The sequence below is a fragment of the Myodes glareolus genome, chromosome 6, assembly GCF_982192425.1.
Source record: "Myodes glareolus chromosome 6, mMyoGla1.1, whole genome shotgun sequence".
NCBI classification, from domain to species: domain Eukaryota; kingdom Metazoa; phylum Chordata; class Mammalia; order Rodentia; family Cricetidae; genus Myodes; species Myodes glareolus.
The window spans coordinates 13,418,591-13,488,714 of record NC_142031.1 but is presented as its reverse complement, the minus strand read 5'-3'; the positions used below and the strand labels follow the sequence as shown (position 1 = coordinate 13,488,714).

Genomic DNA, 70,124 nt, shown 5'->3' with positions numbered 1-70,124 from the left:
GACAGCCAGGACTGTTACACAGAGAAGCCCTGTCTCGAAAATAAAAAATAAATGAAATAAAACATAAAAACGCTTTCTGTAAGCCTCCCTGCAGACCTTCATGGCTTTCTCCTCACAGTTCGGGTATGAAGCGCCACCTACTCGCCTCCTATGACTGCTGCGCATGCGCTCTTCCTGCCCCCTCCCCCAACACCATGGTTCTCCGTTGCCTCATCTGTAGGTTCATTTACTGTCATTTTCCCTGTTGGGCTGTGAGGTCTATGAGGGCAGGGACTTTGGACGAGGGCTGGTGGTTCAGGGTTACATCCAAACGAACAGAATCCCAAGTCTGAACCACTCGCCACCCCCAGGGCCTCTGCTCCCCACTTCCCCAAGCAGCTCCACTCCCCGTGGAGCACCGTGGTGCCATTGTGGCAAGAGTATCCTCGGGCTGTGGGAGAGGCTGAACAGCCCTGGGCACGGAGAGACCAGCTAGGCCACTCTGGCCACTTTGGCCTGGGTTTGAACTTGGGCTGAGCTCTCACTTCCTGTTCCTGGGTCTCTTTCCTGTTCCAAGGTACCGGTCTCAAGTGTCCTCCCCAGGTCAGATTTCTGACACTCCTAGAAGAAAGAACAAAAGGACACGGGTGACATGGCCGCGGGAGGGACCCTAGTCTGACACCGGCAGGGTTTACCTACTGTGGGGACTGTCACAAACAGCTGGGTGGGTGGAGGAAGTGGAACTGTGGAATCCTCGCCACTGAACATCGAGAAGAACGGGATGTACAGTCATCTGCTTGGGCGGGGCGCAGGGGGATGAGCAGGATGGCCATTGCAAGATGTTGGCTGTTGTCGGCCCCTGAGCTGAGAATGGTCGCTGGCCGGACCTGGTGGTCCCATGCTGGTGTGAGCACGGGAGGCAAGGCCAGGGCTCTGGGTGGTGGTGGCAGGGGCTCCAGACTGGGTTATAAAATGACTGCTGTGGGGTGTGGGACATTGGGCCAGGGCTGAAGACCAGACCTGAGCCCCGACTTTCATATTAGAATGTGGATTGAAGGTAGAGATACACCCTAGAGTTGTGACGGTGCATGCCTGTAATCCCGGCCCGTGGGAAGCTGGAACTCAAAGATGGAGAGTTTCAGGCCAGCCTGGGCTACACAGTGAGAGATATCATGTCTCAAAAAAACTGTTAATAGAGCCAGGTGTGGTGGTAGATGCCATATAGATGCCTGTAGCACCTGGGCCACTAAGAGGATCAGGAGTTCCAGGTCACCCTTGGCTGTCCCCCAGAAATGACAAGAGAAGGCCAGAAAGATGTGTCAGCAGGGAAGGACACTTGCTGCTTTTCAGAGGACGGGGATTCAGTTCCCAGCACCCATGCGGGCATCTGACTCCCTCCCCCGTCCTTTGTGGTTATCTGAACACACACGTCTACACACATACATAGGCATACAAATTTCTTTAAACACAGTAATGAATGAATAGGGCTGACAGAATGGCTCAGCGGGTTGAAGAGCTTGCAGGAGCCTGATGACCTGAGTTTGGTCCCGGAACACACAGTCGGGGAGAACTGGCTGCTGAAAGTGTCCCCTTGGCCTGGCCTTCACTCTCATACAGTGGTGTTGTGGGAGATATATATATATATATATATATATATATATATATATATATATATATATATATATCTGTGTGGTTGTGGCTGATTTAATAAAGAGCTCAATGGTCAGTAACTAGGCAGGAGGTGTAAGTGGGACTTCTGGGCAGAGAGAGAGGACGTAGATGTATCCAGGCTCAAAAGACACCATGGAGATGTGGGATAAGTGAGACACAGAATGGGAGAAAGATAAAAGCCGCGTGGTGGAACGTAGATTAATAAAAATACAGGCTAATCGAAGTTATAAGCGCTACTGGGACACGCCCAAGCTAAGTCCAAGCTCTCATAATTAATAAGAATTCTCTGTGTCCTTATTTGGGAGCTGTCTGGTGGGACAGAGGAAGACTCGTTACACAGTGGCCCACCTGTGCCTGTACTTAACATATATGTCATACATACGTGTATGTATATGTATATACATGAATAAGACCTTGAGAAAGCAGTGTGCAAATGGTGGTTGTCAGGGTCTTACAACAGGGATTCTTAGGTACCATGGCTGTCGTGTAGTCTGCTCTCCAACCTCGGTGCTGGGTATTGGGTCTCTTAGTCCTTCCTACCCCTAATTTTCATTATCCCATTCTACAGCTGAGGCTGTGAAAGGTCACCTGCCAAGACCACCTTCGGCTCTGATTATATTCCGTCTGAGGGCTGAGGGGATGGCTCAGCCTGTAGAGACGCTTGCCACCAAGCCTGACCACCTGAGTTGGGTTCCTGGGACCCACATGGACGGAGAGAACCGACTCCCAAAGTTGTCATCTAACCTCCACAAGTGTGCGTCCCCTGCCACAAAACAACACGGAAGTGGTCCCGTCTGGTTTCAGCTGGAAGCTGTCCTCAGTTCTGTGCATCCTGAGACTGATGGAGGATGTATTCCACAAATGATAAGATCACAACATCCTTCCAGGCAACAAAGGTTTGCATCTCTTTAGGAACGGCAGTTCTCCTAGGTAGCCACCAGAGGGCAGCAGAAGCTCGGGTTGGGCTGGAGTTGCACGCCACACCCTGTGGTCTCCCTGTGCTGGTGGTTGGAGTTGGCATGATGCTGAATTGGGTGGTGGGGTAGGATAGAGGGAGCTGCAGCAGGCTGGACGGGGGCTAAGAGAAGGCAATGTCTCTGGGATCAGGAGCACTGGGCTCAGCTGCAAGTCTGGAAGAAGCTTTTCCTGAAGGCTCATGACCTGTGGCCTGGGCTGCCCAAGCAGCTTGCCCAAGTTCTTGGCAGAACAGTTGCCAACATGGACAGTGGTTTACCAGCCTATCAGGCTGCTTACCAAAGCGCCTCCTTTAGCAGCAGCCCCAAGAGCCAGTTCTATTTGCATCGTCCCAATCTGACCAAGCAGGAAACCAGATCTCAGAAAGAGGCTGTGGCTAGCCTGAGCTTACACAGCAAGTAACTCCTACCTGACCAACGGTCTCCCTCTGCGGCCTTTTGTGTGAGTGTGTGCTGTGATGTGTGTATGGGGTGTTTGTGTGATGTATGTATAGGGTTTAGGATGTGTGCATGTGTGTGTCACACACCTCCAGGGTGTGACAAATGATTGTGACTGCCCCCACTACACACAGAAAGTGTGTAGTGTGGTGTGTGTGTGTGTGAGAGAGAGAGAGAGAGAGAGAGAGAGAGAGAGAGAACAGAAAGTGTGTAGTGTGGTGTGTGTGTGTGTGTGTGAGAGAGAGAGAGAGAGAGAGAGAGAAAAGAAAGTGTGTAGTGTGGCGTGTGTGTGTGTGTGTGTGAGAGAGAGAGAGAGAACAGAAAGTGTGTAGTGGTGTGTGTGTGTGTGTCTGTGTGATATATGTATGGGGTTTAGGATGTGTGTGCATGTGTGTGTAAGAAAGAGAGAATAGGAAGTGTGTAGTGTGGTGTGTGTGTGAGAGAGAGAGAGAGAGAACAGAAAGTGTGTAGTGGTGTGTGTGTCTGTGTGTGTCTGTGTGTGTGTGTGAGCGAGAGAGAGAACAGAAAGCATGTAGTGGTGCGTGTGTGTGTGTGAGAGAGAGAGAGAGAGAGAGAGAGAGAGAGAGGCATACAGGGAGTTGAGTGTGTGGAGGCCACAGACATCCTGAGTGATTGTTCTCACTTTATCCCCTTGATAAGGGTCTTACTGAATCTGGAGCCCCCATTTCAGCTAGACTGCCTTGCCAAAAACCCCTGAGAGTCTCCCGCCTCAGCCCCTCGTAGGTCTACAGTTACAGGCATGTGCTCAGCTACATCCGGCTTTTTACATGAGCCTCGGGCAACCAGGTTTGGGTCTTCATGCTTACCCAGCGAGCATTCCTACTCAGTGAGCCACCATCTCCCAGCCAGGGAGGTTGCCCCTATCTCCCCACAGCCTAGCTAAGCCCATGCATGCTACACCAGCTTTGAAGGTTGGCAGCCGGGGATGGGGGACCTGCCAGTGCTGAGGCCCCCTCAGATGGGCTATCAAGAGTAGCCCCCCTCACCATGTCCCTTTCTAGGGAGCTACATGATGCTGCTGACTGGCCACAGTAGGAATATTACTCCAGGGGAATCAGCTTCTCCCCCGCGCCTGCCAGTCAGCTCCCCACGCTCTCCCAGCCCTGCGCCAGAGGTTTCCATGTTTGTCATCACTTTCTCATGAACAGTAGCCTGCTGAGACTGAGAGCCACCATGGATAGTACACGGAAGCCCAGCCCCCCCCCCACCCCCCCACCCCCCCACCCTCCCACCCCCCCCACCCCCCCCTCGCCTCCGCTTCAGTCCCTCCGCTTCGCCCCCCTCTGCCCATGCCCCAACTGGGTGTGAGGACCTTTGTAATTTGCAGCAGGCCACAGGCCCTGATCCCATTATCCCCTCCAGGGTGTGACAAATGACTGTGACTGCCCCCACCAGGTGCCTGAGGACTGGGATGCTCCTGAACTCCATCCCTCTTGGACCCAGTTGGCCAATGGGATGTCTCAGGGCCTAATCCCCGTGGAGTCCTTTGAGTCCCTGAAGTTGGTCCGCACTGCAGAGTAGCTCCAAGGTCCCTAAGGACTTGGCACGAAGACTGTCCTACAGATTCCTTCCACACTGCCCCTCAGGGTGGGGCCAGATGAGTCTCTGCAGAAAGCAAGTGGGGGCATGTCCCAGAGGCTGTGCGGTGTGGCTAAGGTGGGCATTCAGGCCCCGCCCCGCCCTTATAGGTCCAGAGTGGCTCAGGACCTAGGCATGCCGAGGAGGCGCCAGGGTGCTCATAGCGTGTGGGAAACTAAGGGGAATTGAACTCGGGGCTATGTGTATGCCCGGCAAGCACTCTATCAACTTGGCACCTCCCTCTCCCCAAACAGGTGCCTCCCTCCTCAGCGCGGCCCACTGCCGCCCCCACCCCCTGTGGCTGCTGTTTTCCAGGAAAAAGCCAATGTAATCCCTGAGTCAGCGCACATAGTTGGTATTGCCTGAGTGGAGTGGCCCCACAGGACAAGCCTGCTGCTTCTAGGGCCTGCCCAGGGGCCCTGGCCTGGCCAGATTCCCGTTACCCGCCCTATACTGTGGCTCCTGAAGGTGCCCAGCCCTGCCTCCCTCACTCTTCTTGTCTCTGGTCCCACCCTGTGGCCCCAACATCACCTCATGCCCAGCCCAGCTTCTCTCCAATTCCACATGCCAATCCTGCTGTCTCTAGGTAGACTCAGGTGTTAAATCTGGATTTGAATGCGGGACCATCTTGCTGTACAGTCTTGGGTTAGTCCTTTGCCTTCTCTGAGCCACAGTTTCCATGGGAACGAGAAGATAACCACCACCATGTGATGCTGTCAAAAGTATAGTAAGTGTCCTGTATGGTGCTGGGCATGAGCAGGGGACTCAGGAAATGGCTCTTACAGAATCCTGGCAGGTTCTTCCCCAGCCCAACCTGTTCTCCAAGGGCCTGTGAGGAAGGAGGAAGCAGAGCGTGGGACTTTCTGCTCAGTGCTGCTAGCTGTCAATCAGATCCCTTCGAAGCTCAACTGTGTCCTGGGCTCTCCCTCAACAGGTGCTGGGCCTCCAGCTGCAGGGAAGCTTGAGCCCCAGGTCTGGGGCTTTGGCATTCTAGCGCCCGAGGTATGGTAAATAGGATTGGAACTTCAGAGAATCCAGAAGAGGAGAGAGAGAAGGGTGGGGATGTCGCTCAATTAGCAGAGTGCTTGCGTCGCATACCCAGAATCTTGAATTCGACTCCCAGCATCTCATGAATGGCTCTGACTGTGGCCCTGGGTATAAGCCAGTGTCTGGGGGAATTTTCACTCAAGACATCGTGGATGAGGGGCCAGGAGGGGACCTCTCCCACCAAATCCCAGAACATCTTGGAGTGAGGGAGAGGAAAAGGCCTGGAGCAGAGAGGACCAAGAGAGCTAGGTTGAGATCCAACAAGGGATGCCCAGCACTCAGAGGTGAAGTCAGGAGGATCAACAGTTTGATGTCAGCCAGGCAGTGGCGGTGCACGCCTTTAATCTCAGCACTCAGGAGGCAGAGAGGCAGGTGGATCTCTTGGTTGGAGGCCAGCCTGGTCTACAGAGAGAGTTCCAGGATATCCAGGGCTATACAGAGAAACCCTGCCTCCAAAAAACCAACATGAAAGGAGTTCAGTGTCATCTCAGTTACATACAGAGGTCAAGGCCAGCCTGGGCTACGTGAGACCCTGTTGAAGATTAATGATAAAGATGGTGACAGTAGTGGTGGTGGTGGTGGTGGTGGTGGTGGCAGTGGTGGGGGTGGAGCTGGACCTGGTGGTGGCACAAATCTGTAGCTCTAGCTCCTGGGAACCTGAGGAAGGATGACCAAAAATTCAGGGCTAGCCTGGGCAACTTAGTGAGGACTTGTCCCAAACTCAAAGTGAAAAGAGAGTTGAGGGTGTGTAGCTCCATGGAAGAGTGCCTACCCAGCATGTTGGAGGCCTGGGTTCAGTCATTCTCAGGGCTCCGGTGCCGGCCCTGGCCAAGGAGTTTTCTAAGGGGCTTAGAGCCCACACCCTGGTTCTGGTCTCAGCATGTTGTCCTGATACAGGCAGCTCCTTTACTGTTTGAGGTTTGGAGGAATTAAAGAATTGGAAGAGTCATTAGCAGCTTGGTGGCATAGTCTGGGAACGGGAGAGCAGCCTGGGAGGCGGGAACAGGCTGGGCACCTGGGGATTACCCAACGTATGACTGGTGAGGACCTAGGACTATGGGAGTGGTCGGCTGAATGAGGAAGTGAATCAGTGAATGAGTGAATGAATGAATGTGAATGTGTGAGCTAGTGCTTAAATGATGACGTCATCGGAGGCTTTTATGGCTCTTACTAAACACCTGGGATTGTCCCAAGCTCTTTTGTGAGTTTACTGATCTGGAGAAAGAATGATTACTGTCTTCGTTTCTGGGATGGGAGCACAGAGAGGCTAAGTAATTTGCCCACAGCCACACAGCTTGTGTGTGTCTTTGTGAGGGCTGGACCCAGGCGGACTGGCTCCTAAGTCTCCAAGCGGGACCACGAGGAACAGACACCCACATCCACAAGGGATGGAATGATGGGTGTAGGCTTCAGACTTCAGTCCTTCATTCCTCATCCACTCTCCATGTCTCCAGGCACCTGCTAAGTCATCCCCTCACTGTTACGGTTACGGGACTATGGAGGGTGACATTAAATAAATCCCATCCTGCTTGGCTAGAGTTAGTCCTTCAGGGCTCACCTCAGATGCTGCCTCCCCTGGGAAGCCTTGTCCAGGTTCTGAGGAGAAGCCCCCATGCCTGACTCCCTGCTATCTCTTCCCTTGGGCTTCCTTCCCTGCTCTTCCCAGCCACAAGTTCTTGGGATACAATGGGTGATCAATAAGTACTTAATGGTCCTCCCATTGGTGGTGGGCCTTCCAACTCTCTTGGTCTTCTCTGCTTCCCTGGCCCTTTCTCTTCCCTCACTCCATCCAGGATGTTCTGGGATTTGGTGGAAGAGGGGCTGACATCCCTTACTGCACCCCCTCCCCAAGCCGTGATCTGTTGGAATGGAAACTCCCCAGACACAATCTCCTGCCCTGGGCCACAGTCAGCAGAGTTGAAATTCACACTGCCCCGGAGAAGGGCTGGTCAGCCCTGGCTCAGCAGCCAGGGGCAGCCTCTTCCTTCCCTGACCTAGTGTTTGTTTTCAAATTCCTGAGGCCTGTGTCAGCCCTACCAACAGTAGAGTCTGCTGGCCCCGGGCTTGCCTTCACTTCCTTCCTTTCCTTGCTTGACCAGGCTGGTCTGCAGGGTGGGGCACCAGGCCAAGCCTCTCCCTCTCAGTGTCCACCAGTAAGGGCCAGAGAGCTGGGGAGCTGGGAAGCTGGGGAGCTGGAAAACTGGTGGGACATGGGAGAGGGATCCCAGCAACCTTTCAAACCTCCTGAAGATACAGCATTTGCTCTGTGGGAACAGTCCAGACTTGCAGGGCCAGAATTCTGGGGGTCAGAATTAGTTATCTTTAAGCCTGTGTGTCCTGGGCTGGGGAAGACTTGGGCGGGGGCATTGTCCCCCAGTCTCTGTGTATAGCCCAGTCAGGACTAGAAGCCCCAAAATAAAAAAAAAAAAAGAATCATACACAATTGCTTCCCATCAGGGATCTGGGAGCAGCTGGGTGGTGGGTCTCAGGCAGTATCTCTCATGTCAGAGTCACTGGGAGAGCTAGACAGAAACAGAGTCCGGAACCCTGTATTCCCGAGGCTGACTCTATGGGTCTAAGCCAGGCCTAGGAATCTGCATCTTACCTGGAGACTTTAATGTGGGATGCCCAAGAAGCTGAAGGGCAAAATAACTGGAAGCTTGGAAGGCAAATGCACACCCCTTTAATCCCAGCACTCGGGACACAGAGGCAGAGGGATCTGTGAGTTCAAGGCCAGCCTGGTCTGTAGATGGAGCTCCAGGACATCCAGGGTTACACAGAGAAGCCTGTCTCAAAAGAAAGGAAGAAAGAAAGAAAGAGAGAGAGAGAGAGAGAGAGAAAGAGGGAGAGAGGGAGGGAGGGAGGGAGTAAGGAAGGAAAGAAAGAAAGAAAGAAAGAAAGAAAGAAAGAAAGAAAGAAAGAAAGAAAGAGGGAGAGAGGGAGGGAGGAAAGAAGGGAGGGAGGGAGGAAAGAAAGAAAGAGAGAGAGAGAGGGAGAGAGGGAGGGAAGGAGGAAGGAAGAAAGAAAGAAAAAAAAGAAAAGGCAAATGCTACATAGTTGAGGATGACCTTGAATTCCTGGTACCCCTGCCTCAAGTGGAGTGCTGGGGTGGTGGGTGTGTGCCTCACACCCTGTTTGTGCCTCGTTGGGGATGGAATCCACGGCTGTGTCTTCTAGGCAGTTACTCTACCAACCAAATTACCTACAGCTCAGCTCCTCAACATACATACATTTATTTATTTATTTATTTATTTATTTATTTATTCATTTATTCATCTATTTATTTATTTAATGACAAGGTCTTGCTGTGTAGACCTGGCCAGCCCCGTGTGATAATCCTGTTTCTGCCTCCTGAGTGCCGGGATTCCAGCCGTGTACCAACACCTCCGGCTGCTGCCTAAGTCCACGAGAGTGGACAAAATGAAAGGCAGTTTTTCTTTGTTTGCAGTAGCTGCCTTTGGAGCGTTAACAGCCCTGGAAGTGAGAGGCCAGCGGGTTGTGCAAAGCAGTTACAGAACACGCCCACCCACCTGTGAACTATGCACAGCACCATTCCGGAATGTCAACAAAGCCAGGGATGTCCGCCGATTTGATTATCGCTGTGCTGTGGCACCCAGTGAAGTACTCAAAATAAAATTAGAAATCAGTTTAACAGCTTTTCTCTCTCTCTTATTATTTGGGGGGGACGCAGGGCACGGGGGTCTTACTATGTAACCCTGGCTGCCCTGGAACTAGTTATGGAAAGAAGAACTTGGTGTGTACCCCAGGCTGACCTTGAACAGGCTGAGCTCTTCCCGCCTCTCCTCCCGGAGTGCTGGAACTAAAGGGTACGCCACCAAGCCCAGCTCTACATTTCTTCACTTCATTTTTTTTTCCTCTTTTTTCTTCTTGGGAGACAGGGTTTCTCTGTGTAAAAGCTCTCGTTTTGTAGACCAGGCTGGCCTTGAACTCACAGAGATCTGCCTGCCTCTACCTCCTGAGTGCTGGGACTAAAGGCGTGTACACCACAGTCTGACTACATTTCTTAATGTAAAAAAATCCTTTTACTACATGCATGTATGTGTGTATATCTCTGTGTGCATGTCTGCAAGTCATGGCCTGTGTGGAAGTCAGAGGTCAACTTGAGGGACCCAGTTCTCTCCTTCTGCCGTGTGGGAATTGAGATTCCACTCTGTCAGACTTGGCAGCAGGTTCCTTTACTCACTGAGCCATCGACCAGTCCAGTTTGGGTCTTTATTGTGGTAGAATAAACACAGTCTAAAACTGATTATTTTCATCCTTCGTTTCAGTTTTTCTCTTTGGAGACAGGGCCTTGCTATGTAGCCCAGGATGGTGTTGAACCTGCCATCCTCCTGCCTCAGCCTCCTGAGGGCTAAGGTTACCGGCATGAACCGCCATGCCCAGTCATTCTCCCCAAGTACAAATGTGCAGGTCAGTGGTTTCCCATGTGGCAGAAAGTGACCAGTGATGGTGGATGTCCCATGCTTTGTTCCCGGGGTGTGAGCTGCTGACCTATTGAGTTCTGGCTGGACTGACGGGTCCAGTGTCCTCTGCTGGGGCATCGTTACATCGGTAGATGGGGAGAGACACTGGAACCCCCCCCCTTTCATGATGCCATTTTATAGGAAAAAGGGCTGAGGTCTTGAGAACACAGGAAGGCAGGGCCAGGACTGAACCAGGGCGCAAAGCATAAATCCAGATGACACTGTCCTCCCGGACACTTCACTTAGGGGCTACACAGGAATGAATGGCTGGGTGAGTGAGTGACAGAATGGACGGAATAGTCCAGTGATCCTCATGTAGCAGACGAAGCAGCAGACCCCAGAGGTTAAGTGAGGTACCCGGCAAATATTTACATAGTTGATGACACAGTGTCACAGGGCAGGGCTTGCTGTCCGTCCTGGTCCTGTCCCGGGCTCTGAACCTGCCAGCCCTTTCATCTCTGCCCCAGAGGGACAGGCAGGACTATTCCTTATCCCGGACAGGAAATTGTCTTTTGACAGAGTCAAAAAAGAAGTAAATTCTCAGTGACGAGGACTTGGTGGAAGGCATTCCCTTGGCTTTTCAGGCCACGGCTGCTCAGATCTGTCACCTGGCCTGAGACCAGGGATCGGTGTGTCTGAGCTTAAACTTCGAAGGTAGGGATCCCTCTGGGACACTTGCAAAAGGGGTGGCCTCCAGCCAGGGCTTGGTAAATGTTTAACACCAGGCTCTCCAGAAGAGAAGCAGGGAGGGAGAGGGGAGGAAGAAGAAAAGAGGGACTGGAGAGAGAGGGAGGAAGGGAGGGAGGGAGGGAAGGAAGGAAGGAAGGAAGGAAGGAAGGAAGGAAGGAAGGGGAGATGGAGGGAAGGAAGGAAGAAAGGAAGGAGGGGAGGGAGGGAAGGAAGGGGGAAGGAGGGGAGCTCCATCAGATGAATCCATGTGTCTCCCCCACTTTCCCACCCCACCATGGCCATGTTCAGAAATTAAGCAGAGAGCAGGGATGCGCTGTGCTGCTGGCTGCACTGAACCAATCTCCCCGGGAGGGGAGAAGTCCCCTCTACCACCAGGCACCCCTCCCAGCCCTGAGTCCTGGTATGACTCCAGGGCTCCAAGGAATCAGCCTTGACAGTAGAGTGTCCCCTTACGGGGCTCCCCACACACTGTGCGCCTCTCCTCTAGATGGTGGCATCCAAGGTCCTTGCAAACCCTGGAGGGGGGACTGGCCTGAGTACCTCAAGTCTGGGGGGCTGAGGTCAGGCTGAGGGGGTGCCTCTTCACTTCGGAAGACAGGCTGCATTCCTGACTAGTGGCTCAGAATTTCCTTCCGCAGGAGATGGGAACATGAAGTGCAGGACAGGAAGATGGTACTCCACGCGGGGCAAGCCTTACTTAGATGGGGAACCTGCAGCCAGGAGGGACAAAGGTCACGTCTGAAGTCACAGGAGGACCTGTGACTCAGTCCCTGAACTGTCCAGCTCTCTTCCCGCTGCCTGGCACAAGAAACAGGGAGGAGTGGGAGAGGCTACCATGTGGCTGTCCTGCCAGGAGGGGTGACCAGCCACGGCCTGGTATTTCCTCGGAGTTCCTTGGGCTAAGTGACCACCTCAGGAAGAGTTTGTCAACCTCTTGGAAAGCACAGCTCCCTGTTGGAAGACCCAGGGACCCAAGAAGCACAGAGATGAATGTGACCCTGAGTCCTGATTGGGGAGCCCTCCATCCCCCTTTGTGATGAGAGGGCTGTGTCTGCCTGATTTTGCCTCTCACTCCCACATAGCCCAAGGCAGCCATGGGTCCCGGGTATCCCTCTTTGATGGCAGAATGGGAAATGATACCACACCAGACACTGTATTTGTTTGGTGCCGGGATGATACACACGGCCCCCCTTCCTCTGTGATAGGCAAGCCCTCCGTTTTGTTTCAAAACTTATTTCTGGCTTCAGAGATACAGAGATACGTTCTAGATGATCAATGTAGACAAAAGACATAGAGGAGCAGATTTGACTGGCAGCAGGGGTGCAGGCAGTGAGGGCCAGGACACCCGAAGTCTGGGTTCCACCAGAGTGTCCCCTCCCGACCCCCCGAGCTGGAGAGGTTGTCACATTTACCACCTGGAAGCAAGGAAGAAAGATAGGGAGAGAGACAGAAAAAAATCCAGAGACAGAATGAGAAAGGGAGAGAGAGAGATAGACCCAGAAAGGGAGGCCCAGAGGGCTGGCAGGGGAGGCTGTGATAGGGAACATGGGGGTGGGAAGCACATGCTCCCACTCAGGGTTCCTTTTGTTAAATACTGCTGACCCTAAAGCCTGCTATTGATAGCTGGCCGTAGCCCAGGAGTGTGACCTTGGGGGCTCCTGTCCTCTTGCCTGGAAATGAAGTTATGGCTGTCTGCCTTAGCCTCCTCTGCATGGGGACCTTGTCTCCTGACACTGGCTCCGGCCCGAGAGCTCCTGCAGAGGGGACTCCCCCAACAGAGAAGAAGACCCCAACGTCCTCAGATGTCCCCCAGGTGATGCACAGCTCATCATTCTTGGTTGGGAGAAGCCAGCCCCGAGAAAGCCTAGGGCTGAAGCCAGGCAAAGGCTGCAGCTGGAAGCCTCTGAGAGGCACAGGCTGCGCTCTCCGCTTTAACGTGGGGTCTGATCAGCAGGGTCTGGACAGTTCAAGCAGGCAAGGGCTCCATTTCTCCCTAGGAACACAGACCCCAGCACTGTAACACAGGACCCTTGGCTGGAAGGTGCATGTTCCCAAGCTGCGGAGGTGTTGGGAGGCAGAGGGGTGGCAACAGGTTGGCTCTAAGCACTCCGATCTCCTTGATCTGAGCCACCCACCATCACATACCTGCACACGAAGGCACACGGGTATGTTCTGCCTTCAGACCCAACCTTTGCTATGGTCTAAGTCCCACAAGCTGAACCTCAGAGAATCCTCAACCAGCCCTTGGTGGCATCCATTACCATATCTCTCTTCGTTGCATTCAGTGTGCGTGCGTGCGTGTGTGTTTGTGCATGTCTGTGTGTGCATGTGTATGCGTGTCTGTATGTGTGTACATGTGTGTTTGTGTGCATGTGTGTATCTGTGTGTATATATATGTGTGTGTATGTTTATGTGTCTGTGTGCATGTATGTGTGTGTCTGTGTGTGTATTCCCCATGAAGCTTACATATGTGCACATGCACTCCTTTGTGGATGGACTCAGTTTCTCCTTCCACCCACCCTGTGGGGCCCAGAGATTAAACTCAAGCCACCGGACTTTAGCAGCTTCACTCAATGAGCCATACCACCAGGCCTCCAGGTCCCATTTCAGTGAGAAGTTGAGTCAGGAACTCGGTGGCATTAAAGAAGGCCTGGTAGAAATGACAATATTCCAAAGAGACGCCTGCGTCTCTCAAAGTGACTTTCAGACTATTGAAACAGTAGACCCCAAATAAATAGGAATTTCCCCAGGAATCTCTTCATGGGAGAAGGCAGAGGGCCCACCCGGACTGAGAGGGAGCTTGTCTCCTGGAAGGAGATTCACAGAGTTCTACCAATTGTTGGAGCACCTTACAGGATGAGGCTAAAGCCCAGACAGTGATGGACTGGTGGTGAGCACTGCACCTCGACCCAGACTGCTCAGATGTGTATCCTTGGCCCTCTCTCTAACCTTTAGTCTCCTTTCAGGACCCCTGGACAGAAATGGGGAGTCTGTGAGCTCTCTTTGTCCCTATTCCCAATGTGACCACACTGAATAAGCCTCCTTTTTCTGCTTCCCATATTTTTGTTGCTGTTTTTCGAGACAGGGTTTCTCTGTGCAGCCCTGACCATCCTACTCACTCTGTAGATCAGGCTGACCTCAAACTCAGAGATCTGCCCACCTCTACCTCCTGGGTGCTGGGATTAAAGGCATGTGACCCACCACCATCCGGCCTGCTTTTCACTTTTAATTGGCTTATTGAGGACAGATGTCAGGACCTGACTTGGGGTACAGGTTGTGACCCTCAAGTTAGCAGGGTCAAGCCCATGTGGCAGTCTTCCAGTGATGAAAGTGGAGTCAGAATTCTGGTTACTCGACCACCACAGCCTCACACCCAGGGAAGGGGACAGTGCCCAGGGTATGGTTCCTATTGCAGGGCCTAGAAGGGGCACACGACACCCTTTAAATTTCCAGGAGGGACCTCTCAGATAACAGCTGATCCTAGGGTTGATGCCCCCAGATCCAGGCTTGGCAGTGAATCGGTGAGTGGAGGCCACAGTCCCTGCCTTTGGCTGGGCTGGCAGCCCTGGGCCGGCATCTCTTCCAGGCCTGGGAGAGCTTAACTTACTTTACAAAATCGGACTCAGAACCCTGAGGGGAAGCAAAGGTGGGCAGACCTGGGGCACTAATGGAGGCAGAGAGGGGCTGGGTGCACACCTGGATGGACTCAGATTTTCCATGGACAATGACCTGGGTACATCCTGGACTCCGTTGCAGTATTGGTAACACAGCTGAAGTCCCTCTAATTCAGACATCAAAATCTCAGAATCAGTGGTGCCACAAGGGTGCCCAATCAAGTCCAGATTTTGGATTTTCAGAAGAAGGATGCTCAACCTTGAAAAAAAGTCTAGACAAATATCATAAAATCTCAGATAGTTCTGGTCCAGAGAGGGTGGGAGATCTACCCAATATCACACAGCAAGACAGAGACCAAATCAGCCGGCAGGTCCAGGAGGCCCTGCCCAGAGTCAAGGCTTCCAGTCCTGAAAGAGGTGTCACCCTTTGCTCCTGAGAAACAGGAAAAAGGACAGAAAAGGACAAAGGCGGCCAGAGGAAGAGGAGACCTGAGAGGGAAGAAAGAGGAAAGGGGGGGCCTCCCTAGGGGAAGGAGAGGGGTCCTCACTGGGTCAGAGTGCCTGGAAGACAGGAGATGAAAACCAGCTGGGCACTGGGGGTGCACACCTTTGATCCCAGCACTCAGGAGGCAGAGGCAGGCGGACCTCTGTGAGTTCGAGGCCAGCCTGGTCTACAAAGAGTCCAGGAGAGGCTCCAAACTACAGAGAAACCCTGTCTTGAAAAACCAAAAAACAAACAAAAAATAAAAACAAACAAACAAAACAACAACAAATACCAGCAACCAGGATTTCTCTACTTAAATCCTCAACGGTCCCTGTGAGAAGGAGAGGGGGGTTTGCCTGGGTGGGGTACTGGGTGGGGTGCTGCCGCTCTGGTGGGTGTGGGGGATGGAGCAAGGTTGTCACCAGCAGCCTAGCCTGGAATTCGGCTGCACTGCCCTGTGCTGCCTCAGGGATATAAATCCCTCTCTGGGTCGGAAGTCCCTCCCTCCAGGCTCTCAAAACCTCAAGACTCCCCTCACCCTCACATGGGGTGTGGAACCTGTAACTGAGGGTCCCCTTCATGAACCGATTCCCGAGAGGAGCAGCCTTTTGTGCTAGGTCTGCTTTTCAGCTAAAATCTGAGGTTCAAGGTCACATAGACTACTGATTTCAGAGTCTCTTGACCTCCGCTTCGGCCCCCTCCTCTGAGACCTACTACTGGTCTCTTGCTGCCGTCGACTGAACCCAGAGCCAGGCAGAGGCAGAGCTCCCTCCTGCCCAGTGTCAGGGTAACAGAAGGTAGGTGAGATAGCTTACCTGCCCCCCACATCCCATCCCTATTGCTGTGGCAGCCCCCAGGAATGCTGCTGCATTCTTGCGGTGGGGTGTGGCTGTCCACAGCTCTGTTTGCCCAAGGCCTGGCCGGGTTGCTAAGTAAGCCATAGCTCCGGGTGCTGAGTCAGCAAGCTGGGTGCCCATCATTCTCTGGAAACCCAGTCACCAGTTAGGTAGTGTCAGGAGGCGACTGGAACTCTCTGCTTCCCCGGGAGGAGGGAGGAGGGGTGCCCTGAAAGCTCAAATGTGGGGACAGGGCAGCAGAAAGGGGTGGCAGGAGCTGGGGCCCGGCGGTCTGGGTGGGGGTGCTAAGAACTTGGCGGTCACCGCGTGTGTTTCAGGGACCGAGCTGAGGAGTTTGGACCCAGAGAAAGGGGGCTGCTTTGCTGTGCACCTGCATCTGGCCATGACCGGCGCCGAGCTGGCTGCTGTGTCCGCTCTCTTATCGCATGTAATAAAACTGACTCAGTCATTCCTTACCCTTGATTTTGCGCACGGAGAAACCGAGATGTATCCCGGGATTGGCGGCAATAAGAGCCTGGAAGCCCCTCTCCCTCTGGTTCTCAGCTTCCCAAGCTGGCTGGGGTTCACAGACGGTCTCTACGTCCCGGAAGCAGGGCAAGAGAACTCCCGAGGGATTCGGGGGACAGATGCTACCCCTGGCCGGCCTCTCCCCAGGGCCGCCTTTGATCATCCGGCGGCACCGGCAGCCCGATTTTCCTTATCTTTATTGGCAGCACCTTGGCCTACCGCCTCCCCACCCCAGCCTGGCATCCTGAGGGGTAACACAGGACTCCCTCCAGAGAAACCAGAGTGGAGCGAAGTGGAGCAGAAGGCCAGAGCCACCGGGCCAAGAGCCATCGGAAGTCTGGATGCCTGCTTTCAGGGCCTCTGGGTCTGCTAACAGCAGAATGGGCAGGGTGTGGGCACTGGGTGCCAGGGTGGGGCAGACAGAGTGAGGTGCGGGGGTCATGAGGCCAGGAGTTTCGATAGCTGGTTTTGGTGACTTTTGATAAGAAAGGAATGGTAGAGTCGTTGGGAGATGGGGCGGGTAGGGTAGGGGTAACTTTAAGATAGCTGAGCACACTTTACGCCATTGGCCCCCCTGCCTGGCTGCCCCCCAGAACTGATGACATTGACTTGAGTCAAGACTACAGGTGGCAGTGTCTGCTGCACTGATGGCCCCTTCTCTGAGAGCCTACAGTGGGGCGGTGTCTGACAAGGTGGGCCTCAGTCCTGGAAGCAGTCCTCAGGCCTCTGGATGGACTAACCACTCCATCACTGGGAAGGCCTGTGCTCTGCAGGAGGGGGCATTGCCTTCCCCTTGGGGAGTTCACAGGCAAAGGGTGGAGGCGGGCAGAACTGGGGGAGGCCAGGCCTCATCTTCTTGAGGTGAGAAAGGCAGGGTGGGCCCTCAGCACCCTGGGGTCAGGTCTAGATGAGGGACAGGTTCACAGGAGGGGAGTCTCCCCCTGGTGGGCCTGAGGTGTGTGTATGAACACACACACACACACATACATACACGCATGAGACAGATGCTCTGTGCAAAACAGTTATTAGCCTTGCTCCCTGGGGAGAGGGGGGTCAAGACAGAATGTCGATTACAGGGCAGCAGCAGCAGCAGGCAGCCGCCCTCCCTCCCTAGCTCCCCACCACACACCTCCTACACAGACACGCTGCCCTGCCCGTGCACCCACAGGAGCATACTGGTAGCATTCTCTGTGTGTGCGTGTTCATGTATGTGCAGATGCTTATGTGTGGAGGTCAGAGGACACCTGGAAAGTCCTCCTTCAGGTTTGCACCCTTTCGTTTGAGATAGGGTCTCTCCCTGGCCTGGAACTTGACAAGTAGCCAGTGCTCAATTGGAAACGTATTCTACTACAACTGACTTTTTTGTTTCGTTTCCTGGAATTCACTCTGTAGACCAGGCAGGCCTCAAGCTCACAGAGATCCACCTGCCTCTGCCTCCCTCGTGCTGGGATTAAAGGTGGCAGCATGCATCACCCTCCTCCCCCGGCCTCACAACTGGCTTTTTATATAGGTTCTGGGGATTGACTTCGGTCTTTATGTTTGCAAGGCAAGTGTTTGCCAACTAAACTATTTCTTAAGCTCACCCCCCATTATCGTTATTATTATTTTAGAGACTGGAACCCAGGGCTGAAGAGATGGCTCAAGGGTTAAGAGCACTGGCTGCTCTTCCAGAGGATTCAAGTTCTGCTCTCAGGCTCACTGCCACCTGTAACTCCAGTTCTGGGGATCCAATGCCCTCTTCTGACTTCTGAGGGCATCAGGCACACACATGGTGCACAAATATACACGCAGGCTGAACACCTATACATATAAAAATAAAATAAATGAATCTAAAGAAAAGAAAGGACTTCATGTACCCAAGGATGGCCTCCAGCTAAGGATCCTTTCTCTGCCTCTTAAGCAGGATTACAAGAGTGTTTCTATCACAACTGGCTTTTTTTCTCTTCTAATTTTTTAGGATAGGGTCTCACTCTATAGCCCAAGCTGGCCTGAAACTCACCCCAATCCTTTTGCCCTCACCTTCTGAATGCTGGGATCACAGATCCCTGTCACCATACTGGCCCAGTTTGGGCTGAGTGAGCCCAGGGTTTTTGTGTGTTAGGCAAGTACCTGGCCACCTGAGCTACACCCCCAGCCTTGGTTGTAAGACTGAGCAAACCTTTCATCTCTCCGTGTCTGTTTCTGTACAGGGTGCTAGCAGTGGCTTGTCTGGCGCAGTTTCTCTGGGTCCCAATGCCTCTGTTCAAACACTCAGATGTAGACGCATTGCATGTGCAGGGGGGGGGGCAAACTTTCATCTGACCCCGCAGCCTGGCTCCACCCCACCCTCAGGGTTCATAAGTCATGTACTTCACACAAGGGCCCACTCATGTGTCTACAACATGGAAGAACTGACCAGCACTCCAAGAGAAGCCTTTGCCCCCTTCACCAGCAGTTTACTATCTCCAGGGCAGACCCCAAGTCAGCCAGGCCCCACAGGGCTCAAAGTTCCCGGGAGCTCCACAGAGCTGGCTTCAAATGTTCACTCAGCCCTTCAGTCAGCCTCCTCACTTGTAAAACGGGGAGGTGCACAGTCTTTGGGATGGACTCTGTGATGGGGGTCCATAGTGTGATGAGAGTGGAATTCCGGGGTCAAAGCCAGATGCTCAACACACACTGGCTGTGTGGCCTCTGGAATACAGGACCTCTGGAGCTGCAAGAAGACCTAACAGGTGCCTTCAACAAGCCTGTCATGTTCTAGACCCTCAGACTGACAAGGAAGTAAATCCATCCTCATTCCCAGGAATGCATCAGTGGCCAGTTTTGAGTCAATACAAGGTACACTGGAGAGGCAGGGTATCTGAGAAGGAGCAGAGTTGCCACTTGGCCAGGGCATAATGTTTGTCAAGTGACTGCCCCCCCTTGACTTGGTTTTATGATCCATAAAATGGGCATGAATTGACCACCTGACTGGGCTGCGGTCCACATTCAAGAAGTATGGGCACACAGCCAGAGGGGATGATGGCTGTGGTTGTTGCCACTCTGGAGAGTTATCGTCTCTGGGTCCCTTTCTCTCCTTCTAAGCCTGTATTGGGAAAGTTCTCAGAAGGTTGTCTGTTCCCATAGCAGAGTCTGGCCCTGGAGTCGGTCACTAGGTCTCAAGGCCAGGGACGAGGCTGAGAAAGACTCCTGAATGTGCCTGTTCAAGGCAAGACAAGGTAATCCTTTATCAGCCTGACTTTGGGCATTTCTGGTGACCACAGACCCAGGCAAGTGGCAGGAATGGACTGGTCTGTAGGAAAGGGTGGTGAGTCGGGGCACTCAGACGGACAGGGAAGGCAAGGTTTGGCGGCCTGATGACCCTAATGCTCTTCAGGATGTGGGAGTTGGGGGTTCCTTAGAGATGTTTGAACTCTCCAACGGAGAGTCCCACTCAGGGCCACAAGAGTGGCACTCACAGGCATTGTGTGGTGCCACAGGCTCTGGGGGCAGAGGCCTGCTGGAGCCTGCATTCCTGATCTGTAGGTCAAAGCCAGGGCTAGCTTGGGATATAGCTCAGGGAGGGTTTCGCGCAAGGGGTCCTGCTCAGCTTCCTTCTGTCTCCTTCCTCCTTTAGTACTGAATTGCAAGAGCCTGATACAAGACCCTTCCTTCCCTTTAAAATAATTCTTAAACATTACTCTTATTTTGTTTTGGAGACAGAGTTTCACCCTGTAGCCTTGACTAGCCTGGAACTCGCCATATATACCAAGCTGGTCTCAAACTCAGAGATCCCCTTGCTTCTGCTTCCCAAGTGCTGTGTTTGCACAGGCCTGCCTGCAGCAAGAGTCATGGAGGCAGGCATGTGGAGGCAGGTGGAGGTCAGAGGGTAACGAGTGGGACTCCAGGCATTGAACTGAGGAAATCACATGAGGGGGAAACTGAGGCCAGGTCCTTGGTTCATTGGAGGAGTTGGTATGAGGACAAAAGATAACAGTTGCAAAAGGCGTTATGGTGCTAGGCTTGAGGTCAAGGTTCACAGCGCGAGCTAAGACCATTGGTGGGTGTCATAAGAAAGCGCCAGTCCCACCGCGGCCCCCAGAAGGTGACAGAGTCTGAAGGCTTCCTGGAGGAGGTGACTCTCAAAGGCGCTGGGGAGAGGGGCGGAGAAGGACGGCAGGGGGCCGGGAACCACCTGGAGGAGCTGGTGGAGTTATGCAGAGAGCACAGCAGGAGCGTCCGGTGACCTCAGGCAGGTCCCACCAGCCTCTGCCTCCGCGGAGGATGCGCCCCGTTTCCAAGGCGACGGAGGCAGAGGCTCTGCAGGCCACGACCCCCTTTACGAGGCACTGAGCTGGTTCCTCTCGGCGGGGCGCAGACGCGGCGGTGCAATAAACCTTACGGCAAAGGCAGCACCTGCGGGTCGGAAGCCGGGGCGGTCAGTGTGAGACGGGGAGGGGCGGCTGCCCCTGGTCGGTGGCCTCCCCTCCCCCAGTGTTCGGGACCATCCAGTCCTGCGTTCCACCGTCTCAGGGCGTTTTGCGGGGTTCCTTGCCCAAGGCTTGTTGCTGCCTGGCTAATCTTATTTTTGTTGTTGTTGTTTTGTTTTTGTTTTTCGAGACAGGGTTTCTCTGTGGCTTTGGAGCCGGTCCTGGAACTAGCTCTTGTAGACCAGGCTGGCCTCGAACTCATAGAGATCCGCCTGCCTCTGCCTCCCAATTGCTAGGATTAAAGGCGTGGGGCACCACCGCCTGGCTTGCCTGGCTAATCTTTTAGCAGCAGGGAGGACAGAGAGACCTGGAAATAGCAGTGAGTGGTCTGAGCAGGGTTTTGGGGGCTAGCTTTGGTCTTCCAGGGCAGCCCCATTCCCACCTGTGCACTGCTGGGGCCCCACTGAACATCTCAAATTATGGTTGTGGTTTGTTTTATTTTGGTTAGCCAGATCCTCATGTCGCCCAGGCTTGCCACCAGCTCGGCTAAATGACCAAGGCTGGTCTTGAAATCCTCATCCTCTTGCCTCCACCTTCCTAGTGCTGGGGATTACAGGCCTAAATCACCAGAAAGAAGTGTGAGTGTGTATTGAGACCAGTCTCACTATGCAGCCCAAATTGGCCTCAACTCACAGTCACCCTCCTGTTTCAACATCTGGGATCCCAGGTGTGAGCCACCACACTCCATTTAAGTGTGTCATTTTGAATAGGCCTTTGATAGAGCCGGTGAGAAACCCCGGAACAACACACAGGAAGTACACACAGTAAACTAGCCATTCACACATACCCCAGGAGGTTCCTAGCTTCCAAACACTGGGTCCTCAAGCAAGACAACACCTAGGTTCATACCCAAGCCTTGAGAGAAGGGGAGGGCCCCCTCCGGGCCCCCAATTCCTATATTCATCACCAGGCTTGCACCCCAGTACCCAGCCAGAGCAGACACACATATACACACCCCTGTGCCCACTTGTGTGTGCCCAAGAGAGATTATTCTGAAACACGTACTTTCCTAATGACTAAATCTCTAGGGCTCCCTACATACCAACTTGGGTCAGGGTCCTGGACTCCTTCCCCTGTCCCTGTTCCCCCTTCCTGTCCCACTTCCCTCCATCTGTCTGTCTTTCTCCACCAGCCAGTCTCAGGGGAACCCCGGAGCCCATTCATCCTGTGTGAGGTGTGAATCCATCTATCTGCAACCTGTCGGCAGGGAAGAGTCCACCCCAGCAAGACCCCTCTCCCTTCCTCAGCAGGGCCTCTCATCACTCATCCAGACCCCCACTTACCCATCCCTCATCCTCCTATCTGTTTCCCTCATCTGTCAATCTGTCTGTCTGTACATCTATCCATCCACCCTTCTTCCTTCCTTCCCTGCTGAGCCCCATCTCTCTCAACTCTCTCTGTGTCCCATCCATCAACTTACTGACAGTCCTGAGCTGCCAGGTAGTCACCTCCTGGCTTCTCCTCTGTTTGTCTGTCCACCAGCCCATCCATCCATCTATCTCTGAGCCCATCTATCCATCCATCTACTGGCCCATCCATCATGCACGCCTCTTATGGGTGCTGGCCACCATTCACATGCTCCCTGGTGGAGACTCCCCTCAGTAAGCACTGGCTGGGGTGAATGTGTGCCCTTAGTACTTTGTGCCCCCCAGTACCTCCTTGCTGCATCTGGTAACTGTATTGAGCCTGGAGCAGGTTACCTATGACTGGGGAGGGGACGAGCTAGGGGGCAGGTTTTAGGGTTCTCAGAGGCATCAAGCCCACGGCTTTCCCTGCCTTTCCACTCTTCCTCCCTCTGAGCTTCCACACAGGCCTTTGGCCCAGCTGTCAGAAAGGAAGGGGATGACACTTGGCAAGTCCCACGCCAGCCTGGGCCCCCCAAATAGGGTGTTAGTGATAAAAATAAGCAAAACTGATGTTCTGAGGGCCTGCCCTGTGCCAGGCACTGTGCCAACTTTTCACAGTTCTGTGTCTACCCCCACAAGGTGGATATTGTATTATTTTTATCCCCTCCTGACATAGAAGAAAACAAGCTTGGAACCCAGATGCCCGTCTTTGACCTCTTCACAGTCAATGAGGGCCAGCCAGCCCTGGTTCCTTCTTCCCACCTGCCCAGGGAACACTGGGGCTTTGGGTGGAGGGGTGAGAACCAGACTAGAGAGGGCACAGGAGAGCGCTTGGGTAGTAGAGCTGAACCAGAACCATAGGATCAGATGGTGCAGCCTTAGGTTACCACATCGGTGGTACCTCCGTTTCCTCGCCTCTGAAACAGAGCCATAATGATAGTGAAATAAGACAATCCTGGGGAAGCACCTAGAATGGAAGGCCCCAGGGTCAGAGCGGAGGATGCTGGCACTCAGGGTGGGGCATTTCCTGGAGACCCCTTTGCCACACTTCTGTAGCAGTGGGAATCCCCCATTATCCACTATCTCTGAAGCTGCCCCCAGGACTCCAGGCAGGATGCCAGGCTCTGGGCTAGGCATACCTGTGCCAAACTCACGCATCTCTTAGTGGGTGAGTTACAGTTAGCCCTGCATGTCCCCCTGGGTAAAGTGTGGGGGAAGAGCAACGAACACACACAGCAAAGGGGGAGGTGACCGCAGGGCTGGGGTGGGTGACTAAACAGGGCATTCTAGTAAAGGGGGTGGGGTAGGGTGGGGGTGATCCAGGCAGAGAGGACAGGGAGTCAGAGCCAGTAAGCCCCAGGGTCCCCAGATTTCTGCCTATGTTGCAAATGTTCTAGAACACGGGTTATGATGAAGCCTTTCCCTGGAGCTGACAGCCTTCAGGTGCTGCCTGGGGAGGCCTGAGGAGATGAGAGCACACAGATCAGGAGTCAGGTTGGAGCCATAGTCCTCCTCACTGTGGCTCTGGAATTTTCCACAAGCCCCTCCATGGATGTAGCTCTTCCATAGAGAAGATACAACAAGGGCCTGGGAAGATGGCTCAGCAGGTAAAGGCAGTTGTTTCTATCCCTGTGTGTGTGTGTGCACGTGCGCGTGTGTGCACACACAGACGCGCGCACACACACACACACACACACACACGGTGGATGGAGAAAATCAGCTGCCACAAGTCATCCTCTGGAACCTCCACCCAGGCACAGGGGCAAGCAGGTACCACAAAATAGGTACATGTCAAAAATTTAAATAAGAGAATCGGGTTGTGGTGGGTGCTGGCCATGCCATTAATCCCAGCACTCAGGGGAGAGAGAGGGAGAGAGAGAGAGACAGGCCAGCCTGGTCAGAGCGAGTTCCAGGACAGGCTCCAAAGCTACAGAGAAACCTTGTCTTGAAAAACAAAAAAACAAAACAAAACAAACAAAAATCACAAAACAAACAAGGAAAGAAAAACCGGGGTTTGATTTCCCTGTGTTCCATACATGTGGAGAGGAGTAGGGTGGACTTGGAGGTGGAAAGTGAGTTTTAAGGTGGGATTCATGTTTTAATGTATAAAATGCAGAGAGAATTCCCACTTCTCAGAGCTTTTTGGTACTGCATACTGGCATTGCGTTCCCCTGGCACATAACAGAATTCATAAAGTCCTCATGAGCTCTTCTTTTGCTTTGATGGCTCATTATGAAGCCCAGGCTGGCCTTGAACTCGGGGCAAGTCCTCTCCTGCCTCGAGTTCCAATCTCTGGACTCGCAGGCCTGAGCCACCACGCCTGGACTGCTTTGCTTTTAAAAATACTTCTCTGTAGGCCTGACACTTTGAGGCTAGGCAGGGAAGCAAGGTAAGGACCAGACTTCTAAACCCAGCTGCAAGGCCGGGAGGGTGTGGACAGATGGGGGAGGGAAGGCCCAGTGGAATTAGGGGCGGGAATTGAAGGGGGGTTGAGAATTCAGCTTGGAGGTGGGCGGAAGGCACCCCGGTGACCCTGAGGTGGGGGGGCGAGCGGAGGCCCCGCCCCGGGCCCCCGCGTGCAGGATTTGCGGAGAACCCACTTCAAAGGGTCCCAGGAAGCGCTTGCGAGCCCCAGAGGAAGCGGTGTAGCCTCTAATCCAGCTCTGGGGGTGGGTGGGGGAAGCCCCGCAATTACACAAGGGTTTCCTCTTGTGCCACTGCTTGAAATCAGCCGATTTCATTTTTCCCCTGCGCTTGGAAAACGCGTTCTTTTGAAAAGGAGGCAACAGTGAAAGCCTGTGTGCGGTCCACAAATGTTTGCTGAACACCTACAGAATGCCAGGCACCACTGGGGTCAGAGAAACGGAGAGAACGAGGCCCCTACTCTGCAAGGACCGCCCTGCTTAAGGGGGAGGTGGTATAGTACACCTGAGCTTGGGCTTGTTCCTGGGGGATATTTAGTTGGCTCAGTCAGTCTTCAGAAGTGACTTGATCATACCGGGAGGAATAGCTGAAATTTAAGGTACATTGACTGTAGACCCATTCAAGCCGCCAAGGGCACTGACGTGGGATCTCATGGAATCCCAGGCCCTGCCCTGGAAGATACAAACCCATTATTGGGCTTTTTTTACAAACCATATAGCTAAGTCACATATATGGTATGCAGCAGGAGGCAGATATGCGGGACCTCTGTCTTAGCATCCATGTATCCACCCACCCATTCCCTCCTGCACTAGGGAGGCAGACATACAAGAATAAGGGCCTGCTTGGCCGACTCAGCAAGTCCCCGTTTCACTGTCTCAAACATTTTAAAAATGCCAGGTGGTGATGCAGACCTTTAATCCCAGCACTTGGGAGGCCTAGGCAGGCGGATCTCTGAGTTTGAGGTCAGCCTGGGACTACAGGGTGAGTTCACCATCAGACATGAGCACCCAACTCCTGCATGCAGGCCGCTTCTTTCTTGGCTCCAGGAATACAGGCAACCCCTGCCACAGGGAGCTATCCTGGCTGGTTGGAGAGACTGTTAGAGATGCAGGGGTCTGAGAAAGAGTTCCGTTGGCTCAGCTGAGGATCCTCATTGTTCCACGAGGACATAGGAGAGGACCCACCCCCGGAAGCCACTAAGGGGACTCTGGCCTGGAAATCCTGGTTGCGGATAGAAGGTGGGGGACTGTGTACTGGGCCCAGACTGGCTGAGGTGACATCTCCAACTTCCCTGAGGTCATTCCTTCCCCTTGCACAATGGAAACAGGATTGTCCGCCTTATGGGGGTCAGCTTGACAAAGTGCTTAGAACTGAGCCTGGCATGCAATAAGGCCTTTAGGCGCAGTTGGCTCCAATGTTTTTTTTTTTTTTTTTTTTTTGGATTATATCTGGCTCTTGGCCAAAGGCAGATGGAGATCAAAGCTGGGTGGGGAAACCAAGGCATTCACGTTCTTGTGGGTGGTCTGTTTGTGCCTAGCTTGAAGCAGAGCCCTAGCAAAGGTGGGCACCTGAGCCGGCAGGTGAGCTGGCATGCTTGCTCTCCCTGGTTCCACCTGCCTGTCCTGGAAGCCTTGTCCGCTGGAGTGGCACTTGGGCCCCCAGGGCTCCTTGGGGCCTTTACAGGGTAATTCCATCTTCATTACAGCTGATTACACTGCAATAAATACCACGTTCCAGGACCAATTTATGAGACTCACTAGGGAACTTTCCCCCTTAGCATCTCCTCACACAGAGCCGGCCAGGAGAAGGGTGTGCCACTGCAAATGGTGACTAAAGCCCCTGCCTCTGCCACTGCAAAGGTCTTCCCACCGACTTCTGCTCATGTTATATGCTGCAGATGGGCGAGAACACAGCCTTGTGTTAACCCCCCCCTCCCCCCGCTCCAGCACACACCTCTCGACATAAAGCCCTAACGTTGTGGCCTGCCAGCATCCTGGCACATGGAGGGATCAACCTTTGGGGGCTATGCATAAAACACATACATGGCACAAAGAGGAACAGCTCTACACAGAAGCCAGTGCATCAGAGAACTGGCCAACACCCTATTTCCTTACAGCTTCCTTCACTCACAAACAGGTCTCTAATGAATACCTGGATGCAGGGCACCGTCTGTTTTCTGCTAACAGTCCTGTCTTCCATGTCGGTTTTCCTCCCTCCCTCCTTCTTTCTTTCAAGACAGGTCTCAGTAGGTAGCCCTGACTGTCCTGGAGGTCTCTATGTAGACCAGGCTGACCTAGAACTTCCAGAGATCCACCTGCCTTTGTCTCCCTGTCGCTGGAATTAGAGGTGCGCATCGTGATGCCCAGCCCACAATGTTTTCTGGTGTCATACTGAAAATTCAGAGCTTGTAAATGTCACGTCACACACGTGCAGGGTCTTACCAACAGCTCACAGGACTGACTATGTTGGTGCACACCTCTGAACCTAGAACATGGGAGGTAGAGGAAGGAGGCTCAGAAGTTCAGGACCAGCTTCAGCTAAGTAATAAGTTCCAGAACAGCCTGGGCTTGTCTGATGTTGCCTCAACGGTCACATCAGGGGACTGCAGAGATGGCTCGGTGATTAAGAATATTCCCTTCTTCAGAGGACCTGAGTTTAGTTTGAAGCACATACATCTCGCAGCTCACAATCGCCTGTAGCTCCTCTGCCAGAGGATCCTATGCATTGCTCTAGCCTTTGAGGCACCCAAAACACTAACATATAAAAATAAAATCAAAACCAAGTAAAAACAAGTGACAGGAAGTCAACAGAAACCACAGTGTCCCCAGCCTAGCGTGTCCAACAGAACACTTGCCCATGCCATGTGTGTGCTGGTCACATGCTCCACTCCTCTAGGTACACATGCGCACGTGTCTTTCCACAAGGCCTTGGCACACCACATTCCCTGTCTCCCCAGATCTGACTTCCTCTTGCCGAACCGCATGTAACCGTAATAACAGCTGCGATTTGACTAGCGCGTCCCACATCCCAGTCTGTGCGGTTTCCATGCGTGACCTTATTTGATCTTCACAGTGAATCTCCCAAGTTCTTAGTGTCGCCAAGGAGCACAGCGAGGCTCAGAGGCGCAAGGAGATTTGTCTAGACTTTCATTGCTGCCTCCATAGGCTGGTGTGCACCACTGTCTCGAAGTGTGGCACACCCAGATTCTCTCACTTTCAAGCACACACTTGCATGTACATTCACACTTGCATTGACAGACTTACACACTCAATACTGTACGCAATGAACTCATAAATTCCCCCACAGCAGACATCATACGCCAGCCCTTATACCGCCCTTCGTATTTATCAGTGCTTCTACATGCAAATATTCTCACCCAGACGCGTTCAGCCATTCTCAAGGACACTAGAGTGCCCACATTCTCAGAAGTCATAGGCTCCTCTTCCCATCATCCTGATCAAAGGCTTTAATTAACCTCCGACACCTGTAATTAACCCTTTCTCTCCCCCTCCAGGGGAGATGTCTGGACCCGCTTCTCAAAAAACAGGCGCCAAGGCCAAGCTGGTGGGTAGGACCCCAGGAGGACCTGGTACCAGCGCAGTATAGTGTGGGCCAGGATGAACAGGGCCAGGGGAGTCGAGGAGAGAAAGGCCAGGGACAAGAAAGTGGGTGTGGGCGGAAAGGTTCGCGGAGAACCAAGCCTGCTACAGCTGTTCCTTTGCCCTGGCCAAACGGTAACTGGGCAACAGGCAGTTGTGGGTGGCCAGGCTGGCTGCTGAGTTCACCTCGCATCCCGTTTGTTTCCCTAACGCTAGGCAAGAGAGGCGATGAACTCAGATGTGAGGAACCTTGGCAGAGAAAGGGTGGGTGGGAGGCGAGCGTCTCCAGAGAGTCAAAGCATACCATCTCATTTCTGTCATCCAGGGATCAGGGGACAAGGGCGCTCTGTTGGGATTCAGAGGCAGAGGTCAGGGGTTACCCATGAGGTTGTGCGGTGGGCTCCCAAATGGAGCAGTGGTTAAAACAAAGCAGACCCAGAGTCAAACCCTGCCTCTATAGCTGGCGAGGTGTGCAACCTTTGGGCACATCCTAGGAAACCTTGGAGCCCAAGTTTAAACTCTCCACTCTGAAGTGGTGGTGAAGGCACCTGCGCGTCTGACTCAGACTGTTCCCAGAGGCACTGTTGTTGGCTTAGAAGACCTTCCTTGATGAGGCGTATCTTCTGGAGGTCTCAGGAACAACCCCCCCGCCCCTCGTGTGTGTGTGCGTGCGTGTGTGTGTGTGTGTATGTGTGTGTGTTATCAGGAGTCCTTCTCCAGGCGTGTTGCTAAGGAGGCTTTTACATCTTTGATTTACAACTCACTTTTTCCCAGGTCTTGAAGCCCAAGGGCAAAAGGCGAGAGGAGAAAAAGCTCAGCGCAGATTCATTCCGCACATTTGGGCTTAGAGATCAAATCCCCGGGGACAAACCATTGGGGGCGCTTTGCAGCGCTCAAACTCCTCAAGGTTTGGGGCTGAGGAGACGCCAGCCGGTGCACGGGGCCCCCTACAATCCTCCTCAAATCCCTGCCTTTCCCCCACCCCAACTTCCCTCTCACTTCCCCGCCCTCCAGTCTGGGTGTCAGCCCGGCCCCTTTAAAGACATTCCTGAGGGCGTGGTTTCGGTGACGTCAGCGCGGGACATGAATGAACAGGAGCGGGTTCTCACCCAACTTCCATTAAGATCTTGGGGCAGGAGGGGAAGAAGTTGTCCGTGACGGGCGGGCAGGCAGGCAGACAAGAGGACAAGCGGGCAAGAGGGCAAGCGAGCAGGAGTGGGGCACCGAGGCCGGCTTGCGGATAGCAGAGATTGCGGAGAGCGAGAAGCGCGGCATGGAGCTCCGGGCAACCGGCTTCTGCCTCGCGCTGCTGTGGGGTTGCGCGCTGGCGGCCGCGGCGGCACAGGGAAAGGAAGGTGAGTGTCTGCGTGGTGGCCGCAGCCAGCAGGGACCCCGGGCCACGGGACCCCGGGCTCTGGAGCCCCACGCTTCTCTCCGGGACGTACTTTTGGAAACTGACTTGTGGATGCTTGGGTCTCGGCGCGCTGGGTTCGGTGGGGCTCGCGGGCTGCGTTCGGGACGATCTTGGGGACCCTCTCCTGGAACTCCAGGCTCTACGGAACTAAGAGATGTAGACTGGGGCAGGTTGGGCTCGGAGGCCGCGGAAAATGGGATGCGGCGCCCGCCACGCGGTTGCAGCCCGGCGGCGGCTTCTGGAACACGACCCCCGCAGGGCGCGCGGGGTCCCTCGGAGGAAAGAAGGCTTCTAAGTGGACTTTTCCGGGCGATCAGCTTCTTAGTAACCCTAGTTTGCTTAACTCATCCCCCCTGATTTCGTGCGGAAGGCATTTGGGTGCAGTCCCCGCTTGTTTGGGGAGGGGGCTTCTCGGCGGTCTGACCCAAGATGGTTCTCTGCCCCCCGTTTTCACTCGGGTCTCAGAGGCCAGCATAAGAAGCGCCTGGGGTTAGCCCTAACCACGCACACCTTCCCTCCTTGCCAAGCCGCAGTCCCAGGTTCGGGAGACAGGTTAAGGGGCAGGAGCGAGGACAGGAAGTCCCAAAGTCAAGTGTACTGAGCAAGGGGTGACTCAGAAGGAGGAAATGCGGCAGGTGGGGTTGCGGCCTCCTTGGATGTAGAGCCGTCATCTCGGGGCCACCGGGAGCCGGGCACCTGGAGGTGGGAAGTGAATCACCTGCCCCCGCCCCAACGTCCCGGAGGGAGCCACGCAAGGTGAGGGGGCCGCAGACTTTGTCTTTGCCCAAGGCCCCTCAGCTAGGGTCTCCGAGAGGATGGGGATTCCTGCCCTGCCCTTGGCCGAGGATCTTCCCGTCCATCCAGCCGGAGCTGGTTTCCGTTTCCCACAGTGAAAAGTTTTCCCTGGTTTTGGACATAGCGCGGCTCCTGCCGGCTTCAGCAGGGGAAGCATGGAGGAAACTCTGGTGGGTGAGAAGTTCCCTAATTCTTTTCGCCTTCCACGTTAGGAGGGTAAAAGGCCAGTTTGGAGCTCTTGGAGGGTGGGGAGTTTGAGGTGGAGGGGTGTCAGTCACATCCTGGCTCCATCCCAAGGACAGACAAAGCCGCTGGGTCCCCCGGGAAGTTCTTTTTGTCTATGTGTGCCCTGAAGGGCAGGGAATCTGCGACCCTCATGCCCCCTCCCCCCGATTCGGTTATTGGCTCTCTCTTCCTGGGAACTGTGGTTGGGGAGAAGGGAGAGACAGCTGGAATTGCTACAGGCGTTTCCTGGGCTGCCACGGAGTTGAGGATTAGACGTCTGCTTTGCTATGCGGGCTCCTGAACCCCAGCCCCCAGCAGGGAAGCCTTAAACAATCTTGTACTTGTGCCTCCCTCCGGGTGCATCTGTCCTCCTCATCCCGGCCATTGTGATTAATCCTGTTTGCATGGGATGGAGGAGGAAAAGGGTGCATATTGCCCCGTGGTTGTGGAAAATTCTTGTCTAGGCTCCGGAGTCCGATGCTTGTGTGATGGGGGTTTAGGGAGGGGGTTTGTGACCCAGCTGGTTTCACTTCGGGTTGGGGGAGCTGCGGGCAGGTATGCTCTGTCTGGTTTCTAGCCTCAACACAGCTGTGCAGCCTCTTCTACCGTTCTTTGCTGAATTTGGAAACCCAGAGGGAACCAGTTAGGGTCTCGACAGCTGCTGAATTTGCCCCTCTATAGTAACTTTTACTTTATTACAGTGTGTGTGTGTGTGTGTGTGTGTGTGTGAGTGAGAGAGAGAGAGAGAGAGAGAGAGAGAGAGAGAGAGAGAGAGAGAATGTCAATGTACGAGCACACTCAGACTAGCTGGAGGAATTGGTTCTCTCCTCTCCACCATGTGGGTTCTGGGATTGGAACTCAGGTGACAGACATGCGGCTTTACCTGCTGAACCAACCATCTCACTGCCTGTCCTGCTTTACAGAGAGAGTGGGGGAGGCCCACCGCAAGTTAGCCAGGGCCCTCAACACAGACGGGTCTGACCCACCTATCCAGCTGTCTCCTCTGATGACTTGGATGGATGGGGGTTAAGAGGCACAGGCCTAGAGAGGGCTGGGTTTCTTAGTTCAGCGAGGGCCTTGCCTGCCTCCCAGCCCCATGCCTGTTTGCATCCGGAGTCTCCGGTCCCCCCCCCCCCCTTTTTAGGTGTAAGCTGATCTTGGGTAAAGAGGGATGAGGTTAGCAGGGAGGTGGCAAGGGGGACATTGCATTGTGGGAAAGCTCATAAAGTTATGTAGCCCACAAAGGTAGCCTATGACAGTAAATCCCTCCCACCCACTGTCTCTTAGGGGACAGGGGACTTACGGGCTACTCCATCAAAGGCAACCTTTTGGTGAAACCCTGAGAGGGTCATGCCAAGGGGCTCCCAAGCTTCCTGCTTCCTATAAGCCAGAACCAGGGGCACTGTCAGGGCAGAGGGACAGCTGGGCTCTCCCCGTTCCTGATGGTTGGCTCTAGGGAATTTCCCTGGGAGGGGGCCCGTGGCTGGCAGTTCTTGGGATGTGTGAAGCCCTTCTTTTCTTCTCAGATTCAACCTGGCATGTTTCTAGACCCAGGCTTGGGCTGACCCTCCTGTTAGGTTAACCCTTCAAAGTCCCTTCCGCAAGGGATCTTGTCTTGAAGTTTCTCCACTGCTTGGGTGTATGTTTGTGTATGTGTGTGTGTGTGTCTGTCTGCTATGTCTTAGATTTACTGAGAACAGCCCTCCCCTTCATCTTCCTACCTACCCAGCTGAAGTCAGGAACCCCCAGCACCATTCCTGTGGGGTTAGTGAGTTTGCCAAGGTTAGGCCCTGGGCATGTCTGAACAAATCCCTGCCCCCTGCTGTTACCCACCTGACCTTCCACTCTCTCCAACTTACCAGGCTGTGGGATGTGGAGCCTGGGCCACTTCAGACTTCCCCTTCCTTGTCTGGGCTGTCAGAGCCTTCCTAGGGTGGCTGAGGCCAGGGTCAGGTTGGTAGTACCTCTCACTAGGGCCTTGACTCCTCCTCTCACCCCCTCTATGGGGAACCCCAGTCTGTCTCAGTTTTCCCCAAGGTTCTCCATTCTCCTAGATCTTGGTGTGGAGGAGTGTCGCATCTGAGACCAGATCTTCAAGGTACCCTGCCCATGAAAACAATAACTTTGCAGTTTCTGCTTTCTCTGCCATAGCTCCTTGGCTTCTGAATCTAGAGCCTCAGTTTCCCCAATACCCTGCTCTCTCCCTAGGGTGGCATGACTTAGCCTTTACTTGGAAATGGAGGAGAAACAGATCTTGGGCCTTGGCTGCTGCACCTGGCAGAGAAGTAAGAGCCTGCGGAAGGAGCCGGAGGGCCAGGCCAGGTGCAGGGAAGCCCCTGGCAGAACCTCCCTCTGCCCAGATGCCTCCCTTTTTAAATACAAAAAAAAATTTTTTACTTCATGTGCGTTGGTGTTTCGCCTGCATGTGTGTCTTTGTGACAGAGTCAGATCCCCTGGAACTGGAGTTACAGACAGTTCTGAGCTGCCATGTGGGTGCTGGGAGTTGAACATGGGTCCTCTTAATCACCAAGTTATCTCTCCAGCCCCCTTCCAAAAGCCTCTTGGGGGAAGATAGTGTGGTCTTGTCACCTGTGGTCCCTCTGGGCCTGGAAAGTCCCCTATGAGGATTCCCGTCTATCATATCCCACCCCCAGGTACTTCTGCCAGGACTATAAGAATGGCTTTCCCAGGGAGGAGACCTGGCCAGAGATTATGGCTTTGGGCCCCTCGCTGAGATCTCCATGCCAGTGATTGTGGTGGGAAGACCCATTTCCAGGCTACTCCCTTCTGTCAAATCCTCTTGTTAACTTCCCTTTCTTTCTTTTCTCTTTTCTTTCTGACCATGTAGCCTTGCTGGCCTGGAACTCACTGTGTAGACCAGGGTGGTTGAGAACTCCTAGGCATCCATTTTCCTCTGCCTCTGGAGTGCTGGAATTAAAGCTGCGTGCCACCATGAAAGGCTGGCCAGCATCCCTTTCTCATGGAACACCTTGGTGTTTGCTGCTACTGTGTGTGCTGGGTGGCCTGGTTTGGGTCAGGGTGTTCTATGTCAGGGGGATGTGGCAGAAGCTGACCGTCCTGTCCTCTGTGACCCGTGTGCAAGGTTCCCTTGTTCGAGGAAGCAGATGGGGCACTGGGGTATCATTTTATTCTGTTCACCCCAGCACACTGACCAGCTGCTGTCCTGCAGGGCTGAGCATTGCCCTGCCCCAGCTGGGGGCTTAGGCTATGGCATAACTGAAAGCCTTGTGACCAGCACCGGTAGGGCATAAGTCCCCCTTCTTCCCAGGTCAAATCATGTGTAGCTCTGGGGTTGGGGTTCCGGACACACATAACTACATACACAACCACCACCCCACTCTGGTCCTGCTGTGTTGCTCCTCTGGGGTTTGGGTTGCGGACACACACACACAATCACCACCACCACCACCTCTGCCGCCGTCACCCCACACTGGTCCTGCTGTGTTGCTCCTCTGGGTCTGGGGTTGTGGACACACACACACACAGCCACCACCACCACCGCCGCTGCCCCACACTGGTCCTGCTGTGTTGCTCCTCTGGGGTTGGGGTTGTGGACACACACACACACACACAGCCACCACCACCGCCGCTGCCCCACACTGGTACTGCTGTGTTGCTCCTCTGGGGCTGGGGTTGCGGACACACACACACACTGCCACCGCCGCCCCACACTGGTCCTGCTGTGTTGCTCCTGGGAAAGCCCCAGCTCATCGGCCCTTTCCCCGTCTTTCCTACAGTTGTTTTGCTGGACTTCGCAGCAATGAAAGGGGAACTCGGCTGGCTCACACACCCCTATGGCAAAGGGGTAAGTAAAGTTCCAGAGCTGAGGGTGGGTGAGAAGGGGGGCTACAGGTCCCAGGAGGGATGGAGGATGGGAGCTGGGATCAGACAGTGCCTCTGACCTCACAGGACTGAGTTAGTGACCCAGGCCAGGGCAGACTAGATCTAGGCAGGAAGGAAGGGATCTTAGGTGGCCCCACTGGTGAGACAGCTAGAGACCCTGGCATAGCAGGATGTTCCAGAGGGGTTCATGGCTCTACTTGCCTTTTGGGAGGGAAGGGTTAAAGGCTGCCCTGTCGTGGAGGTCTTAGCACAGGAGGTGAAGAGTGAAGGACAGATAAGGGACCCTAACTCCCTTCCTGCCTGGGGCCCCTTTCCCTGTCCCTCCTACCCTGCCTCCCTCCCACTGGGGACATCTCCCTTTCTGCTCTGCTTTATGGTGTTCTTGCTCTGACCGCCTCTGCTAAGTCAGAGGCTGGGGAGCTTTGTGGAAGATACTGCTCTGCTTTGGACCTCAGTTTCCCTTGCATGCCACATACCCTTGTTAAGTTGGTTCTGGGGCTCTGAGCCAGGGTGAGGGGTGTGTCTCTGGGGAACTCTAGGGACAGTTCCTACAGCTGGCCAGATCTGAGGGACTTACGTCTATCCCAAGTCATGGCGCCAGTGAGGTCTGAGGTAGAGTTTGGAACAGACATTCCAGGACCCTGGAATGTCCAGCTGGAGGCAGATAGCCTCATCCAGCCCGGTCATTACATACAAAAGGAAACTGAGGCCTGGGGGCATGTGGGTCTTGGCCAATGTCACACAGGGCAGGGCAGGGCAGAGCAGGCCTCTTTTTTGTTCCCTTTACTTGCATTCATTGGATTTTTTTTCTCATTCATTTGTTCCCACATTTCATTCATCTGGGACCTCCCTAAGTACCTACTCAATGGCAAAGAGGCCCCCGGGATTCAGGGCTGAGTCAGTTGCTGCTCCCATGCTGAAGAGTTCAGAATACAGCCCTGGGGGCCAGGCTTGTGTTACCATATGCCAAGGCCCCAGTGATAAAAGGGGACATGGTGATCCTGGGGGGTACCAGCCCTGTCCAGACACGCTGGAGGAGCCTCAGCTAGATCGTAAGCACAAACTGCCCAATTCCAGGCTCTGGAGGATCATCTGTGGCTTTGACTGACCGTATTTGTCGACGTGGCACACAGCGATGACCCTAGCCACGATGGTACCGGGCTGGCTGTTTCCTATGGTTGTCGCCCCAAGTGCCACGTGCTATGTTCTGTGTTTTGCAGGCGTTTATTGTTCATAGAGGATACTTCTTCCGTTCTATAGATGGGTTTAGGGAGTTCCAATGATAAGAGTGCCCCAGACTCCATCCCATGCCCACTGATGGGGAGATTCAGTACCCAAACATTAGGACCAGAAAGACTCAGAGTCAGGTCTTGGCTCAGTTATTTTGTGGCTGCATTTCTCTGGGTCTCATTTCCCATCCCTGTAGAATGAGGGCATAAGAGCTGAGAGTCAGGTGTGGAGGCAGGAGACAAGGTGTTCAGAGTCATCCCCCCCATGACATAGTGAGTTCGAAGCCAGCTTGGGCTACGTGAGATACTGTCTCAATAGTATGAAGAAAGTGAAATATGGGAAAGGGGAAAAACTGTGTTACTGAGCCCGCCTGCTGGGGCTCAGTCCGTACCCTCCCCCACTGACTCTGACGTGTTCCGCACACACAGTGGGACTTAATGCAGAATATCATGGATGACATGCCCATCTACATGTACTCCGTCTGCAACGTGGTGTCTGGTGACCAGGACAATTGGCTCCGTACCAACTGGGTGTATCGGGAGGAAGCTGAACGCATCTTCATTGAGCTCAAGTTCACCGTGCGCGACTGCAACAGCTTCCCCGGAGGTGCAAGCTCCTGCAAAGAGACCTTCAACCTCTACTATGCGGAGTCGGATGTGGACTATGGCACCAACTTCCAGAAGCGCCAGTTCACCAAGATCGACACCATAGCCCCCGATGAGATCACAGTCAGCAGCGACTTTGAGGCTCGCAACGTCAAGCTGAACGTGGAGGAGCGCATTGTGGGGCCGCTCACCCGGAAGGGCTTCTACCTGGCCTTCCAGGACATCGGAGCCTGTGTGGCCTTACTCTCCGTCCGTGTCTACTACAAGAAGTGTCCCGAGATACTGCAGAGCCTGGCTCGCTTCCCCGAGACCATCGCCGTGGCCGTCTCCGAGGCTCACCCCCTGGCCACAGTGGCTGGCACCTGTGTGGACCATGCTGTGGTGCCGTATGGAGGCGAGGAGCCTCTCATGCACTGCACGGTGAATGGCGAGTGGCTGGTGCCTATCGGGCAGTGCCTGTGCCAGGCGGGCTACGAGAAGGTTGCAGATGCCTGCCAAGGTGAGTGGAGGTTCCTGGGGAGGCAGGGAAACCTTATTGTGGTGGGAGGCGGTGCTGGTGGGAGGTCGCTGCTCTGGGATTGGAGCATTTTAGTAAGTACCTTGGGGATGTCACTGCTCTGCTGCTATCGCGATTGCCCTCTAGCTGGAAACCGCCTCCACCTGCAGACCTAGCGGGAGGGTTATGGGGCTAGGAGGACAATGGCTTAGGTCCCGGTTCTCAGACCTTCCAGTTTCATCGTTTCCTTCACCCCCCTGCCCGAGTTTCATCATCCGTAGAGAGGGTCATAGTATCTATCTTGGGGGGGTAGTTGTGGCAATCACATGACCTCATGCTCATAAAATGCTTAGGTCAGTGCCTATCACACACATACCTGTAAGTGCGGCTGTTATTTTATTTTATTTTATTTTTTTTTTGATTCATCCCATGACTAGTTCCTGTTTGCCGGGGCCCTGCAGTCTGTTCCCAGGAACTATTTCTGATTCTTGTGCTGTGTGGCCTCAGGCAAGTTGCTCAGCCTCTCCGGGCTTCAGCTTCTCCTCGAATAGTTTGTTGAATCAGGACCCAGGGTATGCTAGAATCACCGGGAGTGCATTTGAGAAGCCATGGAGTGGGCTGCATTCGGCTCTCACTGGAACTACAGACCCGGATCCCTCTCTTGGGGTTTATTGATGATTGTTGAGATTGCAAAGGGCCCCTGTTTAGGTGACTCTCTGGGAACAGACCTGGGCAGTAGTGAGCTCATGCAGGGGAAGCTGTGGCGACAGCCAGGGCCTGTGACAGCGGAAATGTACAACCATCGAGGGTTTGCAGTGGATGGCTCTGGAAGCGACCGGGCAGAGCATGTGTGGAATGCAGCTGACCTTTGGAAGGCCTGTCCCTGGGAGCTGCTTTTGCAGAGATAAGCCCAGTGTTGCGAATTTTTGGGGGCTTTAGGGCCTTACATATGTGCCTTGCAGGTGTGCATACCTGCCACGGATGACCCTAGCTGGCTAGGTCCCTGCTCATCTCTGGCCTCAGCTTTCCTTTGAGGAAAATGGGGGAAAATCGCCTCCACCTGCGGACCTAGCTTGCCATGAAGGAGGCTGAAAGCCCCCAAGCCCTGGCTAATAGGTGGTCTGTGTATCTCCGAGACATAACACTGCCTAAGCCCCCACGTGAGGGGTTTCCCGTGAGCCTTGCTTCATCATCCTGCCTCTCCTTCCAGCTGCCCTCTGCCAAGTGAGGCCCCTTCCCTAGGTGGGCCCCCGCTTAGGTGACCTCAGATGCACGCTCTCAGCTTCAGACAATGACCATGGGTGCGTGGGGAGGGGAGAGGGGGCTGGTTGGGACGAGTGGGCCCAGGAGCTCCTCCCCCATGACATCCTAACAGAAGAATGCGGGTGTGGAGGAGGGGAGGTTGAAAACTTTCCACCCTGGTGATTCAGACCCTGCAGAGATAAATGGGGCTGAGGGGGGGGGGTCCTTCATGAAGTGTAGCAGCTCCCTCCTCTTGGGGATCAGGGTTCTTGGCAGGCTTTGTTTATAAAGAATCACCAACCCCCCTCCCCCCAGGAGTCAGCCCAGCAGGAGGACCAGTTTCCAAGAGGGACACTTGACTTAGCTGGCAAGGTCCTCTCTGTGCCAGCCACCCACGGCCCTGGCTCCGTCCCCTTTGCTCCTCTTCCCAGCAGGGAAAGGGTCTTGCCATGCCAGTGTTCAATTCTCCGAACCCAGGTGGAAGAAGGAGAGCGCCGGCTCCGCCAAAGTGTCTTCCACACGTGTGCCATGGTGTGCGCACACTCAGGCAATCACGATGAACCCATTTAGTTTCAAAATTTTTTCTTTTCCATTCTGCCCGGCAACCTGTGACCGTGCCACTGAGGAGGTCGATGACAGCATGCTCTGTAGAATTGGTCTCCCTGAGTCTGTATGTTCCTTCCATGAGGCTGGGGTTCTTTGTTAGTCTCATTGAATAGATGAGGAAACTGAGGCCCAGAGGCTTACCTGGAATCACACAGCCATGTCCATGTTTAAACCATGGTGCACAACAGTACCCAGGCCGCCATAGGTCAGGAAGTGGGACAGGAAGTGACCAGATCCTGTGGAATCCCTGACTCAGCTCTTGGCACCGACATGGGCTTGCTGGGCAGTTCTGGGATGGCAGGTCTTGGCACCGGGGCTGGGGCTCCATCAGAGGGAGGGGTGGGGTGACTAGAGGGCTATTGTGTGTTGGGGACATGGGTGAGGGCACAGGGTCTTTCCAAGCTGTGACCCCAGGTGCTTCTGTTACAGCTTTTACTGATGAGAGCGGCCGTGGTGTCCCAAGGTCGACCTGCACCTTGTCAAGGTCATTTCCAGAGTCATCAGGCTGCATATCTATCTGTCCTTCCTGGGGGTTCCCTCCCCCAGAAGGCTGGAACTAGCCAGGAAAGAGTTAAGTGGTCAGAGGAAAGGGGGGAGTCCTTCCAGGTGCCCAGTGTGGACAGGTGGGCATGCTGCCCGGCCACAACTACCCAGAGCTATGTCAGGAATGAGCCAGCCTCCCTCCAGCCCTGTCCAGGGGACAGTGGAGTCACTCAGACTGACTGCCATCTCCCTGGGGGCTGCTTTGTCTATGCTTCCTGTGTTGGCTTCGGCAGGGCCCCCGACTGGCGCCTTGCCTCTGCCCGGGGAGACCGAGGCCAGGTGAGCAGGTGGCCAGCAGCTGGAAGGCCAGCTTCTGGGGAATGTCCCTGCCTGGCTCCAGTTTCATGACTCTCCCTTTCATATATAAGGGTACTTTATTCCAGGTACCAGAATAAATATAAATATTTCACAGCCAAGGTCTGTAGTCTGCACAGCACCCAGAAAGGATGAGGATTCTCTCGGAGACGAGGTTCAGAGAAGAAATGGTGTACTCTGTTTCCACTTGCCTGTGGAGCCGAGTGACTATGGCAGAACCCCTTTGGGTTTTTTCCTTACTATCTGCAAGTGGCTGTCAGGAACCTCCTTGTGATTGGATCCTAGAAGTTGTCACTTTCTTGGTCAGCTCAATTTGAGCTATTACATGTACTTACTGTGAATGGTGAGAGAGAAGGGACTCCCAGCCCAGGGCCCACAGCAGTGACCTTGGACCGTGGTGGGGGTGGGGGCTCTAAGGGCCTTTGATCGTGGCTCTCAGGCTTATGCCTCCCCTGGTATGTGATACCAGGTCTTATTTCTGTGGGTTTCGGGGGTAAGGGTTGTGGCAGCAATCCCCCAGCCTCACCCCTGTGCTCCCAAGAGCAAGGCTAGGACCCAGTAGCCCTGCCAAGCAGACTTGGCCCCTCCCTAGTTACCGGAGGGGTAAAGAGGTAAGTGGGTCCCCTGAACGGAAGGAAGGAGGCAGGCAGAGAAAGCCAAACAAGATAAAGGCTAGAGGTGGGAGAGCTGGGTGGGCGGAGGGGAGCACTTACCTGCTGGGTGGCAGATATGCCCACGGATGACCCCCAGGGCGTTTGTGAGAGTAGCAGGGCCCACCCTGAGAACCGGGAATGGGGTTCCCCTTTTCTGTAGGTACCACAGGGCCTGTTGGGAGCACCCTCCTTGCCCTGGGTCAGTAACTCACAGGTCAAATTCACTGTCAGGGTGTAAAGTCCAGGTTCCCTGCAGAGGACTGGGGTAGTGAGGTGGCCTTCTGGTCGCCAGCTGTCCCTGGCTCGGGGAGGCTGATTGCCACCAGGGCTGACCTCTTGACCTCAGGACCTCACTGCCTGAAGCCTGGGGGGAGGCTGGGCCCGGGGAGGGGCTCCACAAGGAGCTGGATTAGCGCCACACAGAGGGTGTCTGTCCCTGAGTCACCTGCACTGCCACCTGAGGGGCGGGTATCAAGAACTGGAAAAACCAGGGTACAGCCCTAGCTACACCGCTTGTGCCCCAGTTTTGCTGCTTGGAGTGGCCCAGGCCTGCCAGGCAATCGGGGCCAGAGATACACTCTGCAGGTGCCCCAGGTGGGTGTCCAAGTGGATGGCGTCCCCGAAGGGCTGAAACGCCACTTACTTCTGCAGCCCTTGGCAGGTTTCATTGTGCATGGTGAGTTTGCCATTCATTCATTCATTCATTCATTCATTCATCCACCACTTCATTCATCCGTCTCTGCATTTGTTCAAGCCCCTCCATCGCATCAGGCCTGGTGCTGAGCCACATATGGAAGCTGATAGACCAGACTCCACTCCTACTCTGGTCTCAGAGAGGAGGGAGGGAAGGGGGGGGAGAGATCCTCCTATGTGCACAGATAATTTCAAATGAGGCATAAAAGCTAGGCTGTGAATTCCCCTGGAGCTGAAAAGATGCTAATCTGTCGGTCACACCACCGTATCCCAGTTCCCGACATTGTGCCAGACACGTAGGTTGGGCTTGTCTCTGTTTGGTAAACTTGAACCTGAGTAATAGATGTCCTGTTGGAGCACCAGGGAGCCTGGAACTGAACGGTTGGTGAAGGTGTCAGAGGAGTTAAGCTACTGGCAGTGAGTGGGTCCTCCACGTGGTGGGTGTATTTGTGTGTGTGAGGCCCTTGTTGTTGCTCGCCCTGAATGTAAGGAAATGCAAGCAATTCGGAGGTCCTAATGGTCTTCCTGATGTGTTCTGGGACTCTCTAGATAGACACTTGCAAACTCTGGCAGGCAGGGCCCAGCCAGGGGTGCCCCAGGGCCCTGTGGTTGGAGGAGGAGGGGGTAGTGCCTTTTCGGCAGGCAAGCGCATGCCCTGTGGACGCCGCCTCTCCTGCATTATCTGGTACATCCGCAGCGGAAATCTCTCCAAATTCTCTTTTTCCTGCCGGCAGGCAGGCCACCCCCAGGCGCTGGGGCCGAAGAATAGAGCCCATATCTTCCCCCACTTCCTCTCTGGCATGAGATGGTGGGGAGCAGGGACATGAGGGTTGGCAGGTGGCTCAGGCCTTTGTGCCCGCACTGAGCACCAGGGCTGGGTCCCAGGCAAGTGTGATTTGGGGGCTGGACCCTCCATCGCCTGAGTCCCCTGACCTTGATCCCCAGAGAACCAGCACTTACTCACACGCAGGCGTCTCTGGGTTTAAGTGAGAGCACTGAGGAATGAAAGCTGGGATCAGCGGGGCCTGGCGTTCTGGCATCTCATTTTTGTGTGAAAGTTGAAGAAAGGGGAGAGCTATTTTTGTATTGTAACAGCTATGTAACGGGAGCGAGGCCAGAGACACACTCTCCCAAACCCACGAGGAGGCTTTGCAGCTTGGAAGAGGTGACTGTAGCTAACGCATAGCCCACTGGGGTGGTGTTTGGCGCTCCTCTCCAGACTGCTCTGGCTATAGTGGGGACTTTACCAAGCAGGTCATCAGGCCTCATGGTTTGCACCAGGCTTGCACAGCCCTGAACTTTGTTCCAAATTGACATGTTCCTGGGAACAGAAAGATGACAAGGGGGGTGCTTAGCTTTAGACATCCTCCCTTTATCTTGGAGACCTTGAGCAAATTGACCCACCAGGGCCTCAGTTTTCTTAACTGCAGAATGGGATGAATGCTAGCCACGAATGGGTGCCTTCGTCTTGCTATTTGATTCCGAATTAAATCCCTTTTCACAATAGGTGCCCAAGTTCATGTGTGTGTGCTTGTGCACATGCACACAATGGCTGGGCCAGCCTGGGTACCTCAAGGAACCACAAAGAATTAGGATTGTCTCCCTGCCTTCTAGCAAATGCAGGGCACAGGCTCGCTCTTGACAGCCCTGCCATCAATCCCGTCTCCCTTCCAACTTCTGCTCTATTGCTCAAGGAGAGCTGGGCTATGCTCTCCAGCCTGGCAGGAGACTTGAATTGGCTTCCCAGGTTGGGGGTTGGGGAGGTTCTCAGGCCTTGGGGCCAGGCCTACCCTGTATCAGGCAACCTTTGTCCAGGAATTTTCTTCCTCCCACAGTGCAACGTGCCTCTCAGGATAAAATCTGAACTTCGTTGCATGATATTCAAGGCCTTTCTCCTACTGCATTATTGCTACGGTTCCTTCTGTTTGTACCTAGAAGCCTGCTCATACCTTGTATATGGCAAGCTCTTGCTTACCCTGATAACCTACTTGGCCATGTTGAACTTCTACACAGCCGTTAAACCCCAGCTGAAGTATCCCCTCTGTGGTGCCTCAGGTGCCCGGCCACCGTCTTTTCGCTGTAGTTTTCTGTACTTAAGAGTCTTAGTTTTCACCTTGGGGTCCACGAACCACGTGAGCTGGGCAGAGGAAGAGGGCCAATGAGTAACTGCAGGACCCTCCCGGCAGAAAAAGCGAAAAGGGGCGTGCAGGGTTGAAAAAGGAGGTCCCCAGGGACAGCATGCAGGCCACTCCCGAAGCCACCCAATCTCTGGTGAGCCCTGTGAAGTGACCCTCGTGTCTGAGCAGCTTCCTGCCTTTAGGCCAGGAAAGGGCTTGTGTCAGAGAGCAGGCTAAGGTGTTGGGAGGAAGCCCCCAGAGTCAGGTGCCTGCGTCCCTAGCCAGCTGGTCCAGGATGGACCACTGAAGGAGGAAGGGCCACTTCCCGGCGGCCCCCTGAGAGGAGCAATGACCTGGCTTTGGAAACGAATCCAGGGAAAGCTGGGCCTGGCCTTTCCTGCCTCTTGGAGGCCAGCCCCGGAACAGGAAAGAGATGGAGGCCTACGGTAGAGGAGCCTTGGCAGGGGGACATCCTGACCGAGGAAGGCCAGCTGGTTAGTCAGGGTGGAGGCTCACAGCTACAATCCCCACCCTGGTCAGTTCACATCTGCGGTGCACCGTAGAGATCCTGCCAAGCCAGTCTGCACGAGTCAGGTTCTAGGGCCTGCTCATGCTGGAGGACAAACCGTGGCCCTCAAGTGCCAGGCTTTGAGGTGTGACACTTCTTGCAAGAGGCAGCTGGTATCACATGTCCCGGGGTTTGGGGCACTTGGGATGGGTTATTTTTGTGCCCAGCAGGCACTGGCCTTGGGTGTGATGTTAATAAGAACACGGCTGGGGAGGGACATACAGAACTGACCTCATGTCTGTCCTTGTCCCTCTCAGCCTGCTCGCCAGGTTTCTTCAAGTCTGAGGCGTCCGAGAGCCCTTGCCTGGAGTGTCCAGAGCATACCTTGCCATCAGCCGAGGGCGCCACCGCCTGCCAGTGTGAAGAAGGCTATTTCAGGGCACCTGAGGACCCACTGTCCATGCCCTGCACACGTGAGTCTCGCGGAGATCCAGGAAGGGGTGGCTGAGTGAGGAGACAGCCCCTTTGACCTCCAGTCTTTTGACAGGTCCCCCCTCCGCCCCCCACTACCTCACTGCCATCGGCATGGGCGCCAAAGTGGAACTGCGTTGGACACCCCCCCAGGACACCGGGGGCCGCAAGGACATTGTCTACAGCGTCACCTGTGAACAGTGCTGGCCCGAGTCTGGCGAGTGCGGGCCCTGTGAGGCCAGTGTGCGCTATTCAGAACCTCCTCACTCCCTGACCCGCACAAGCGTGACCGTCAGCGACCTCGAGCCACACATGAACTACACCTTCGCTGTCGAGGCCCGCAATGGCGTCTCGGGCCTGGTGACTAGCCGAAGCTTCCGCACAGCCAGCGTCAGCATTAACCAGACAGGTGAGCTGAGGGATGGTAATGGGTCATGACATTCCAGGAGAGGGGGGCACCTGCCTGGGTGGGACTTGAAAACAGGCACCCAGTACTCAGCTATGTTCAAAGAGGTAACAATAAATGGCTAAGAGCCTTCCTGGGTGTGGTGGCACTCCTTTAATACCAGCACTTAGGAGAGAGGCAGCTGAGCGATCTCTGTGAGTTTGAGGCTAGCCTGGTCTATGGATTGGGTGCCAGGATAGCTAGAGATATATAGTAAGATTCCTGCCAGGCATGATGGCATACATCTGTAATCCCAAGACACGTTCTGAAGGTGGAGGCAGGAAGGTCAGGAGTTCAAGGTCATCCTCAGCTACACAGTGAGTTCAAGGCCCCTGTGAGCCCAAGGAAGAAAGGGGAGGTGGTTCAGAGCATAGTGCCTGCTTCTTAGATATGAAGACTGCACCTCATAGGAGCACAGATCCCACACAGACAGAGACAGGGAAACCCCAGCTGATAAAGCCGGGGCGGGGTTCACTAACTGACTTCTGCTTCAAAATCTAAGGCGGAAAGCGATGGAGGAAGACAACCTTTGACCTCCACATGCACATATTCACACACACATGCGCGTATGCCCACAGATGAATGCACACATACCTGCCCCAGTCTCTGGACTCCTTAGCCCTGGGACTTTAAGTTATTTCTCTGGAAATTTATTTCTTCTTTTTTCAGAAAGGCATGGAGGGCTGTTGAACATATATTGTATGGGGAATAGGAAGGTGGGCTCATTCAGGAAAGCAATTGCTGTGCACACATGGGGGTGCCATTGTAATCTGAACATGGGGTGCTGGGGATGGGACAGATCCCTGAAGGTCATTCATCAGCGGGCCTAACTGAGTCAGTGAACTCCAGACTCAGTAAGATCCTTGGTCTCGGGACTGGAGAGATAGCTCAGAGGTTAGAGCGCTGACCGCTCTTCCAGAGGACCTGGGTTCAGTTCCCAGCAACCAAATGGCTCATAACTGTGTGTAACTCCAGTTCCAGGGGATCTGACACCTTCACACCGATGCACATAAAATAAATAAATTTTTAAAAAAAGGTGGAAGGACCTGAGGAAGATGCCTGATGTCAATTTCTGTCTTTAACATGTATGCACACACACAGATATGTATACATTCCAACATGCACATGTTCACACACCCGCATGACTTCCTACATATACCACAAAAAGGAGTAGACCGGATAAGGCTCTTCAAGCCTTGCTTGGTTTCCAAAAACAATCCAGTGGCCATTGTTATTCCATTGGCTCACTTTAAGAGCTAACCACGCCCATCCCAGCCACTTTTGACCCCTCCCCTCGCCGCCATCTTCCTCTCTCTCTGATGTGTGTGTGTGTGTGTGTGTGTGTGCGCGCGCGTGCGCGTGTGCATATGTGTGTTTGTTTTGTCTCACATGTACCTGTGTCTTTGTTTTCTCTCTGTTTTCTCTCCTTTAAGCAATAAATGTCTCCCTCTTCTTTAAATAATACTATGTCCTATGAGCCTTTTATCCGCCGTAACCGCCCGCTGCAGGGACTCACGGCCATCCTTGCCGTACTCCGTGAGCCGCCCGGGACTTTTCATCATCATATCATCATAATCTTTATAAAAGAACAAAAGCCATCAGCTAGTGTCTTAGTTATTTGTGTTTATGAATGTCCCTAGGGTACCTCTGATGGGCTAGCCTCTGGGGTCCGTCAAGGCGGGATTTGTAACGGGAAATCTAAGAACCTAAGGCAGGACCTGAAGAGCTGGGGGCCGGGGCAGCTGGCACTTGGTCTCTCCACCCTTCACCCCTTCTTGCCTCCTCATGCCCCTCTCACCGTCTTCTGCCCAGAGCCCCCCAAGGTGAGGCTCGAGGACCGCAGCACCACCTCCCTGAGTGTCACCTGGAGCATCCCGGTGCCACAGCAGAGCCGCGTGTGGAAGTACGAAGTCACCTACCGCAAGAAGGTAACTGAGGATCAGCTGGGCCAAAGGAGATGCGCCGTGCACGGTCATCTGTAGAGGCCTCCCAGGGCGGCACAGGGGAGGATTGTAGGGGAGAGAGAGAATGTAATGTTTGGGTTCTCAGAGCCAGTTAGAGCAGGCTGTTTGGGATTCAGCCAGTCCTGGTGTCACATAGTTCCTTTTTGTACTTCTGCACCTTGGTTTGTGTATCTGTCTGGTTGGAGATAGCACAGGAAACCACCTTTCTGGCCGGGACCTTGGCTCTTAGCGAGGCTCTGCCCTACCTTCACTGCCTGTTCCTCTACCCACCTCCACCCACAGGGGGATGCCAACAGCTACAATGTGCGTCGCACGGAAGGCTTCTCCGTGACCCTGGATGACCTGGCTCCTGATACTACCTACCTAGTGCAGGTGCAGGCACTGACACAGGAGGGCCAGGGCGCCGGCAGCAAGGTGCATGAGTTCCAGACACTGTGTAAGTCAGGGAAGCAGGGTAGGACATTTCTGGGGAGGAAGTGTGGGAGTCTGGAAATGCCCCTTCCTCTTAGCCATATGTAGGGAAGGGCAGGACTATGACTCAGATGTAGGACCAGGGATGTGCATTCAGGGCAGCATTCAGAGGTCAAGGGAGGCTGTGGCTCTGGCACTGCTAGTTCTGAGTTCAAACTATACATAAGGAAGCGCTAGCTCTGGACTGCAGCATGGCTCAATTGGTAGAATACTTACCTAGCATCCTCAAGGCCTCGAGTTAAATCCCACACATGTATAAACCTCTGGTGTATGCCTGTGAAGGGTCAGATGTTTAAGGTCATCCTCAGTTTCATGATGGGCCTAGCCTGGGCTACATGAGCAATTCTGCCTCAAACATTAAATAAACATTTAAACAAATAACATACATAAAACAAACTTAAAAAACAAACAGATAAAGATTAGGGTCATTAATTTGCCATCCATGAGCCATAAGGACACTCCCCTCGCCCAGCCTGGCTGTGGAACAGTAATTAATATTCCCAGGGGAATCTGGCGAGATCTCAGTTAAGATGGAGTTCTCCTTGTACTCCTGCACAAATCCAAGTTCCCAGCATTCACGTCAGCTCTCGGCCACCTGTCATTCCAGTGCCAGGCATCTTCACTCACATGTACACATATACCACCACACACACACACAGACACTTACACAATTAAAAATAAATCAATTGCCAGGTGATGGTGGCACATGCCTTTAATCCCAGAACACGGGAGGCAGAAACAGGCAGATCTCTGTGAGTTCGAGGCCAGCCTGGTCTACAAGAGCTAGTTCCAGGACAGGCTCCAAAGCTACAGAGAAACCCTGTCTCAAAAAACCAAAAAAAAATAAAAAACTCTATTTGTCTTACTGGTCTTTTACTTGTATATTTTAGTTCCCGTTTTTTTGTTTTCATACGGTGTTTGCATGTTTTTTGTTTTCGTTTCTTTGTGAGTTCGTTTCTTTTATTTTATGCACATTGGTATTTTGTCCGCATTCGTGTCCACACGAGGGTGTTGGATCCTCCGGAACTATAGTTTACAACAGTTGTGAGCTGCCTGTATGTGCTGGGAATTGAACCCCTGTCCTCTGGATGAGCAGCCAGTGCTCTTAACCACTGAGCCATCTCTCCAGCCCCTTGGTTTCTCAAAGAGAAGAAAGGGTATAGAGTTGGGGTAGAGTAGGAGAATCTAGGAAGGGAACATTGTGACGGCGGGGGAGGGGGGATTTTGTTTTTGAATTAAAAAAAATCCTTAGAAAACTTGAAGGTGGGAGCACCCAGCATGCTGTTGGTGCCCAGGCTTCTCAGGCCCTTAAGGGGAGCTCTGAGTGCAATGGGTGTGTCTGGAGGGTTTAGGGTGGGAGCTCTCTCATCAGTTGGTCTTTTTCCCAACAGCCACGGAAGGATCGGCCAACATGGCAATGATTGGCGGTGTGACCGTTGGCTTGGTCTTGCTTCTAGCGCTGGCGGGAATCGGCCTTTTCATCCATCGCAGGTTTGCCACCTCCTCCCGGGCTTCCCAAGGGCCTGAGTTTGCCACCCCCTTGGGGCTTCCCAAGGGCCTGGGTTTGTCACCCTTCCTCCCGGGCTTCCCAAGGGCCTGGGTTGGACGCAGAAAGGCAAGGCAATTTTATCTAATTTAATCCAAGCCTATGGGATCCCTGCCTATGGAAGGAGGATGAGCTGATATTTGGGGGACACAGTGGCCATTGCCCTTGCGCTCCTTCTTAACTTCCGCCAGACATGGGGCAGGACATGCTAGCTAGCTCAAATGAGGAAAGCCCTCATTATGGCTGAGTATGTGGCCATTGCAGAGAGTGATGTCCTTTCCTCTGCCTTCCTCTCACCCTCTGCTGAATGGGTTTCTAGGCAGTGAGGTCAGGTCATGGTCGGTAGAGCCTTTTGACTAGCACAGGCTGTACTGACCATGTGTGTCTGGTCCCTGGGGGTTTCTTCCAGGAGGAGGAAGCTGCGAGCCCGCCAGTCTCCTGAAGATGTCTATTTTTCCAAGTCAGGTGAGATGCAGGAGCCCCCACCTCCCCCTGTACCCCAGCTCATGGTAGACCTAGAGGCTTCATTCATCGTCATCCAAGTTTTCCTGAGATTCCCTAGTCACGTGGCCTCTCCTTCGCCAGAACTTCACCTCCAGGGACTGCTTTTCAAGCTGTCTGTGACCCCCGTGTCTCTTTCTCCTTCCAGAACAACTGAAGCCTCTGAAGACCTATGTGGACCCTCACACTTATGAAGACCCCAACCAGGCTGTACTCAAGTTTACCACCGAGATCCACCCATCCTGTGTCGCAAGGCAGAAGGTGATCGGAGCAGGTGAGGCTGTGACCGGAGAGGACAGGTGATGGGTGGTCCAGAGAAGGGCCTACCCAGTGCCCAGGCTTACTGAGGACACTTCCACACCTTGCCCGCCCGCAGGAGAGTTTGGAGAAGTGTATAAGGGGACGCTGAAGACTTCATCAGGGAAGAAGGAGATACCAGTGGCCATCAAGACGCTGAAAGCCGGCTACACGGAGAAGCAGCGTGTGGACTTCCTGAGCGAGGCCAGCATCATGGGCCAGTTCAGCCATCACAACATCATCCGCCTGGAGGGCGTTGTCTCTAAATGTGAGACCTGGGGAGGTGCTCGGGGTGGCCCCGGGTAGGCAGTCGGCGAAACCAGTCAGGGGCTGGGCCCCCATCCTCCTTACTGGCCTCACTCACACCTGCATCTGTGTTATACAGACAAGCCCATGATGATTATCACGGAGTACATGGAGAACGGAGCCCTGGACAAGTTCCTTCGGGTAAGGTCACGGTCTGGGGAGGTGGCAGGGGGTGGGAGCTGGGGTTTCTGAGGCTGCTTGGCACTGAGGGACTGTGCCCTTCAGGAGAAGGATGGAGAGTTCAGTGTGCTGCAGCTGGTGGGCATGCTGCGGGGCATTGCGTCCGGCATGAAGTACCTGGCCAACATGAACTACGTGCACCGGGACCTGGCTGCCCGAAACATTCTTGTCAACAGCAACCTGGTGTGCAAGGTGTCTGACTTTGGCCTGTCCCGTGTGCTGGAGGATGATCCCGAGGCCACTTACACTACTAGTGTGAGTCAAGAGAAGGGGGTGTCATACCTGGGGGTGGAGGGCTTAAGGGTGACTTTTACCTTGGATCTGGGATGTGAAGCTTGAAGGGTGACTCCAAGCCCACAGAGAAGGGGCTCGGAGTTCTGGCGGGGACAGGGGTAACTGGGGTTGGTCTCCTGTAGGGCGGCAAGATCCCAATTCGATGGACAGCCCCAGAGGCCATTTCCTACCGCAAGTTCACCTCAGCCAGTGATGTGTGGAGCTATGGAATTGTCATGTGGGAGGTGATGACTTACGGCGAGCGGCCCTACTGGGAGATGTCAAACCACGAGGTACTGATCCACTGTCAAGATTTCCCTCGCTCCCAAACCTTGTCCCCCCCTCCCTGACAGAAGAGGTCTGGGATCGATGTGCATTGAGTAGAGACCCCACAAATACTTATCATGGGGGAGGACCCGGCCTCTATAGTGAATTCAAAGGCAGCAAGAAGGGAAGGATTTGTATGCAACTTGTGAATATGTGTTGGGTGTGTGTATTCGCATGTGTGTCTGTGGGCATGTGTGTGTAGGCACATGCATACGTCCATATGTCTGTATGTAGGTATATGAATGTGTCTGTATATATACGTGTGTGTGTGCATTTGTATATGAGTGTTATATGCATGCGAGCACATCACATGTACCTGGTGCCTCACCTAGTCTGGAGGCCTGGGATGCTAAGGACACCCTGATGTTCGTGTTCCCTAGGTCATGAAAGCCATCAACGAAGGTTTCCGGCTCCCCACACCCATGGACTGCCCTTCTGCCATCTACCAGCTCATGATGCAATGCTGGCAGCAGGACCGTTCCCGCCGGCCCAAGTTTGCTGACATCGTCAGCATCCTGGACAAGCTTATCCGCGCCCCTGACTCCCTCAAGACCCTGGCTGACTTTGACCCCCGGTGAGTCTCATGTCCTGTGCCCGTGCTAGCCTTCAGGTTCACTCGTGTGGACTGTACAGCTTCTCAGGTTGACTGGGTGGCTAGGTGGGAGTCGGGTGTGAAGGGGCTCAGAAGTGACGTGTCAGCGCCGGCGATGGGGCCAGGTGGTGTGAACTGTTTGCCTTGTATGCACAAAACCCTGGGTTCAGTCCCCAGTAACTGGAAAAGGAAAAGGAAGCCAGGCATGGTCTATTGTTAACACCAGTACAAGAAACTAGTTTAAATGGTACGTGGGCAGGCACTGGGCTCAGTAAGGTGGACTCTGTACAGATGGGGACACTGTGGCACAGGGTGCCAGGACATCTTAGGGATTCTTCCCTGACTGGGCTTCCTCATTTGCTTAGAGGAAACCGAGGCACAGCCAGCCGTATGCCCTGCCCCAAGCTTGGAGGGTGGGGGCTGGGTAAGTTATGTTGGGCAGCCCCTCACCTGTAGCCTGTGGATTTCCACTCCAGAGTGTCCATCCGGCTGCCCAGCACCAGCGGCTCAGAGGGCGTCCCCTTCCGTACGGTGTCCGAGTGGCTGGAAAGTATCAAAATGCAGCAGTACACGGAACACTTCATGGTGGCTGGCTACACGGCCATCGAGAAAGTGGTACAGATGTCCAACGAGTGAGTAGATGCCCTGGGCCTGCTGTTCACCTCTGGAGACAGCCTCTGACCCGCCATCCCCCCCCTCGCCGGGTGCTCCCCCCACCTCTTCCTCCAGAATGGGATGACGCTGGGAGATATAGTTGTTATCACAAAGCTTCATATATGGAGGGCTCTTTGCCCACACTGGGCTGCAGTGTAAGGAATCATTGCTTCCATAGGCCCGGGATCCTACAGCCACCAGGAGCAGAGAGTTTAGCTTTGATCAAGCAGGACCCAGGCAGAGCCTTGTGTTCTCTTTCTGGTGCCTGGGAACCAGAGCCTTGCCAGCCTCTCCCAGGCCACTCTCCCTGTGTGGTTAACTCAGCCCTGCCACTCACCCCCTGCCGGCCTCGGGTATGCCCCCTAGTCAGACCGTGTAAGTGACTTACTTGATCACTCCACCCCATCTCCATCACTGACCCTTCCCAGAACAGCCTTGGCAGGGACATCTCTTCCCGTCCCTGGAGAGATACAACACTGTCCTCTTAGCCTTTGTGCTTCTAAAAATAGCTGTGGGTCCCAACAGCCCAGGATCCAAGTGTCCAAGGCCATCGAAGAAACAGGCCCTGGGGTGGGAAGGTTTTGGGAACTGCTTGGAGGAGGTGACCTGGACCTCCTCATGTTCCCGGGCTGTAGCCGCTCTGGGACCTGGGCTTAAACTCAGACATTCTCTGGGGTCCCTGACAACCTCCCAGCTGGGCTTCTGACCTCCTGGCCATGAATGTGGCCATGAACATGGTGGGTCATGGGAAATGGACAGGAAAAATTAACCAGAGGGAGGTGCAAGAGAAGATGGAGAGAAAACATTAGATCCCAAGATCACTTTGACTCTGAGTCCGTGTCCCAGGTCTTCAGTGCAAGAGATTTTGGTCCAGCTTTGACCTTGGTGCCTATTTCTCCACGTGGGGATTGCATGGGTGTGATTCAAATACATAGGCTGTCTTGATCCTTATCTTGTTTCTGCCTTTCCCACGAGTTCGTAAATCATGGTTCTGTGCCCTGGTTCCTGAGTCCCTCTCCATTTCCCTGGCAACCTGGGTCAGCTCCCCAGGTTCCTTCAGGTTCCCTGCCCCAGGAAAGCACAGCTCTTCTTGTAGTGAGCAGCTCTGAGAGTGAGGAGCAGGTCTACAGGAAACACATGGCCGTAGAAGCATCCCAAAATAGCCTGGGGTGCCCCTCGCCAAATCCTTTCCCACGAGCTGGGGCAGGCTCCTGGACAGACAGGCAGTGCGCGCAGGCAGTGTGCAAGCTCGGGGGTTATTTGAAAAGTGTCTAGATAAAGCCCGGAAGTCTTTGAGCGCTCCTTCCTCCTCCGCTGTGCTCAGACCCACTGGCTCACAGGAGAGGATGTGGGGATGATCTGTTAAACCCACAGACTGTGTTGGCCACATCGTGGAGCCCAACAGGACCTGCTGGCAGAAGTCAGTTCCTTTCCTGATAGGGTCAGGATTTAGGCTTCAGCACCCCATTCCTCCCGTCTCTGAGCCTCCCTTTCCAAAGACCGGACCTCCTCTACCCATAGCCCCCATCTCTTCCCAGCTCGTGTCCCTCATGGTATTTTGAACTCGGTTAGGTTTCGAGCTGGGTAAGATCAAAATGAGGGTCTGATAGAGAAAGTGGTTTGGTTTATTTATTTGTTTGGTTTGGGTTTTGGTTTTATGGAATAGGTTTTCTCCATGCTCTGGCTGTCATGCAGTTTGCTCTGTAGACCAGGCTGGCCTTGAACTCACGGAGATCCACCTGCCTTTGCCTCCCAAATGCTGGGATTAAAGGCGTGTGCCACCACTGCCTGGCACAGAAAGCATTTTATTATGCTGTACCTTGAACAAAACAGCGGGCCCAAAGGCCAGGCCTGCCCAGCATTAAAGCTACAGAATAAAGCATCCTGACCGGGCACAGGCTCCAGATGGGTCTTAAGGATCAGAATCCACAGTTGGGTGTGAATAATATAATTCTTGAGTCTCTGGGGACTCTTGTGCCTCCAACCCCACCCCCTCACTTAGTAGGTCTTCATGGGCACTTAACATTCATGGGATTTCCTGCTTAGGGGAAAGAGTACAGAATTGACCTGGCTTATTTCTCTTCATTCCTGCACAAGGGTAAATGGAGATACCTGTTCTGCATCCCTTAGGGGAAAACTGAGGTGGGAACCAGAACCAGCCTGGACCCTGGCTTGTCTGTGGCTCTCACGCCAGTGCCTTGTTCTATTTGTAGTCAAGGAAAGGTGTTCTCCTTTAATCACAGCACTGGGGAGGTAGGGAGGGACAAGTGGGTTCTGTGCGTGTGAGGCCGGCCTGGTGGTCCACGTATGAGTTCAAGTCAGCTAGGAGTATACATGTACAGCAAGACCCTGACTCCAGGCAGGCAGGCAGGCAGGCAGGTTGGTTGGTTGGTTGGTCAATTGATTGATTGATTGTGGGGCTTGGGAAAGGAGCACGCTGCTCAGGAATACATCATCATCTCCGTAAAAAGAAACGGGCTTGGGAGGTGCGGCCAGACCCACCACAGCCTTGCCGTGAATCTGGGCCAAGAACCTTTAGCCTTCCAGACTGTGAAAGGAACCACTCTGCTGGAAAGAAAGCCTCGAGGTGGGGCAGGGGGCAGCCCCACAGTGATGTTTACATACTCATTCATTTACTCAGCAGCGCAGGGTGGAATCAGGCCCAATGAGTCTGGGGTTCCCTAGGCCCCGCCTTTTCCATAAGAGCCCCTTCCCCACACTGATCCCTTAAGAGGATGTGCAAAGCATCCCAGCCCCTTTGTGGTAGGTTTAGAGCCCTCCCTTTCTATTTTCTGGCCTTTTTGCTGTAGCAGGAGCCATCCCTCCCTCCCCACCTGGGTCTGCCCATCCCTGCTCCATGCTTGGCTCTTTCCGAGCCTGTGGGAAAGTCATGTCTCCGGCATTGCAAACTCCCGGAGCCTGTACCATATAATTACCTCCAATTACAGCCAAGAGCTGGCCTGTAAAAACCTGGGTGTTTTCATGAGCAAGGGCTGGTGGGCGAGGACGGTGGAAGAGAAAACTCCTGAAGTTAGCAACAGACATCTGCTGACAGCTCCCGAAAGCCTGTGTGGTTCTGCCTAGGACGGGGGAGGGGGGCAGGACAGCCTACCCCTTCCTCATGGGTCCCCTGTGACCTACTGTCAGCCTGGCACCAAATCCCTCAGTTGGACACTTATCCCTTGGGTTCCCACAGGGAAAGACCATCAGCAAATACTTGCCCGCCCGTCTCTGTTGGGGACAGAGAGGGATGAGAGAGGGGACTAGAGGTGGTGGATGGGGCAGTCCTTGGATGGAGGGCCTTGATAGGACTCTCCTAGGGGGTCCCTGAAGAGGCCTGCCACTTAGGGAGACAGGAAGACATTTCTTCACTGCTGGTTTAATCCTCAATTCTGGTACCTCCTAGCTGTGTGGCCTCAGAAGAGTCTCTGCACCTCTCTGAGTTTTCCGTTCCCTAGTCCACAAGACAAGGGGTAAGAAGGGTGTCTAAGGCTGGGCAAAGGTTCTGCCAGTGAAGTGCTTGCTGCACAAACATGAGGACGGGAGTTCAATCCCCAGAACCCGCAGCGGCACCCATGTGGAGTCCCAGTGCTGAAGAGGAGACAGGCATGCCCTAAAGTGGGCAGCTCCTAAAGTGTGGTGGCCCTTTGACCTCCCCCCGCATTCACACACACACACACACACACACACACACGCGTGTGTGTGTGCCTGCATACACATATGAATACATACAAACAGAAAGAGCACCTCCTCTGTACACGCCTGTGAAGAGCTGCCTAGAGAAAAGACTCAGCTGGTGGGCCATGTTAGGATGTCCCCCTCCCTGCCTTGCTTTCCTCTCTGTCTCTAACTCTCCCTCTCTCCCCCTGCTCACTTTCCCAGCTGGACCACACTGCATAGCCCTGACCCTAACTCTGCCTCTCTCCTTCCCCACCCACAGTGACATCAAGAGGATTGGGGTGCGTCTTCCTGGCCACCAGAAGCGCATTGCCTACAGCCTGCTGACACTCAAGGACCAGGTGAACACAGTGGGGATCCCTATCTGAGTCCAGCAGGGCCTCGTGTCTACCTTGACCAACAATACTTGAAAAGAACACAGTGGTCTCCCTGCCATCCCCGTGCCGGGCCACTGGGACTTAACTTATTTCTACTTCCTCGTCTCCGCCACCCTAAGGACTCTGCAGGGAGCTCTTGAATGACACCCTGGCCTGAGATAGGGAAACTCTGGGATTCTGGGCAGGGGCCTCTTCCCTTCACCAAGGACCCAGCTAAGCACTTAGAGGTTGCCATTGCATTCCCAGCATTCCCAGCATTCCCTGGGGCTAGAGTGCCACCAAGACCATTGGATACCGACGTGGGACATTTCCAAATAGATCTCCCCATCACCTTTTCTCTCCCAAGAAGCCACCTCAGGAGCTGAGGCGGGACACTCAGCCCAAGACCAGATGATTAGGGCACTGTAAGCCCCACCCCTCGTTGTTAGAGGGTAGAGTGTGGACTTGGCTGGGTGGAGCCCCAGCAATCTTCCAGTGCCTTCTTCAGACCCAGGGCCCTGCCCTCCGCCCTCGAGGGCCAGTTTCTTGCTTTCCTGGGGCCCCCTCAGGATGCTTGTTTGTGTTGAGGTTTTTTAAAAATATATATTTTGTACTTGCGGAAAGAATGAGTGTGTGGCAGGGACCTTGCCAGGGCTGGGGATGGAGGATGCCCTGCAGTAGACATTCCCGGGCTGGGGGCTGGCCAGACAGGAGTCGCTACCCAGCCACCTCATCTCTAGCCCCTTTGGACGACTGTCACTGCTGTCAGTGTTACTGATTTTATTGGGTTGTTTTTTGTTTTTGTTCTGTTTTTTTTTTTTTTGAATCTTAACTTATTATTATTTTTTTTATATTTATTGTTAGAAAACAACTTCAATCTGCTCTGGAATAAAGCTGCAGACGGTTCAAACTGACCTTGGGTGGTGGTTGTTTTTATTAATCCTGGATGCTCAGTTGGGTCTATGGCTGTCTGTTGGGGGCAGAGGGGACCCCCTAACTCCTAGCGTTTAAATAGAGCTTGCACAACAAGGGAAGGTGTTGTATCACCCTTGGAGAAAGAGTAGGTAGGAGTGGGCAAGGGGCCAATGAGCATGCCCCAGCCTCCACACACACCAGCAGGCTTCATCACCTTTGATCTCTAGGCTTCTGCAGGGCTGGGAGGCAATGGGAATAGTTAGCTATTAGCTTCCTTCCCACTCCCTGGTAGGAGCTGCTGAAATGGACAGGAGGGCTAGCTACAGAGCCTTCCACACGTTTCCTCGTGTTGGGGTCTCGCTCGGCATTTGTGAGTTTTGTGGGCATTTCCGTGTTATGGAAGAGGAAGACTGAGGCTGTGTGTCCAGAGACCAGACCTGCCTGAGGCCACATAGCCTTTTAGTGACAGACTAGCACTGAAAGAAGGTCCAGGAACCACACACACCCCTGCCCGATTTTCTCATGAAGAAACTGAAGCTTAGAGATGGGCAGGGACTTGCCCAAGGTCACACAGCAAAAGCCTCCGAGGAAGTTTGTCCCCTTTTCAGATTCCAGGCACTCGCCTCTACTGGGTTTATGTATCAGGATATTCGTAGTGGTGACTTGGAAAGATGTTGCACACGGGGAACCAGAGGAATGATTAAGTGAACAGAGCTTCCTAAGGAAGGTTTTCCTGGAGGAGGGGACACCCCTGGGCTGCCTCTGGTACTAGGAGGAATCGACCAATGAGGCAGTTGGAGGGAGCAGAGCAGGCAGAGTCGGGTGCGGGGGTGTGAAACCGCACAGTTGTGCAAGGGAGCCACAAGCAATTCGGTGTTATTAAAGCATGACGGTGTGGGATGCCTGAGCGATCTCCAGGGCCTTGTAAGGCAGGTCCAGCAGCGAGGACTTCAAGTTGACAGCAGTGGGGAGCCACTGAAGGTTTTCAGCAGGGTGTGGCATGGGTAGAGTCACGGAAGCTTGGCACTCAGGCCTCCTGACTCAGTATGGAGTTGTGGGGAGAAGAGAGACTCGCAAGGACGAGAAAGCACCCCACTTGCTCTGAGGTATTGAACCTGGCTGATTCTGTCCTGACTCCTTGCTCCAGCTGGTGCCCCTCTGGGTCCCAGCCCCCTGAGCATTGGTATCAGGTGTGGCTGGGCCTGGGTGACACATGGGTACTCAAACCAGCTGGGTGCTGCCCGTTAGGGCCAGGCTAGACTACCTGGATGTCCTAGGCACAAGGACTAAGTCAGGATCTCTGTGCCTGATCCTTACCTGACCTAGCCAGGGTGACCAATGTCATTTTGGCTAGGGGCCAGGGCCACCACTGACAGAGTTTGAAGAATTAGCATGGTCCCTGATGTCCTCACCGTAAGCAGAAATGGAAAAGGAGGTGGTTCAGCGTGAGGGTGTCAACCTCATGTGCTTTTCCCCTTGATCCTATGGGTGTAAGTAAGGCTTTCGCATCAAGTGGGGGCTGAAGATGGTCCAGCGCTCAGGCTAAGTGGGTGGTAGCAAGCGGCTACCTGAATGTCCCAATGAGCCCTTTAACCAGTAAAAATAGAAATGCTGTTTAGGTTTATTGTTATTTATGCCTGTAGAGTGTATATGGGCACAGGTGTATGTATACCGCAGTGCGTGCGTGAAAATCAAAGGACGGCTTTCGGAGTCCGTTCTCACCTTCAGCCTTGGGATCTGGGACTTGAATTCATGTCATCAGGCTTTCCAGGCCTTTACACACTGAGCCATTTCATCCTCCCAAAACTTCATTTTTGAATGAAGGCAAACCAAAGTGTGTTCCGTAGGCAGCCTGGATGCAGAAACACCGCTGTAGTCACTAGTAACCCAGCCTGAGGTCTCCATTCTCCAATAAAAATCATCATGGTGTCTCAGAGAAAACCCTAGAACTTGGGCAGGGAAATGCCAAGATGATCTGGGAGCATCTACAAAGAGTGAGGAAGAACGAGAGAGAGAGAGAGAGAGAGAGAGAGAGAGAGAGAGAGAGAGAGAGAGAGAGGCAACAGACCATGTTGAGGACACACAGGAATGAGGTGACAGAGTCTCCAGTGGGCAGATCCAGGGCAAGGTGAGCAACAAAGCAAACATGGTGATCTCACCATAGGACCCAAAGTACGAAAGAAACACATATGAGTTCATGCTAGCGCAAACAAACAGCCGAGTCGACAAGTAAATGGGGAAGAGCCAAGCATGGTGGCACACCCCAGAATCCAGCACTGGGGACAGGGAAGCAGGAGGATCATGAGTTTGAGGCCAGCCTGAGCTACACAGATGTTGTTTCAAAACTAGACAGACAGACAGACAATAGGTAGGTAGACAGACAAACAGATTGATTTATAGATTTCAAAACAGTTCACATAGATTCTCTCCCTCTATGATAGGTAATGCTCATGTACCTGCTCTCTTGCAAGTGGAGTGTTGACCCTCCCAAAGGAAGGATGTGTTGGGTCTGTAGAGATGGCTCCGTGTTACTGCTTTTACAAAGAACCAGCACCCATATGGCATCTCACAAACACCCAGCTCCAGGGGAATCCAGCACCTTCTTCTGGCCTCCACAGACAACTGCACTTGTGTGCATGGACACACCCATGAAATTAAGAACAAAAAAAAAATGGTTTTCTCAGAGTCAGTGTTTCACTATACATCCCCGGCTGTCCTGGAACTCACTTTAGACCAGACTGGCCTGAAACTAGGAGACCCACCTGTTTCTGCCTCCCAAGTGCTGGGATGAAAGGCAGTGTGCACCTCCACTGTCTAGCAAAATCTTAGGAAAGAGAGTGTGGAAGAACAGTAAGGCTTAGAAGCGAAGGAAAGGGAAGCTCCCAGTGGGCAAAAGTCGGCAAGAGCCGCTGTAACCGAGGATCAAAGTCAACATAACCAGCTAAAACCAGTTAAAGCAAACAAATGCGTCAGAACGAGAGCACTGTGGGTGAAAAGAAACTTTGCTCAGCAGGGAACCCCCTGGCTGCCAGCCGCCACCACTGCCCTCATTGCTTGGTGATGTCCCATTGTAGAGGTTTGAATGCTGAGGTCAGGACAGTGTGGAGCCTGCCAGCGCCACTCGGCTGTCTCTGGAGGAAGTCAAGCCCAATTTCCCATTTGCCATCTTCAGCCACCATAACAGGAAGAGCCCGGTCCTGCCTTGAGCCCCCCCCCCATCTGTGGGTGGGGCTGAGTGCCTTCCCCTACCAGGCTCTCATTTGGTTAGAATAAGCCTCTTCCACCCCCATCGCTTACTGACTCCTTGGTGACCCTGCTCCCAACAGCCCTGTGTCACCAGCCTGCTCATTCCCATCTCCAGCTCAGTCTTTACAGTGGGACAATAAGTGTGTAGCTGGCCGCCTTTCCCGGGCTACAAGCTGCAGGGGCCCAACAAAGGCCTCTCCTCTAACTTGGAATAACTTTGAATTTATGACCCTCCCTCCACCACCACCTGAGCTGTTCATCCACCCTGTCCTGTTCATACGGTAATGGGGATTGAACCCAGGCTTCGTGTGTGTGCTAGGCTAGCACTCCACCCCCTGAACTGCATCCTCACCATCCTCACCCCCTCTACCCACCGCCTTATACCCTAAGCCCCCTCCACCCCCTAAACTGCACCCTCAGCCCCCTCCACCCACCACCTTACAACCTCAGCCCCCTGCTTCACCCATTGATCACAACCCTACAAGACTGCTCATCTATCCCATTTTACAGATGGAAACACCAAGGTTGATAAAGCTACAGAACAAAATGCTAAAGCTACGAGGTGACTGATACTTAGGTTATGACAAGGACCATTACTTGTCATACATAGTAAGCATGACAACCCTGCTACTTGCTCTGAGTGACATTTGAAGGCTGGATGGTTTCTCTTGGGATACAGTGGGAATAGTTACTGGCTGGGAGAGGACCCAGTAGAAGGGCCCTGCAGCACTCTCCTGAGTCTTTGGTGTCTGTGCTGTAGCATGAGGAAGTGCAGGGTGACGCCTCCTCAAGGGCAGGGTGACCCCCAGACTTGCCGCCCCTGGCCTCAGTGCCCAGGCAGCCGGCCTCACTCCAGCCTCTTTCTGAAACTGTTGACCATGGGAGAACCAGACCTAGTTTCTGGGAAGCTGCAGGCACCCTGCTGAGGACAGGGGCCCCTCTGCCTTCCCCTCCACAACCCGGTTCAGCAACCTCATCACATTCCCCTACTCCACAGTCCAGGCCAAGCCATGCAGTTCCCACAGCGGTCTGGCAGAGCCTGGCAGCTCAGGACCAGGTCCCCTGCTAAATGGCCAGGCCCTTCTCCATCAGGGATCAGGTCCAGGGGCTTCTGGCCAATCCCAATGTCTGCACATAGTTACTGCTCCCGGACTCCTCACCCTGTGTCCCCTGACTCACACTAACTCCCCGAGCCCTCCTTCCCCCTGCAAGGCCCCCTCAGCGCTGGAAACTGTCCCCATACCCTAATATTCCTACCCCACTTCAACAAAGTCCTCTGTCGTCAGTCATGATAAGCTATGATAGCAGTTTGGACCCGCAGGCCTGCATCTGTCTGTCTTTCTGTCTTTATCACACACCCCTTCTGCAATAGTGACTCTAACCAACACTGGGGTGGGAGCCTTCTTTGTGGGGCTGAGCCTGTCCTGCCCTTCAGTTCCCATCCTGGGCCTAGCTCCCTGTTGCAGGTGTCCCACTGACATGGCCCAGTCCCCGGCCATCTGTCCCACCCCTAGTCTGGGTAGAGCCATTGTAACAGCCCTCGACATCACAGCAGGGGGCAGTGTGATGTCAAAGGGCCCCATTGTGGCTATGCAGGGGGGAGTCCTGCTCCAACAGAGGCCCACTCTCCACCCCGCCCAATCCTATTAGTCAGGGGTCTGAACAAAGGAAGGGACTTTGTGTTTTAACCAAGTCTGAGGAAGGGGTGGGCACAAGGGTTATGCATTCCAAAGGCTGCTCTCCCCACCCCTAGCTGGGCCAGGGGTCAGGGCAAGGCCTAGCTGCCACTGTTGTGGGCTGTCTGAAGTTTCCCAGTTCACATCACCCACAAAGCTAGAGTCCAGCACCAGAATGAAGAGAAAATCCCCAGGGGAACCCAAGCCCTTGGGGTCAAGGAAAGGGACAGTCAAGAGCCAGAGAGAGCAGAGGTCTCTGACAGACCTGAGGGAGGCAGGCAGGCTTAGGACATGGTGGAGGAGGGGCCAGTAGGGGAGTGTATCAGGGTCCTGCTACCCAGAAGAACATCAATAAACTCTTGTTTGTTTGTTTGTTTGTTTTGGGTTTGAGACAGGGTTTCTCTGTGTAACAGCTGTCCTGGAACTAGCTCTGTAGACCAGGCTGGCCTTGAACTCACAGAGATCTACGTACCTCTGCCCAGTGCTGGGATTAAAGGCGTGTGCCACCTGGCCTAATAAATTTTTTTAAACACTGACTGAGCCAGGCGGTGGCGGCACATGCCTTTAGTCCCAGTACTTGCGAGGCATAGTTAGGTAGATCTCTGTGAGATGGAGGCCACCCTGGTCTACAGAGCTCGTTCCAGGACAGACCCCAAAGCTAGAGAAAAACCCTGTCTCAAAAACCAAAAATCAAACAAACAAAACAAAGCAAAACACTGAGAGCTAACTTCATAAGTCTAGAGGGTATTGGCCATCACCAGCTCCAGATATGACACCCCAACAGTTCTCAGAGAACCAAGCTCATCCTGTATTCCTCAGAAACCCTTACATCCCCCATGGCTGGTGGCTACAGCTTGGCCTTGTGTTTTTTTTCTCAGTGCTCGGTCCTTCCCTTCTCTGAGCCTCAGTTTACTGTTTGTGAACCAAGGACAAGGCAGGTCAGCACTCCTCAACCCACCCCCTCCCTGAGAGCAGGTGTTCACTATCACCCCAATTCCCTTGGGCTCCTAGCTAGGGCCTGTACTTCCGCTGTACCTGTCCAGGCCTCTGATATGAGGAGGGGTAGCTAATGGGAGACACCCAAGCCAGGGTGGGCTTTCACTCCAGCAGAGACCTTGGCATCCCCAACCATGTGGGCATCTCTGTCGTTGGCAGAGTGCCTGGGCATGCAAAAAGACTGGGGGTATCTCAATTTCAGGCAACAAAGCCCCCTTTCTCTTGGGCTTGTGGAATGCCTAGCACTCCCTCCAGCCTCCGCTTCAGGACCCAGACCCCAGGGTTCATTCCATGGGGTTGAGGCTGAGCCACCCACTAGGCAGCTATATAGAATCTCAGCCATCTACAACGGCAGGTCCAGTCCACAGTGACCCATGTGGACACTTACCCTCCCCAAATAGCTCAGCCCTCAGATAGGAACCCAAGCCCCCTCATGACTACTAAACAGTTGAGGTCAAAATGTCTCCAGCCAACTGGGAGCTGAGCAAGAGCCACGTGCTCTGTGTCCCCCCACACCTCGGTTGTTCTTTGTCTTTGTGTTTGATAATGGATTTCAGAACCAGTATCAGACTATGAAAATAGAGACCCTGATTCTATCCACGTCCCTCTGTGCAGAATTGGGTGTTACAGAATGATCTTTCTGTACACTGTGAAGATGTGTCTTTGTCAAAGCATCTTCTGATTGAATTAATAAAGAGCAGACTGATCAATAGCTAGAAAAAGAGGTTAGCAGAGAGCCAAAAGGAGAGAATGCTGGGAAGAAGAGAAGCAGACTTGGGGGGGGTGAGTCGCCAGCAAGACACAGAAGAAACAGTACCATGCCATGCTGGAAAAAGGTACCACCATGTGGTAGAACATAGACAAGAAATATGGGTTAACTTAAGGTGTAAGAACTAGTTAATAACAAGCCTAAGCTATTGGCCGAGCATTTATAATTAATAATAAGTTTCTATGTTGTTATTTGGGAGCCAGGAGTTCCAATGAAAAACTCTATATATGGCACCCAATGTAAGACTGTGATTATTCACATAAAACCTGAGAAAGCTTAAGAAAAAGTTCGAACTACACACACACACACACACACACACACACACACACACACACACACAAAGAGTTGAGCACAGTTTCCTAGTCCCACAACTTCTCACATAGTCTGCAGTCCAGAGAGGTGTCTCCTGGCTGCTGCCTGCAGGTTTGAGCCACCAGGGTGAACCCCACTAGGACACTATGTGCTAAGCCACATGGTGGATTTAAGATTTTGCTCATGCAGATGGAAAAGATTACAGATATGCAGTAAAAACAGCTCCAGATGAAAGAAACCTCTCCAAAGGTTATAGTATGTTTTAAAATGTGCATAAGCTTAGAAGAAAAAAAGAGAGAAAGAGTATAAACAGTCATAGGAAAAAATTAGTTTAAAAATAATAAAGTCCTTAAAAAAGGAGTAAAGTAATATTTTTAAAAAGCCACATTAGAATTAAAAATACATGGGGAGTCTATATCCTATATGTTATTGTGTTGTCTTTAAGTTTTTGACTGTTTATGAACGAGTGACAGCTGCTAAAATATGCTGGATTACGGAGGCTGCTGCATTAAACCAACCTGTATCTTTAAAAACTATCTTGACTTCAAAATGGAAGCCAAATGATGTGTTGCTTTAGGGAAGAGGTTATGCTTTTGTGAAAGGCTGTGGGTTGTTCAAGGTTGAAGAGGACCAGGTGTGATCAAGGAAAACCCCCTGAAAATCCTGGCTACAGACATAAAGAGCTAACCCCAGAAAAACTACAAGACATGTAATGCATGCTTTACCTACTCAAACATAAAACAAACAAGAAAAATCATCTTTGGCTAGCCTGTATATAACACACAGTCTATGCTTGTGTTGATGCAAATATGTATGCTACCTTTAAAAGTTTATAATTAAGAAGTCTCTGTGTGGTTATTTGGGAGCCAGTGGTCCAGGCCCCCCCCAAAAAAAAGCTCTACCTACAACTGGAGATTAAACTGGAACCTCATGTATACTAAACTATCTTCAGAGCCTTCTTTAAAAAGAAATTATAAGCAGGGCGGTGGTGGCGCACTCTTTTAATCCCAGCACTTGAAAGGCATAGGCAGGCGGATCTCTGAGTTGGAGGCCAGCCTGGTTTACAGAGAGAAACAAACTTTGTTTCGAAAATAAAATTATACTTATTTATTTATTTATTTATTTATGTGTGTGTGTGTGTGTCTGTGTGTATATACACATGCTTACCACAGTGTCTGTGTGGAGGTCAGAGGACAACCTGGGAGGTCAGTTCTCTCCTTCTGTCATGAGGGTTCTGAGAATTGAACTCAGGCCATCAGACTTGGCGGCAAGCCCCTTTGCCTGCTGAGCCATCTTGCCTTCCACTCGGCCCTTTTCTTTCTTTCTTTTTTTCCCCAGGCAGCATCTCTCTTACACGGTAGCCCAGACAGGACTTGAACTTTCAATCTCCCAGCCTCAGCCTTCCAGGAAGCTGGAATTATGGACCTGAGTCACTGATCAAGCCCAGACCCCAGAAGGCCAGAGAGAACAGGCTACGTAGCCTGGGAGGGCGATGAAGGAAGAAGGGGCACAGGGTCAGGAGGTAAAAACCCTGCGTGTGTTCTGTGGGGAGAACCCTGAAGACAGTTGCTCTCCTCCAGTGGATCATACAGAGAGGATGCAAAAGAAGAGACTGTGGGGACGCAGAGACCTGCAGACAATCTAAGCTCCAGCTCTTGGGCCCATGGATGGGAGATGATAGCCAGGTCTCCCGACAGCCCTGGCCCAGCCGAGTCCAGCACTGCTCCAGACCTTGGTTGGCAGGCTTCAGCAACCCTAGGCTACTGCCCTGGTCTTGACCCTGGGTGGGATCTGCCCCTCCCAGCAAATCCCTGGCCAGACTCTACCCTAAATCCTCAGGAGTGTGGACTTTGGGTGGGGTGCCAGTGAAGATGAGGCCTGAGTTCAGAGTCTGGACACTGCCGGCCCCTCTGGGATAGACTGCAGGTATCTGAAGGCGACACATGGGCTTCCGTTGCTATGTGACCTTTGGCGTGTAGTTGCCCAGCTCTGGTTTTCTGGGATGCAGGATGGAGCTTCAGTGCCTTAGAGCTGAGGCAAAGGAGCCTTCTCTCTCTCTCTCTCTCTCTCCCTCCCTCCCTCCTCCAGCCTCAGGAATCGCCTTAATTACAGCGTCAGCCCAGCCATGCTTCCTGCCATAAACCCAGGAATCTAAATTAAAAGGCAGAAGGCCGGTTACCCCTTCCCTCCGACCCCCCAAGTCTACTGGGAAGCTCTCCTGGACACAAGCCATGAGTGGAGGACTAGCTACCGAGGTGCCCAGGGCCCAGAATTGGGGGGGGGGGCTCGAAGGAGGGCAAGAGTCTATGCATCACTGCCCAGTGCCTGTTACGTGCCAGCAACATCACCACACTGGCGCCAGGATTCTGGCTTCCAGAGGAAGAAACTGAGGCACGTGCCAGAGTCTCCCAGGGTGATGATGGCTGAGTCGGCTGGACCCAAGATTCCAATTCCCAGCCAGGATTTGGTTCCTTTACAGAAAGCAGAGGGCTGAGTGGGGAGCAGAGGAGACTCAGTCCCTCAGGAGAGTGAGGAGATCTTAGCCCACATGCTCAGTCTCCTCGGCTCCCCAGTAGAATACAGACTATTGGAAGAGGGGTTCGGGGCTTCGGTGCACAGGCCAGGCAGGGTACAGACAGCACTGTGTGATGAGCTGGCTTTCTGCAAGTCCAGCCTGTCTGGCCCCATGTGAGTTTATGCTCCCTTCCTCAGGGACCTGATGAGGTAGGCAAGCTCTTGCCGGGGGGCCATGAGGAGCCAAGGCTACTTCAGATCTAGCAAGAAACCTAGAAGAGATGTGTGTGCACATGTATGTGTATGCTGTGTGTGGCAGTGTGTTCGTGTTTGCGTGTGCGTTGTGTGTGTCCTTGTGTGCTTGGATGAGTTCATGTCTGTGAGTTTGTGTGTGAGACAGCAGGCATGTGTGTGTGGTGGGGGAAAGTGAGGTCATGCGGGCAGTTGGAGCCCAGGGTGTCCAAACCACTGGAGCCACTCACAGACTCTGGAGGGGAAGGGGGCGGGGTGAGGGAGGCTGAAGAGAAGGCTAGGAAGTCGGCAGAAAGATGCAGACTCAAGCCTGTGGGATGTCATGTGAGGAGCCCTGGAAGACAAGGGGAGGATGGACTGGGGACAGATGACCAGAGACGCTGATAGCACCCAGGAGGGGGTGTGAGCATTTGGGGAGGAGGGGCTGCTCAGACTTAGGGGATCCAGAGAAGACATGCACACAGGGCAGCTGCATTTTCTTCTGGCTGGTGGCTCTGAAGTCACCAACCTGTTCCCAATGCCACAGGAGGACCGCAGCCCAGAGGAAAGACAGGAGATATGAGCGGTGGGTGCGGAAGCCCAGGAAGGGACTTCAGATGCAGCCGTAAAGGGCACTGGAGGGCCGATGAGCTGGCTCAGCAGGGAAAGGTGACTGCTGCCAAGCCTGATGACCTGAGTTCGATCCCCGCGAGCCACATGGTGAAAGGAGAGCAACAGCTCCCCTAAGCTGTCCTCTGACCTCCACGTGTGTTCACATGTGTGTCTACATCGCACAGACACAGAGAAGCAAATGAGCAAATAAATGTACTTTTGGAAAAATTTAAAAATGAAGCATGACAGCTGAAAAAGAAAATAAATAACTAGTAAATGAAACTGGGGAGGATTTATAGTTGGGTCCAACCACAGGCAGAGCTGGGCCAGGGGATGGTTGTCCACTTCTCTTTAGCCACATCCATGCCACTTCCTCCCCACTTTGAGACAGGAACACGTAGCCCAGGTTAGCTTTGAACTTGTTACATGTCCCAAGATGACCTTCAACTGCTGACCTTTCTGCCTCCACCTTCCAAATGCTGAACCACCCACCCTCTTGTCCCACCCCACCCTGAGCCTGCAGTGATTGGTTTAGCCTACGCCCTGAGGGCCTCTTACTTTCCCTCTGAGCAGTGCCAGATAACTACGGGCAACTATTGGCTTCCCCAGAGGGGACGTCAGCTCTGTCTAGAGGCCTTTTCCTCACACTGGAATTAAGCTGGTATTTATTCCCTGTTTCTATTGACTGGACAGAGACCCGGTGTCACTGTCAAACACAGCCAACAAAGAACTACTCAGTAAGCCAGATGTAGTGCTGTACGCCACTTGGGAGGCAGAGACAGGTGGATCCCTGAGCTGGAGGCCAGCCTGGTCTACAGAGCAAGTTCCAGAATAGCTAGAGCTATACAGAGAAACCTGTCTCAAAAAAACAAAAAAATTAAACATACAGACCACACCTTACCACATTCCCCCCTCCACACACACAAACTACACATTCATAAGCATTTGCACACATGGATGTCTGAACTTGTCTATGCATGCACACCACACACATACAGGTGCAAAAAAAAAATGTCAGGAGATTTGTGACAAGGTACAGGGAGCCTCATGTGTCAGGGGGTGACGTCAGAAGCGCATTCCCCTGAAATGAGGAGGCTTCCGTGTGACCGCTGGAGGAAAGAATATTCCGGGAAGAGCAGTTTCAAAGGCCCCGAGGCAGAACATACTATGCAGGAGGATGGACAGATGCTAGGGACTGTCTCTCAGGCTTCAATATTTACCTTTTAAAGACACCAGCCCAGTGTCATAGCTGAGGGGGAGGGTGTGGAACACCTGCCTAGCTCCTGAGACCCTCTGTCTACTTCCCATCTCTAGGATGTTCCTAGTTCCTAGTCTACACGTTCACGGAAATGCAGTCAGCAGGTCAGCAGCTGGGACAGTTACTTGTCCTGAGGTTTTCATGGTCACTCCTGGTGTCCTGCAACCTGCTTCGTTCATCATTTCTGTTTGGTTCTGGGATCACACTTAGGGCTAGGTAATAGCCATATTCCTGGCCTTTTTTTTTTTATTTTAGGCAGGATCTCATCAAATGGCCCAGGGAGGCCTTGAACTCACTCTTTAGCCCTGGTTTGAACTCTCAGGTCTCCTGCCTCTAGCCTCCTGGGTGTCCGTTCTTACAGACCTGTGTACCAAGCCCAACTGGTTCTGCTCAGTTGTTTAGTGTGCAAGTGTTTGCGTTTGTGTATGCGTGCACCAGTGTGTGTGTGTTGTCTCATACATGCAGCACGTGTGTGGAGGCCAGGGGACAGTTCTCAGGAGTTGGCTTTGTCCCTCTACTGTGGAGGTTCTGGGAAGGCAGCTCAGTTCTTTAGGCTTGTGCAGAGAGAGTGTTCCTACTCTCTGGGCCATCCATCCCCAGGCCTTGTTTTCGTCAAGACAGGGTTTCACAGCATCATCCAGAGTAGCCTGGAACTTTCTGTTCTTCTACTTGAGAATCCTGGGTGCTGCAGGTGTGTGAGTGTCACAGGAATACGTTCCCATTCTCTGTCGTACATCAGGGAGAGGAATTGTTGAATCCTGTAGGTCCGCATGTTGATGTTCAAAATGGCAGCCCACTTTGCATCCCGTTGTGATGCAGAGGGTTCTGGTTTCCCCACGTTCTTGATGACACTTGTTATGACCTGTCCCTTCGGTTGCAGCCACTTTAGTGGGTGTAAACAGGAATTTCATTGTGGTTTCTATTTCCTAGTGACTAATGATATTGTGTTCACTCAACCTGCTGGAACAAAAATACCACAGATTGGGTGACTCCAATGATAGAGACAAATTTCTCACACTTGGGCCCGTGGGAGGGTTCTCTGGGTAAATATGCCCGATGACAAGCCAAATGGCCCTAGTGTGAGCCCCGGGATTCACACAGTGGAAGGAGAGACTCGATTCCCTAAAGTCGCCCTCTGACCTTCACGTGTGTACCCACAGGTATGCAACAAATAAATAAATAAATGCATTTTATGAACATCCTCAAACTTTGGGAAGCCGGGAGTCCGAGATGATAGTTGGGTGGGCAGACAGCTGGCTCTGGGGAGAAACCTGTCTCTGGTGAGAGTCAGTTGTCTTCTTGCCGGACACTCCTGTGGTGATGGGGGAGGGGTTCATATACCTTCCTTTTCAGTGCTTTGGAGACAAAAAAAAAGAAGTGACCCTGAACTTCTGGTCCTCCTGCCATCTGCGCTACAACACCCTGCCCCAAGATGCCTTATGATGGGGCGCTAATTGCATCCCTGGAGGGCTCCATCCTCACCAAGAGTTAATGGTAAGTGTGGGGTAAGCCTGCAGTAGAGAGATAGCTTCCTCCTGACCCCAAGACAGGGTTTCTCTATGTAGTTCTGGCTGTCCTGGAACTCACTCTGCAGACCACGCTGGCCTCTAACTTGGAGATCCACTTGCCTCTACCTCCCAAGTACTGGGATTAAAGGCGTGCGCCACCACTGCCCAATTTAACTTTGTCATTTTGTGTGTGAGGCAGATGCAGTTGCCCAGATAATTTGTTGAAACCTACCCCCACTACACACACACACACACACACACATACACACACACTGAAGGTTTTTTTTAATATTTTGTTAAGATTCAGTTGTGCAGGGTTGGAGAGATGACTCCGAGGTTTGAAGCACTTGTGGCTCTTGCAGAGGACTCAACCTCACAGCCATGTGACAACCATCTATAACTCCAATTCTGGGGGGGTCTGAAACCTTCTGACCTCCACGGGCACCGGACATGCATGTGGTTCATGTATGTACATACAGACAAAAATCTATACACATAACATAAAATAAGGAAACAGAAAAATACTTTTTCATTGTTAACATTTATTTATTTTTATTTA

General features: G+C 53.3%; 1 protein-coding gene across 1 annotated transcript; it reads left to right on the top strand.

The window, feature by feature from the left end:
• The first annotated feature begins 29,273 nt into the window (after window positions 1–29,273).
• On the top strand, window positions 29,274–56,442 carry Epha2 (EPH receptor A2). Its single transcript, XM_048426640.3, has 17 exons — window positions 29,274–29,516; window positions 34,354–34,421; window positions 36,118–36,793; window positions 43,785–43,940; window positions 44,015–44,347; window positions 46,196–46,311; window positions 46,630–46,783; window positions 48,210–48,309; window positions 48,774–48,829; window positions 49,014–49,139; window positions 49,242–49,430; window positions 49,548–49,609; window positions 49,694–49,903; window positions 50,065–50,214; window positions 50,629–50,822; window positions 51,317–51,472; window positions 55,435–56,442. Exons 1-17 carry the CDS (start codon window positions 29,435–29,437, stop codon window positions 55,538–55,540), a joined length of 2,934 nt encoding a protein of 977 aa, XP_048282597.3. The 5' UTR covers window positions 29,274–29,434; the 3' UTR covers window positions 55,541–56,442.
• Window positions 56,443–70,124: the final 13,682 nt, after the last annotated feature.

What these genes read in the sequence shown, in the direction of transcription:
- Epha2 (XM_048426640.3), top strand. Translation starts at nt 29,435, where the DNA reads ATGGAGCTCCGGGCAACCGGCTTCTGCCTCGCGCTGCTGTGGGGTTGC. An exon ending in GGCGGCACAGGGAAAGGAAG is followed by an intron (nt 29,517 to 34,353) that starts GTGAGTGTCTGC and finishes TCTTTCCTACAG; the next exon opens with TTGTTTTGCTGGACTTCGCA. An exon ending in TGTCTATTTTTCCAAGTCAG is followed by an intron (nt 48,830 to 49,013) that starts GTGAGATGCAGG and finishes TTCTCCTTCCAG; the next exon opens with AACAACTGAAGCCTCTGAAG.